This window comes from Drosophila tropicalis, unplaced genomic scaffold (genome assembly GCF_018151085.1).
Source record: "Drosophila tropicalis isolate 14030-0801.00 unplaced genomic scaffold, ASM1815108v1 contig_115, whole genome shotgun sequence".
NCBI classification, from domain to species: Eukaryota; Metazoa; Arthropoda; class Insecta; order Diptera; family Drosophilidae; genus Drosophila; species Drosophila tropicalis.
The window spans coordinates 343,236-412,153 of NW_027172519.1; the positions used below are offsets into that span (position 1 = coordinate 343,236).

Here is a 68,918-nt window from a genome sequence, read left to right on the forward strand (position 1 = left end):
ATTCATACATCCATCCATCCATACATATAACAAGCAAGTCGTAGATCTTATCGTTGTTTTGTCATATTCAGCAAGACAGTCAAAGTCAAAGTCAAAGTCGAAAAATGCACCTCCGATGGCTGAGGAAAAAAGCAGAAACTGCTGGTCAAAGTCTTGAGAAGTTGAGGAGTTGTCCTTCTCCCAGCAGGCACATAAATCGTCAGCCTGTCAAATGGCGAAAAAATGTCTGCCACAATGCCAACTCTGCCCCTGCCCCTGAAGTGGCGTGTTCTGTTAGGTTCGATTTTGTTCTGGCCAAGATCGGAAGTGCGTAACAACAGGAGCAGCAACAGCACTTGAGGTGGAGGAAGAGTGCAGGAGCTTTACATGGTTGCTGTGCTGTTGATGACTACTATCTTGACCATATAATGCTTACACTTATCCTTTGCCTTGCTTCCAAATAGAGATGGAACAGCGACTGACACGAAGACGTATAATTTACTTAACAAAACCTTAACAACATGAAATGAAAATTATCCTCCAGATCGGTGAAAATTTACTTGCTTCTGTTCTTTTAAGAATCATATCAACTCTTAGCTAGCATGTACGGAAAAGTGTCCTGTTCCATTTGATTATGAGGGTGCAAGTAGGAAAGAACGATATGGAGATTGTTTCCTTCTGGGTTACTGGGAACAAAAAAGTTGGCTTGTCCTATTAATTATAACCTTATAATATTTGTTATTATAGTAATTCAATGTTTTTCTTTCGATGCGATTTTCAAAATACTTTCACGATGATCTCAGAGAGCTCCTCTCTGTCTGGGTAGGCTGAATTCTACATCATTCCATGGGTGTCAAGACATGCGCGCTGTTGCTGCCGCGCAGCACAAAAGAGCGCGTGATTTAGTCGAATTCACGAACTTAATGAAGCCCTTTAAATCACGCAAACCTTTGCGCCAGATTGAGCCACAACAACTAGGCCCGACAGAGGGAGCTGCAAGCATGCAAGATCTCATTAACACCACGCGGGCATAATTAAAGCCGTCGGGGTCTCCCTCATTCTCCCCAAATTCAAATCGCGATTGAAGTGCAACAGCAGCGGCAGCAGCAGGCGGCATGCAAAAGCGTGCACTCCAAAGGAGATGCAATCGAGAAGGAGCCAACCAGCAACCGGCAACCGACAACCAAGTCCAAGTTAAAGTGGGACCTTATACTGGCGCTAAGTGTTGGCTTATAATAATGAGCCCAGGAGCAGTCGACGCAGAAACCCGAAATAGTTGTTTCTTGTTCTCTGTGGCATTATCTTAATAGCCTTTATCACAATGGTTCTTCTTGTTGCTGATGTCGTCGTTCTCGTCGTCGTCGTCGATGTTACTCGCTGGATCTCCTGTTTGTAGCGTAGAAGACCAAACTCAAAGTTTCTTTGCCCAAAATTTTGTCATTTGGTTGACATTCTTTAGCCTTATAGACAAACGCATTGATTTTTTGCTCTGCTTTGAACTGAGTTTTTCTACTCAATACGATTGATTTTAGAGGGATTTGGGATTTAATATCAAGAAAAGACATTCTAATTGTTATTTTTGCTAAGATTATACTCTTGGTTAATCAGTTTTCTGATCTTAGAACTTGCCACTTAATTTTTGTATGGGTACTTTCTAAATCCTTAGGCTTAGGCCTATTAATCTGGCCACAACACATCCATACATATACTTCATTTATGGTTTTTGAAAAGATTCTACCCAGTTTGGAAATAGTTTTGGCTAATTTCTAGGATCCGGACCCCGCCCCGTCTATCTTTCGATTTCATATTATGGCGAAATATTTAATTAAATCAGCAAATCGATATGAAAAATAGCAACGATAAGAAGTGGCAAATAAAGAAGAAATCAGGAAAAGCTAAATCCGACGCACCTTCCACCCCCCACCTCCCCCACCTTTCATGCAGCAAGAGAGAGAGTGACTGAGTGAGTGAGTGAGTGGGCGATAAAGTGGAAGCCAACTAGTATCAGTTGGCCATTAATTTCGATTAACCACGTGGCAAGACACACGACCTGGCGGAAGTGCTGCTAAACACGCTGCAAACAGCAAAGCAATTGCAGAAGGAGCAAGAGCAGCAATCGGGATCAGGATTGCTATATGGGTTGCCCTCAACTGGCCCTGGCTGGCCAGGACTAGCTTGGCCACTAATAAACGGGCATTTGTAGCGCAATCAATTGTTTCGAAATTGTTGTACATCATTATGAACATAGCTTTGGCTGCTAAATGGTTATGGCCTGTCATAAGTTGTTCATGGTGCCAGAGGGGAAGGTGGCGTAAGGTTAGTGGGTGGAAGAGGGCATACGAATTCCCAAATGAATATGCAAAGCCAAACAAGGGGCGGATGGCTAGGCAAGGGCGAGAACAAGCGTTGTGGATGAGGATGAGGGTGAGGGTGAGAGTGAGGTTGAGAGGATATAAGGCAGGATATCTCATGGCCATTTCCGTTTGCACAATTATGTTTATTAAGAGAAGAGAACGATAGGGGAGCGAGAGGGGATATATTAAGAATATCCAGAGTAAAGGCAACAGCAAACGGCAATGGCAACAATCGTCAAAGATGATTTAGTTACTTCCGTTCCAGAGGAGCAGTGGGAGACATTGCGAATCTTTAGCCAAGCTAGGCCAAGGGGCGTTTGGTAAGGGGGCGGGGTCAGGAGAACGTGGGCAAAGGCAATAAAAATATATTAGAGCAATTACAGAAGCCAACTGAAGCGCTGAACATACAGACAACTGAGACACACTCACTGACACACTCACACACAAACACACACACACAAAGAAATAGAGAGCCTCAGAGCCACTGTGAGAATGAGAGAGATAACGAGAAAGTAAGATAAAGAGAGGTAGTAGCATCTAATTTAGACTTGAATTCTCCTTAATTGTATACGAATACAAGGAGTACATTTCGAGGCATATCCTTTATCCTTTAAATGTTCTCGCCCCAATATTTATTTCAAATTCTGCAGGCAAAACCTTAAAATCATTTTCCATTAAGGACCAAAAAAAAAAACACTACGATGTTTGTAAGAATGTCTATTCGTATGACAAAAAGGACACAGCGTACTTTGAGTTCGTGTACAGGGTATTGGGCTAGTCAGTTGCCCTATGCGTTCTTTTCATCCATGTCTTTCATTTGTTTTTAAGCATTTCAATTTCTCTAGAGAGCTTTGTCTAAGTTCTACTTATTCTTTTCCATCTCCTTCCATTTTTATATCCAGCTCTTAGTCCTGTTCTGCTCTATTGGTCTCTGGCCTACAAATGCCTATTTATGCTCTTGCTTTAGTGGCTGATTAGGCCAAAGAAATTCGATGTCGAGCTATGTACGTCGGGAGTCGGGAGTGAGCGTGAAAGAGACAAGAAAGCGACAGTAGTTCAGTTTAGTTTTTGGCTGAAAACAAATTTTGATGCCTGCCAAAGATAAATTCAATTTGCCTGAAATTGGCTCTCATGTTAATCAGCAAACAGAAGTACACACAGAACAGAATCCAGTCGACAGAATGGTTGGAATGGATGATGTGAATGGAGGCGAGAGAGCGATGGCAAGAGCGAGGCCGTCAAAGGGAATAGTGCGTAGATAAAGGATACACACCACTGAGGCATCTTAAAGGCTTCTCCTTTAAATTGGCAGCACCCAGTCGGAGTATGGAGCACTTGCATGAAGCGCAAGAGAGCACGCAATAACCTCGCCGAACTCCAGACAATCAATCTTACTTTGCGCTTTAATTCAATTTCGATTGTGACATCTGCCTTTGGTCCTTACGCAGGCAGCAGGCAGTGGCAAAAGGACATGGGTGTGTGCACTTTTGGCAATGCGCTCAAGCGTGCCACTTGCAGGATTAACGACTGCGGCTGCAATCCGTTTGCCATGTCCTTCATACGAATCCTTTACACCACTTTCAGTTCTCTTTTTCCTCATCGGATTCTTCTTTATTTTTGTTTTTGTCATTTTTGTCCTGTGTCATGCGTAAGGGACAGCAGCAGCCAATGCTACTCAATTTTGGTGGCTGACACAGGAGGATCAAAAAAAAGGAAAATAGAATAGAAAACCGAGAAAGAATGACTGTCGCCCAAAGGATATTGTGACAGGCGTGCGTTCGGCATAGTTCGGTGACAGGACAAAAGAAGGACAGCATGAGGTAGAGCACGATATGCCGAAAGGGATGTCAGTTATTAGGAAAAGTCCAGCAAAACGATTTTGCCAATCGAATTTTGCCAATTTCACAAGCTGCCAAGGCACAAAACAGAAAGGATGCGAAAAGGATACGCCGCACAAGGGCAAAAACCCCTCAAAGGGGTTCACTTGACCGAGGCCAAAGTTAATCGGAAGTTAATACGCGCTGAGTTGCCAGATTTGTTTTCTGCCGCGTCACAATCGAACGACAACGCCAACCGACAACTATTCCAGCTGGAATTTTCATTAAAATCAGCTCATGACGGAACTGAGATGGTGAGGGGACAGGTTTCTGATGCCCCAGTGAAATGGGAAGATAGAGGGCGCAGAGTAAGAGTGCGAGGGATAAGTTGAGATTGCTTCTTTGCCTAACCAACTAATGGGAAATTCATACGCTGCCCGCCAGAAAACTCCCACAGCAACTCGTCAACCCCCGTCCGTCCGACTGTTTGTCCTCACGCTCGTCCTTGCCGCCTTTATGCCTCCCTCAATACCTCCTGCTTAGTGTGCGATCGATCACAATTTCCACTGTGTACTTAATAAATAATTGAAAAATAATTATGCTTATTTTGGAAGGCAAATAGCCCAAAAACTGAACCAAAACTTGCCGTTACCCATAAAGCAAACATCTGTTGCGAAAAACCAGGCCCAACCGAATCAATACAAACCTAAATGCAGGGGATAAAAGAAAATACCCTGTAAAAAGAACAAAAAAAAACACAAATATATGACCTAGTTTCTCTTACTAAAAGAGAATGAAATAATTTTCATGGCATTCACAATCCAATATTTATTAAAAGAAAGTCTGAAAAAGGGATTAAATTAGATCATTTTTAATTGGGACAGAACTTTGGCCTGAAATTTGCGAAAATCCAAGTTAATCTCTCAAGGTGTTCCAGGTGAGATGAGATAATTTCATGCCATATCCTTTCATGCATTGGAGAACTCATTGTCATAGCTTATCATACCCTCTAGCCTAGTCGTAATGAGCCCATGAAAAGGACCAGCCTAAAATCCTCCCTCTTTCTCTCTCTCTCTCAACCCATCTCTCTCTCTATGATTCCGCACTTGAGCACACAAAACTTGCTGAAATTTATTTGATAGCCTCGAGGCTAAGGCAGAGCCACTTCATGTAATTGCCGTGTGTGTAAGGGACCTGCATCTTTGGAGGATTTACAAGGAACATGGGACAATCGAGTAGTAGTAGTAGTTACCAACACTTTTCGGTTATGGGCAATGGCAATTGCTCAATCCGTCAATGAGCTCTTGTAGTTGTCGTTGTCGTTGTCGTCGTCATCGACAGCGTCTATCAATCGAGAGCATCTGTGCCTGGTTCTTGGCCCGCGGCTAAAGGCAGCCAATGAGCCGTATTTTGGCCAATGAGCTCATGTTGACAAAAGTCCTTGATGTCATGATGATATGAATTCCATCCAATCCGTTGGGCCATGAGTTTGTGTTGAGTATAGGCTACATAATTATGAGCACAGAAGTTTGAGTAGGCTTGTGAATTTGGTTTCTGTTTCGAATGCAGCTAGAGGATTGAATATTTATGACTAAATGGGGAGGAGGCAGAGCATGAGTTGAACTACAGCTGCTGCTGCTGCTGATCAAACGGCAAGCGTAATCAGTTTTATTTTTACGTTGGACACATACAACTCTCTATTTGGACTCGTTAGGAAAGAGATGGAGACGGAGACATATACAGAGAGAGAGAACCCAATTCGATTGTCGCTGATCAAAGGAGAACGCACTTAAAAATGCTAAATTGAATTTGCCGCTACGACGCGTCGTCCCCATCTCTTGTCCTCCTGTCCACCACAACGCGTTTCCTGGCTGGGCACATGCTTTTGATATGAAATTTGCTGAAAATTTTCACATTGGTTGTTGGTTGTTTTTTTTTTTATTTTTTTGTTCTCGTCCACTCACTCAAAATCTCTCTCTTTGGTTTTTCTTCTTTTTGGTGTGAAAAACACATTATGACTCATTTACGCATCAAAATGTGTTGTGTGGAGGACATGATGGCGTCCCGCAGGAATTTCAATTTGAAATGCATCAAAAGAAGTAGGAGTAGGAGCAGCAGCATGAATGAATGAATGACAAGGAGAAGTAAAGTGGGCTTGGAGTGGAGTGGGGTGGAGTTGACTGGAGTTGGGTGGAGGGCAGGAAGAGTAGTAAGTTCAACACTTTACTATGACACACAGAACCGACAATGGCAATTTAACAGTTCCTGTCCATGGTCGCAAAGAGGGAGAGAAAGAGGAGAGAAGTAACTCCTGCTGTAGTTGCGCAATTTGCGCTTTTTCAATTGCGTAACTTATAGCCCCGGGTCAAATTACACACACACACACATACGCACACTGGGACACACACACACACACACACTTTGCCTGAAGTGCCCATTAACAGGTACTTCAGAGAATTTTCAACCCCTTGATGTATACTACATATATATGTAATAAAAAACGAACATACCGTGCCGTACCCTATAACCCCTTGAAGCAAATATTTCTGGTCCATGAATGGGAAATACCAGCATTTGCTATGGCACATCTATAAGATTTAACGCCGTCGTTTTCATTATTAATGATTAATGATAAGCGCTCTGCAGAGAGAGAGAGAGACGAAGTCAAAGTCGAAGCTAGTGCCAGAGCGAGAGTCACAGTTACAGCCAACCCTTCGAATCCCTTCTGTTGGCTGCTGCACGCGTTAAGCTTTTGGGCACAAAACACTAAAGCTAAGCGCCGCTTTTCGCGCCTTTCCACGTGATTAAAGGCCAACAAGCTTGATGGCGATGGCGACGGCGACATCATCACCAGTTGTCGCACTGTCGTCGTCGCCGTCGTCCTCAGTGCAATTCTCACACGGAAATGTAGTGAGCCAAAGGGTTAAAACTTTTCAGATCCAAAGGCGTTGCCTAAAAATATTTGTAGGCAAAACATTTGCCTTGAAAATGGAAATGGAAATGGTGAGTGGGTGTTTTGGGTGGTTGGTTTGTTGGTTAGTTGGCTGGTTGGTTGGTTGGTTGGTTGAATGGCTGGTATGCGTGCGTTTTGTCCGGTTTGGTTCATTAGAGCGCAATGATTGGCCTCATTAGGGTTAATCAAGTGTTGATATTGGGTTTATGAGCGTTTGCCAGAAATAAAACAATGAACAATGTTAAAAAACAAAGATGCCATTTAATGAAAACAAAAACATAACGGAACTCGAGTCCTCCTTGAAAGTCAATTGCAGAAAGGACTATAAAAATGAGAACCTACATTGAAAATCATATGAAATGAAATGAAAAATCAGCATTTAGCTCATTATCGAGCTTCAAAAATGATAATCAAAGCTCTAATCTGTCAATCCATTACTGATTACCAACTTCACTTAGGCAGAGTACATACACTGATGATGAAAATAATAGGTACACCCATGAAAATTTAAATTGATTAACTTTACAACTCTTTTTCTAGTACCTTAAGCACCAAAATTTAAGTTCAGCTTTCTTTATTGAACATTTGTTTATAAAAATAGTTTAATTTTAAAAGGAAAAATAATTTTATTCAAAAGTTACAACAAAAATAATGAAATTGCAAAATTTCGTGCTTCATTTTTTGGTTTTCAAATCACTGGAAATCGATTTTTGTTTTGATTATGTGACTAATATACAAAATTTCCACCTTTATTTTACTTTTACTTTACTTTACCCATCCGGTTGGGCATATTCTTAAGCAAAGCTTGGCAGGACTCTATCGAAATCTTCTTCGATGCCCTCCCACAATGATTCTATAAATAGCTTAACAAACAATACACTTATACACTCCAAAAAATACACTTTTTTCTCTTTTGTTTTTGGCCAAAGCCAATTTAATGTGTGATAACCGATTTCTGACCTAACTTTTTGTATTTAGTCCAAATTTCGGAGTATTAAAAATAAAAACCATCACATAGTTTGTATAATCACTTATTCATTAAATCAGAAATGAAAGAGATTTTAAAAACTAACAAAATATTATAAAAGTTATAAGAAGACCACCACGAGTCGAGTTACTCTATATAAGACTTGTGTCCGAATTTTGCATCCTCTGTCCAATGATGTGTTGGGTCCTAAGACAGATTTAGTTTTCTATGATATACCAAGTCTAGTTTGACATGCCGAGTCGATCTAGCCATGTTTGTATGTTTATATGAACAACTACATACATAAAACTGGAAGATATTAAAAGCTAGAGAAACCAAATGTGGTAAAAATGTGTGCAGATTTTTCGGCCTTCGTTATTTATTGCCAAATATTATTGAAATTAAAATTAAAAATTGTGTATTTATGCCGAAAGGCGGCGCTAAAGTGGTCCATGGTATACCAAAGTCGGTGCAACTTCCTTCTTACTTCATCATGATTGTTTATATTCATTAGCCTAAAAGCTGAAAATAAAAAAAGATCATACCAAATCCATCTTCCAAATCTAAGCATGGTTAAATATAAATCGATTATTAGATAGATTTTATGGGTTTTGGTCAATCTGTCTTATCAGCTTTTTAGTTAGTTCAAAATGACACCCTAAAAATTCAAATCGGATAGCATGTTTCCTGGTCATTTTGAACCTCTATTAAAATTCATCATTGGGAATTCTTCAAGAGCCTCTTAAAGGACCTGCTTCATTTAAGAATAGGCCATATAAATTGTTAAGAAATTTAAGGGATTGGCAATGTTAAAATGATTTGGAATAGCACCTTATGTGAAAGTATACAAATTCCCAATCTAGATACTTAGATACTTAGTATTACTTACTTAGCTCACCTAATCTAATTTTACAAATTTCGATTGAGAAAACGAGAATCTGCTTAATTGTTAAATTGCTTTTCTATTCTACTCCAATTAGTAGATATAAGTAAGAATTAAAAGAGATTAAATAATATCAAATAATATGAATTAGTGGAAATTTTGGCTTCGCCTTGGTCGTTCCTTTATTCATAAGAGAAATTTTAGTTCAAAGGCTTATAGCCCTATCTTTAGGTAACTAAAGTATTCGGATTTCTAAAAGCTTCAAGTATTTTATTAGCCTTCTTAACCCTTTTTTAAAAACAACTGGCAAGATCAAGGCAAGGACACCTATTGCTGTTGATATCAGCCACCTTCGATTCAGTTCACTTTACTTTATACATATTCCCTTCGGGAGCCTCTGTCATCAGTTGCCATTTGCACATTTGTCAGAGGTTTTTGTGCCACTTACGTAGTTGCTCTGCCATTAATGCCACCCGCACCACCAACTCTGAATCTGAACGCCACCCACTCCCATTTCCCGTTTCCCTTCCATCAGCATCATCTCCACTAGACGGGCACACGCTCCTCTCTTCGGTTGTGATGCCAACTGATAAAAATTGATGCAAAATACGCAAAAAGTCGCGAAAATCCTCGTGGAAAAATTTCAAAATTTTCACAGCTGATTTCGCAAAGTGAACAGTGTGAGGAAAAAGGTGACAGGAAGAGGATTTCGACTGGTTGCTTCTTTTTGCATATGCCTTACTCACACACACACACATCAAACCCTCCATCACCATCAACCATTTCTACTCCACTCAATGTGCATGGCATTATTTTTTTTTTTTTATTGTTCGTTTTGTTTCTGCCTCTCTATCGCTCATTCGCTGTGTTGCCTCCTTGTTTGTTTGCATTTGCGTATCATCGACGCATGTCGCGACGACATCCTTGGTCGGTGGTCCTGGTCCTGGTCCTGGCACTGGCGCTGGCCCTGGTACTGTTGGAACTGCTGTACCACAGCAACTGCCCCCTGGGCTGGTTGCTGACAACAATAATTCAAGCGAATTGCGTAGCTTGGATGGGAAATGCCTTTAATCTGTCGGAGTTGCCAACTGTCACGAAGCAAAATGAAATGGAAATCACACGCACTAATGGCAGAAGGCCGAAGGCTGGACCCCTCAGACTCAGATACGGACCCGTGGCCGGGCCTCGAACCGGGTAGACCTGACACCATCGAGGGACCAAACGGAGAGCAGTCCCATCCTCCTCCAGCCGAGCAGTTCTTGTTATTATTCTTACTACCCTAGAGATGGGAACGAGTCATAATGAAATGGATGGCATATCGGATATAAGAATCACGCTCCCATCGCTAACCGTGGCTAGGCATCAAACTTATTTACGCACTGTCTAATTCGATTTGTTCTACGCCAACACTTTCATAATTTTCCTGCCTATTTTTCCCGAGTCTCAGTCCGAATCCGTCCTCTAATTCTCCGCTCTCATCCCGCTCCGAGTGTGTCTTATCTGGCATCAATTTTTTGTCTGTGTGTGTGTTATTTTTTACGCTATTCGGTCTAACCTCAAACACCCGCAACCCTGTCGCGTTCTTTATATAGTACACTTGCCTCTTGCTTGCCCTCTTGCAACTGGACTTATCGCTGGCAATCAATCTGGCCGAGCCGCGTTCGTATCTCAACTTTTGCGTTTTTCAATCTGAGCATTCTCTACTAGGGGCTAAGTAAGTCCCAGCTATGGGCCAAGTCTCTGTCCCTCACCCATATATACAAACATACGTACGTATACTCTATGTATCTCTATCTCTCTATCTCTTTAGCCTGTCGCTGTCACTTTCGCTGCCACAGAGAAGTTTCATTTTTTTTTTCCTCCTCTTCCTTTTTCTTGTTTTTCCGTTTTTTCGTTTTTATTTAAAGCTCAAACCCAGCGGGAGGCCTGATGTCACAAAAGGATTCACTTGATATTCATCAACATCAGTGTCTGTCAAACAGTCAGTCAGGGCAGGGCAGTCATTCAATACCCACAAAAAAGGAGGAAAAAATATCCACAAACGGTGATGTCAGTGGTCGGGGGAGAGGCGGGAAACTACAACGTCCGTTACATACCGAAGCCAAAGCCAAAAGTATGCATGTCAAGTTTTGTCTGGGTTGTGGGTTCTATTCATTCCTCGAATGTATGTATGTGTGGATGGAGTGTGGGTGGTATGCAATTTGATGCAACAAGAATACAAAAAGAATTACGAGTATATGACGTTGGCGATACTAATCTGATTAGTGTCAAAAATAGAGAGCGCGAGAGAGTAGAGAGTGTTTGCAATAGAGAAGGAGAGTAGGAGATGGCGATGAGCAAATGTATGGCCCATTGACAGACAGAAACAAAAACTGAATATTTATGAACGATGCGAACTAGTTCCATTTGCCAAAGCCAACTACATTCAATGCCCTCATATACAACTACACCTACAAATGTATCTATGTATGTGTGTGAAGCTCCGTTATATATTATTGGCGACCTCACGCTGCGTTCAATTAAAAGGCATTTAAAATGAGACGTTTGAACCCCTCCAACCCCCCCCTTCACCAATGACGACCGATTGCAACCCCAACTACCCCCACCACCCACCTACTCACCTACCTACCTACATCTTCAATAGAAACTCCCCCTCAGCTCATTTCGGCTTTGAGCGTCGTTTTAATTTAAAGGTATTTAAGGCGATCCATCATACGTATCAGCAAGAGACAACCAACAGTGCGAGATGGGGGCAGGGGAGTCCATAGTACACCCGATTGCAACTTGATATGAGTGCGGCAATCTGTTGTGCAATCGCTCAACCATCCATCCCAACACCCAACACTCCCACAACACTCTCACCCATTACCCATTCACCGATGGTAACCCCGTGGCGCATTATATTGGCCTGTCACAAGGGAGCAATTCGATGTCTCACTGATGCTGCACTAAGACCCATTCCACCCATACATTCTGAGACTGAGGCGGACGCATTAGTGGCGGGTCGGTTGCGTTTGACTTCCAACACTTTTGGGCAATTGTTTCACAGGACAGAAATTGGAAACAGGAACAGAAGGCGGAACAAACGCCGGAACAAGTAAAAATGCTAGCAAAAAAAAAAGAACGAATAAAAATATATATGGATATATAAAAAGGGATGTTCAAAGCGACCGACGATTCAGACGAAGATGGGTTGGCAATGCAGTGGGATGAATGTACACTGTAACAAACTATCCATCCCAGTAGTAGCTATCTTTACCCTAGACTTGAGTTCTCTTGTAGTTATATTTAAGGATTCTTGTACTGGCTGGGGATGAGGATTTTGGACACTGATTTGATTTGATTTCTTTTCTCACAGTGTAGCGTTGACAAAAATGCCTTGCCATTTCATTAAGCAGCAATGCAAGCAGTCAGTACTACCCACCCAGAAAGTGGGAGAGAGAGAGAGAACGAGTGAAAGATCCTGTCGCTGCTTTACACCCCTCAGAATGTCGCCTTTTTCTCGCGGTCTTAAAACGATGATTAGGTTGTTATTTTAATTTGCCCATTGATATATCCTCATTGTGTGTGCTGCTGTTGTTGTTGTTGTTACTGCTATTGTTGTTGTTGTCGTCGATGTCCTGACTTTGGCTTTTGTCAGGGTGGCTGGTGGATGTTTGTTGTTGGTTTGCCTGACTGACTGCCTTTGTCTTCGCCAGGCAGGCAGTCGACACGCTGATGATGGTACAGTAGGAGAGGGGGAGGGTGGGTTGGCAGCGTATTTAGCAGTCACGCCGAAAAAACCAAACGAGTCACAGGCTCAACTCATCTTGGGCTCAACTACGCGTAACGTGTCCGCAATTTGTCATCGATTTTGTATTGCAGCATTTTAGGCGTTGCGACATTTCAATGGGGTTGCTTCAACAAAAATAAAAATAACGAGAAAAACACACACACCAAAAAAAAAGGAAACGAAGAAGAGCAGCGGCATTGAAGCGCAAATGTTGAAATTATACTAATTAATTAATTGACTTCTAAAAGCAAACATTTTGCACAAATGTTGTAATAATTTTACCAGCCACCAGTCTCAACCCTTTCGCTTTCGCTGCTGACCTTGGGAAACTTCTGAAGAAGTGAAACATTTAAATGGAAACTTTTGCCTGGCGTTTATTATGTTGGAATTTTCATCATAATCAGCGTAGTTTATTTTGAATTTATTTTAATGAAGCTACAAAAACTCAATGAGTCAGTGTAACCCAGAGACGGTGGTGGGGGATGGGTGATGGGGGGGAGGACTATGCCTAAATTTCATGCCTGAACGAATTAAATGCCAACACGAAAGGGTTGCGCAAAGACACGTGGAAAGGATTGTCTGTGCCGAAAACATTCGTGTTAATGCTCTCGCAGACAAGTGCCCCCAGTGTCGCCCCCAAGGCGGTTGTGTTGGGCCGTGGCCGTGGCCGTGGCAAAAGGAGTAAATTAAATGATTAATACGCTTCGACTGTTGCCAGGAGTTTAATTATCCTTTCGCAGCCTAAAACCTGAGGATAGGCATTCCATTCGTTACGGTTTCATGCTTATCAAACCAAACTGCTGTCAACATTTCCCGATGCCTCATTAGAACCCCCGACCACTCGACCTGCTTTTGCTGTTCGATCTGGATGAGTGGAGTTTGTAGGGACTAGAGGACCAGGCTAACTTCAGACTTCCAATTTCATCCCAATAGCGAAATTTTTGTAAAACCTTTTGTTAACCTTTAATTAACTAGTTTGTTCTGGCCTAAACTTTTGATGAAAGATGAACCCATTGATCTTGCTTTTGCCTCCCCTGGAAGTCTACTGGTCCACCTAAATGATCCTTGATCCAGACTCAAACTTCACGCTTCGATATTAAAGGAAGTAGACTATCTTCTAGTGACTAGTTACTCTTGTATGCCTTTTGCAGGACGACAAAAAGTAAGTCAAACCACAAGTCAACTGCTGAATTCCAGGATTCTCCAGGACCTCAGAAAGCGGCAACAATCAGGACTCATATCTACCCAAATGCAACTTACTGCAACAGAGTGCTAAATAAGGAATTGATTTCAATTGTCATACTTAAATAACATGAAATGGAACTAGTTTATGGAAAACATGAATACGTTTTCAGCCTTAGCAAATACACACAATGAAATATGTGGTAAAACTTAAAAAAAAAACAGACAGGACAACCAAAACAAATAAATACATATACATACAAAACAACAAAAAAAAAACCAAACCAAACGAAACGAAACGAAACGAAAAAAGCGTAAACGTCGACTCGAACACATTGTGTCCTGTGACGAAGCCCAAGCCCATATGTGTTGGTCCTTTCTCTCTCTGAGTGTGCCGTTTCTGTCAATGGCGGATGCTCTGACTGCCGTTTGATGACGAGGCAGACGAGAACGAGAACGAGGACGAGGACGAAAGCGATCCTCATTTGTATTCCAGACGCGTGATGCAATGCAAGCAACGTATAGAATGCTAACGAAGCTCTCGCATGAGCTTCTGCGCCTGTTCCTGTTTTTGTTCCTGCTTTTGGATGATGATGAAAGTGGGCGTTGTTGTTATTTGTGTGTTTGTGTGTGGTATGTGGTGGTGTGTGTGTGTGTGTGTAAGCTCGTACGTGTGTGCAAAGTTTTTCTTTTGTGTTTTTTGGTTTCACGATTTAAAGCCAAAAACCAAGTGAACGAAACTATGGCAGACACTTTAAGAGTCCTTCCATCCTTCGCTGGCTAATTGAAAGCAGTTATGCGCCTCATATTTCTTTAAGGAATCGCCTCGAGGACCTGCGTTTGACAGCCATTTTGTTGAACGGGAGCAGCGTCTGCGCAATTTCAGCATGTCTTTTCGCTTCCTTTCTTCTTCATGTCCCCTTTTTTTATGGTCCTATATTGCGCTTATCTAGGCAAATGGATTTCGCTGAATGTGCCCAGACCAAAACAAAAATCAGCTGTTCCCCTCCCCCACACACTCGTACAATCATGTTGGTTGGTGTGGGGGGCGGCTAGGGGAGATGAATAGGTAGCGCGAGGAGGAGGATAATAGTGAAGCAAAGTAACTCACATTCAAATGCAAAACTCGTACGAAAATTTTCGTACACTCTCTCACTCACTCTCTCTGTCTCTCTCTCTCGTTTGGTGTCCTTGCCCTCTGCTGAATGGTTCGCTGGTTGAATGGTTGTTGTTGCATCCTTATTTTCCTTTCTTTTTTTTTTTTTTTTTTTTTGGGTCCATGCCATGACGTCATCGTTGTCGATGTCGATTTGTAATTCAAAATTTGTTTTCAAATACATTTTCCACTTTGGCGAGCGTTGTCAGAATTTCAACTTCTTTCCCCCGCCTCGGTCCCCTTCCCGGGGACTCTGACTCTCTCTCTCTCTATGTCTCTCTGAACTTTCGCTTGGGGATTTTTATGCAGCAGCCGTAAAAATTCAACAGTGTGCAGTTGTTTTCGACAACAACAACAAGAAAAAAACCCAAAAAAAAACAAGAAAAATTGCGAATCTTTTTGTAAATGTGTGTATGTGTGTGTGTGTGTGTGTGTAAGGAAGGGCAAGGTTACGCCGCGACACGCGACGATGACGACGTTCGCTTCCTTCAGCAACAAACCGGGACTCATAAACTAATTTATGATTATTACATAAGAGCTGATTTTTTATGCCCTCCCCACACACACACACACACACACACCATCGGTAGATAGGAAGATGATGATGATGAAGAGTTGCCACCACTTTCAATTTCCTTAAAGAGCTCCTAAAACGTTGGCTCCTTCGCTTGTTCGCTCATCTCTCATCCTTGCAGTATTGAGGTAGATCAGGAAAAAGTTTTTTATTACAGCAAATTTACGTTACGTTGTGTCTCTCACTTGTTTCCCCTTTTCTCTCGCTCTCTGTCGCACTCTCTCCTCTCATTTGTTGTTACTTGTTTTCGTTCGTCTTTTGTTTATTGTGCAATTTTATGAGCAAAGATGCCATAATTTGTTGTTAATATCGATGTAGGAAGGAGGCTCGTCTCAGTCAAAGTGCCTTTTGTTGCCCGTCGTCATCGTCTCTTCTCTCAGTTGCTCTCTCTCACTCTATGTGGCTGCTCATCAGTGATGCAGACGAGCATGTGACCCAGTGATATTGAAAGTTTTTTATGCATTTTCTGCTGAATGAAGATGGGATAGAGTGGGCGGGGGGTAAAGGAATGCCAATTGGATGAGGTGGGTGGTGGCAATTGGGGCGACAGGGGAAGTAATGGGTGGCAGATGGGATGCAGACATTTGACTTCTGAGTTTGCAGCCTTGCTCTTGACCTTAGGCATTTGCATGAGAGTTCCTGAGTTACAGTTGGAGTAAGAGAGTCGAATCAATCGAATCCTGCCATTGATTAATGTCGAATGTAACATACAGACATACATTTTTCGAATTTTGTCGTTGATTAGCTTAAAATTTATATACATATGTAGATATTTTTAGATTTGAATTATTCGTCCTTTATAGTAAACAGCTTTAAATTGTTATTGATCTATAACTTTGAGTTTCTGTTTATTGCAGGGTTCCATATACCATGCTATCCCTCTCACACTTGCAGGGCCACTCTAGCGCCACCTACTGACAAACGTTTGTATGCAAATCTTTGCTATTTTTAGTCCGATTTTAATCAAATTTGGTATTTATGTATCTCAACAGAAATTAATAACATTAATAACGACTTTAGCTTTAGTTTTCGAGAAATTCAGTTTTAATAAAATATGGGAGGCGGAAGGGGGGCGTGAAAAAATTTGAAATAAACTTGATCTGCCTGCACACTTTACGGGGCCACATCCCAAATTTAGTGGTTCTGGCTCTTATAGTCTCCGAGTTTGAGGTTTTGCTACGGACAGACAACCGGAAATGCCGAAATCCACTCGGCTAATGATGCTGATCAAGAATTTATATACTTTATGGGAAAAAACAGCCAGAAGGAAGACTGTTACATATGATTTTGGCGACTTTAATCTACCATTTCACCATTTTGTGTAATTATTACATTATATCCCCGAGGATTACTTTCGCTCACTCGGATTGAAATGTTCTTTATGGAGCTGTGTGGAAATCGGGATAAGGATATGCCATACATGTTACTGTGCCAAAACTAACTAACGAATGTATGTAGTAATCATCATCGCTACCACTTTTCACTTGGAGCTTGAGTATAAAAAAGAAAGCCAAATGGAAAATCTGCAATGCAATCGCGGAAAACTTGTACAAATTTGCTAACAAACCGCCTTCGCATAACTTTCCTTTCAGCTGTGACTGCTGCCGTTGCACAGGACCTCATCGATCATCATTCTCAGAACTGGCTGTAATTTGTACCCATGCCCAAGTCCTTGAAACATGACCAAGTACTGCCATCAAGTGGAGTACTCTAGACGAAGCCAAGGAAGTGGGAGATATGGCGTGAAAAAGGCGACAGCCGTCATCGTCGCCGTCGTCGTCGTCGCCGCTGCAGCAGCAGCAAAGCGGAAAATGTTAAAATAACGCGCTAACTTGGTTACCAAGTTTGCGCATTTTTCACTCGACTACAAACGGCCCCAAGCCGCTCTCCCTGCTCCTGCTCCTTGTACCAAAAAATCTTTAGCTCCAGCAATTCGACTCGCATCTTTTCCATGCTTTTTTTCATTCTTTCTCTCCCTCTCTCATTCTCTCTCTGCCCCTCTGTTGCGGACTGGCAGTAGTTTTTCTTCCTGTTTGGTTTCTTTTCTTTGTGCAATGTGGGCAAAAGTTTTCTGCCGCTGCCAGAGCGTTTATGCAAATTAGGTGCAAACGCATTCACCGACTGAGAGGGGGTTGGGGAGGTGGGTGAGAGATAGTTAAAGAGTGAAACACAGTGACATACACGGAGAGAGAGTGGCGAGAGACACCTATGGAGACAGGCAGACATTATCCTGCGTGTCTGTGTCTATGTGTGTGTGTGTGTGTGTGTGTGTGAGTCTGACTCCACGCATAACTTTCACTGCAGACAAAGTCTGCAACTGTTTCTATGTGGATGTGTGTGTGAATGTGTGTCTTGTTGTGCTTTTTCTTCAAATCTAAGCAAGAAATATAGAGAGAAGAAGTAAATTCGCGTAATGCGGGGGGACCCCCGCATTGTTAGTCTCGATTTCAACTCTGGATTCCCCATTTCCCTTGGATAACTTTCAATTGTTGTCATTTTTTTATTCAATGTTGTAATTATTTAAAAGCAATTTCAATTTACACAAATCAACTAAACAGGCTGGCAAAGCTCTACCTTCCAGTCACGCCCCTATCACCCTCGTGCTCCACCTTGTCCTCGGGCCACCGCCAAACCTTTAGTGACCCCTAAATACCAACCTCCCTGCTCCTGTCCCTACCCTAACTAACTAGTACTATCTTTCATGTGTGTATCCAATTTGTGTTCCAGTGTCTCTGTGAATATGTGTGGGATTGCATTTTTCTCTCCATGTCCTTTCACTCTCTCCCCTACCTCACTGTCTGTCTGCATGTCCCTCTGTCTGTCTCTCTTTCTCTTTTATATCAATTCATCATAAAACGAGATTTATGACAAAAACAAAGGCCTTATCGCAGACAGTATTTATGTAGACAGGTTGCAGAGTCTCTCTCCCATCATTCCCTGCCAAGGGGGCCCCCGGCCTAACATCCGCCCGAAGTTTGTATACCCTTTTCGACCGATCGCATCTAAGGGAGTTACATACATATAAGATATCTCCTGTCTACGTGTCCTGATCAAGGATATATGTAGATGGATTATTTGGTTAGACCAAAACAAATTCATGTGTGTGTGGATGCACCTTTCTTTGTGAGAGTACACAAAATGTACACACACACACACATACGTTGAGTTGGTGACAAGTTTTAGCATGAGAGACAATTTTGAATACGTATGTGTGTGTGTGTGTGTGTGTATATCCTAACATAAATCGATAAGAATTTTCTAAAATTCAAAAAAAAAAAAACAAAGAGGAAAAGGGAAAAAATTTGCATATTAAAGTTTGTGATTTCTTTTTAAAGTCCTTTAATTAAGAAAATGATAAATACAATAAAAGTTGTGTTTAAGGACGATTCGTGGTTTGTCGGTGCGTGGTGGGAGGAGAGGTATACACCTCAATGCCAACTAGCAATTATTTATTATTTGGCATTGCTTTTGTTTTTGCTGTTGTTGTTTCAAAGACGAACTCATGGGCAAATTGTTGGCAGGATGGATGAGTAGGGAGTCGCAGGGAAGGAGGTGGATATCCTGAAACTCCAATTTGGGGAGCACTACGCATGCGTTTGATTTCCTGTTGCTGTGGCAACCCCTGTATACACGCACGCACACACACACACACACACACCGACACACACACGCAATATTTGAATATTCACGCATACAATAAACTCAAATACTATGGAGCAGAGCGATAGACAAGGGAATGGGTAATACTGCATACACATACACACACACACATATACGTGGGTGGCGGGGCAGGCGAAGGGAAAGTGCTAGTGGTAATGCTAGAGATTGAGAGAGAAAGATACATATGGCCTGACACTCCCCCACACATTCCTTTGGGAGTAAATGCCCCTGCCATTCCAGGGCTTTGCTTTCAGCTTTGTATTTGTTTGTTATTTGTCGCTGCCCTCTCAGTCTATACATGCGTGTGTGTGTGTGTGTGTGTCCTTTCAACCCCCAAGGCTGGCTAGAATACCCCCAATGGTTGCCCCCCCTCCCCCAACCTACCTATTTTTTGATAAGGTATTTCAATGTTGGCTCTTGCCAGGATAAGGCAAGGTGATGTTGCCATTTTGTGAAATGGAAAAATGTTTCTCTAAATCAATATCGACTACAATTGTTTTGAGCTTTCTTTTTGTGTTATGGCTAATCATCAATTAGTCGGTATCGTATCGTAGCTCGTCTTCTGCTTCTTCTTCTTCTTCATCTGCTTCGTATTTGCACTTTTAACTGGCATTTTATTGATTTCGCTTAGTGCACATGCAAATCAATCCATTTACATTTACACACACACACACATGCATGTGGACATCTATGTACATATGTATGTGTAGATAGGCCTTTTTGTGGTGGAGGGGCAGGTAGCCACAACAACAGCAACAACTACAAAAAGAAACGAATCGCACCACGCACAACCGTAAAAGGGTTAAGATTGACAGACATCACCTACCCAGGGAAGAGGAATGTGTGCAGATTTGTATCTGCATATGTATATTCATATGCGGCTTGTTCTCTCCATGTGTTCGTGTGTGTGTGTGTCTTTTCTTGTCACGTGTGGGCGGGGGCTCTGGTCATGGACAGCGTGAACAACTCCAATTCACAAAAAGGGAGCATACAAAAATAGACAAACAAAGTCACTTTGAATTCATTTGTTTTGCACAAACTGCGCAAAATGCTTTTAGTACAACGGTGTGAATTGATTGCTAATTGTGTGTGAATTCATTATTATTTATACATACTGATCCACATAGATCAACCCTCAACACCCACAGCGAAATACACAAATACCACTTTTGGGGAACTATATTTGGAAACTGAACAGAAAAACATTTCACAATTTGAAATAAGTTGTTCTTTTATCAACAAATCGGATAAGATTTCGAATTTTCTTTGATTATTCTACTTCGAGTCTATTTCCGTTTGTCTGTCTGTATCAACACTTTTAACTCGGAGACTACAAAAGCTAGAGCTACTAAATTTAGTATGTGGCCTCGTGTAGTGTGCAGGCAAATAATGTTTATTAAATATTTTTGTCACGCCTCCTTCCCCCCTTGTTATTTCAATAAAACTGATTATCTCGGCAGCTAACAAAGCTAAAGCCACCAAATTTTGTTTATAGACTGGTTTAGTGTGTGGGCATATGATTAGTGTTTAAAATTGTTGGCACGCCCACTTCCGCCCCCCATAGTTAAGGAAAAAACGGTTTGCCTCTTGCCTTTTTGTGAGTTTTACAATTAAACTTCGCACATCAATTCGTCTTATTAAATTCAAGCAAAATATTAGATTTTATTAAAATCGAACTGAAACGGGCAAAGTCATAAGGTTCATAAGCTAGAAGAGCAAGAGCTAGAGGAAAAAGAGTGAGCGAGATGGCATATGTATAAAGAACTTAAGTGCATAGTTCATGGTATACCAAAGTTGGCGGGACGACTTATTTCATTTAAATTTAACTCCTTTCCGTTTGAACCGAATAGATATGATCGGAGGAATACAGAAATAAGTAAATTGCAGCCAAATTATATTGAAATGGAAGTAAAAATAGATCCGTAGATGAAAAATATATGAAATGAAACGTTCAAATGAACTAGATAAACTTTTTTATATGATGATAAAACATCGCATGATCAAACCCCGACGAAGCATTTCCGTCGAGGATAATAGCAAGAAAAATGACGGACTATTATGGATTATGTTGCTAAGATTGGAGCTTGCAAGGATTTACCCCTCTTTTTTAAAGTTATCCCCGCCACTGGTCTTTGTGTCCGCCCTCGTTCTCATTCCGGTTCGGTAACTCACTCCCTGTTCATCTACACCTCACATATTTCAAGTTCTGGGTATACATAACCACATCAGCACACAGACACACACACTCGTCTCCCACTTGCTGGCCATCCCCCCTTGTTACGTGTTACCTTGTGTTTCGTTATCAATAAAGCGAAATTTAGTTTTGATTTCGTGTTTGTTGTTGTTATTGAAATTCATTGAACCAATTTTAATATTTTATTTGCTGCAGCACGCACACAGGACACAGGACGCAGGACGGAGGACAGAAGCCAGGACAGAGGACAACGCACAGTAGACATGGGACAGAAGAAGAGAACACTGAAAACTGAAAACGGAACGCATGAGGCGGCAATACATGCCAACTAACGGCATGTGTGCAGCAACCCTTTCACACACACACACACACATACATACATATGTATGTATATATGTATATGCATGCATGTGGGTGAATGAATGTGTGTGTGTATATCCATACATATACATATGTATGTATATATGTATTTATGTGTGTGACTATTTCCTGTGGACGCCATTGTCATTGTTGTTGTTGTTGTTGTTGTTGCGCCTCTGTTTTTCGGTTTCTGTTCTATTTTGTTGTTGCTCCTTTTTAGCTTTTGTTTTTGTCCATTCTTCCATTTTGTTGTCGGTGTTGTTTTTGCCCATCGTAACAAAATTTGAATATTTTTTTTGTTCAGTTTTTTGTTTTGTCTTTTTTTTTGCATCTACACTTTCTGAAATGGGCCATATTAGCTGCGATGTCAAAGTTTGACGAAAGATCCTGAAGGACTCTTTGTTAAGTCGTCCATCCAGTTGAGTTTGTTTGACTTTGCTTTTGCCTATGAAATCATGGATTGTAGGGTATCGAAAGTGCGGTGGAAGACAAAGAGTTTTCTGTGTGTTTCTCTTTTCTTTTTGGCCGCTGCTGTTGCCCTGCAAATGGATTTTTTCCACAGATTTTCGCTGCCGCCTTCTTTTTTTCTCTCACTTTTTTGTTTTTCGCTCGCCTTCTATGTATACGCTTCGCTTATGATACCGTTATGATGTATTTTATTGCCACAACAAAACCAAAGCAACGCATAACCAACCGCTCGGCCTTCTATCCAACCCACCCACCAACCCCCCCGCTTTACCCTCTCCACCAACAACGCATGGAGGGCAACGGAAACCGGCGACATTGTAAATTTTCTTCCGTGCCTTTTTTTCGTCCCCCTCCCCCCTCACCCATTGTTCGGTTTTGTTGTTGGTGCCGGGGCCATTATAGATATTCTGTTATTCCTACTCAGTTTTCTTTATTTTTGTTCACTTTTTCTCGTTATTGTTGTTGTTGTTGTTGGTTAGCCTTTTGTAATTGTTGTTGTCTTTGTGATTTGATTTAATGTTGATAACAATAACAACAAACAAACAAACTTTAACCCGAAACCAACAAAAAAAAAGCCCCCCACCCTACGAATCGAGGGAAGGTGGAAGGGGTGTGTGTGGAGTGGGTAAAGAAATAATAAGGAAAAGGAAAAGCTTAACCAAAAATAAGAAAAACGAAGAAAAAAAAAAGGGAAGACAGAGAGAAAGAACTTTCGTTTCCAGTTCATTGGTAAAGGGTTGACTTTTATAGTTTTGTCCTGATTCATTTTGATGGCCCTCATAACCAAAAAGCGGAGCTTAATGAGCATAACAAGTGGCTTACCGAAAGAACCCCTCAAGGACCTGTTTCACATCAGAGATGCGTGTTTGCACACACACACACACACCGTTTTTTTTTATTATTTATTATTTGACATTCAACATTTTTCGTAATGAATTTCTTCAAGTTCTCTAACCAGCCCCCCTCGCCTCACTAGACCCCTTGCCTGCCATTCACTCTTCAGTTGGCATCGTAAACACGCAAGTAGTTGGTGCTTAGACTTTGAATTTGATTTAACAAAGCAAACACAAGCTGACGAGAAGGCTAATGAAGGTACACCGCCCCCCCACCCCTCACCCACCTCGCAAACTCTACTACCATTCCCTTCTTCAAGTCACACTCCCTCTCTGTCCCACTCGTTCTTTCTTCTCCTATTTCATTCGCTAGTTAAACCTTCTTCTTGAGCAACTTGCAGTTAAAATTTATAACCCTTTAAGTTCATTCTAACTTTAATTTAAAAACTAAACTAATATTTCAATTATTTTTCTATATATTTATTTCTTTTGAACTTAAATGGAAATGGGAATTGGATTCAAAAATCGTTTGAATAACATTTGAGTTAGCTAATGAATGAACTATCCATAATATTCATCGAATATTATGAGATTTATGAAATTTCAAAAACTTGAATCTTGATTTAATGTGTTAATATTGTTAATAACTTAGTTTCCACTAATCATTAGGCCACAAATGGGTTAAGCATCAACACGTTAAAGCTCGAAATTCCTTTGCTTGGATCTCGAATTGCAGTTTGGTAAAAATGAAAATAAAAAGCAGCAGCAGACAATGCGTAAGGATGCCCAAAAAGGATATGCGAGACAGCCAAGAGACAGACAGACACCCAGCCACCCACCTCTCTCTCTCTATCTCTCTCTCTCGCTGTGTGTGCATACAAACACACACATTTAAAATTATGCAAATTTTATTACGCAAATGTCGTCGAAAGGAAAGGGAAAATAAGACAAGACAACAGAAGAGAATCATAGAGGAGGAGAGGGGAGTCGAATGCAAGCGGAAGGCGAAAGGCAGAAAGCAAGTCCGAGTCCTGGGATAAAAAAAAAAAAAAAAAATTTAAATGGACCTTGCACCCTGCTCAGAACGGAAAGAAGGGTGAGGGCATGATGAGGAGCCGTTTTTAAATGAAGAGCAAAGCTTTCATTACGGGCAACAATGTTAAAATTATTGAGCACAAAACCAAAGGGAAGACGGAACGAACGGAACTTAGCACGAGCAAAAGGACATGTAAACTAAACCCTCGCCTTCTCCACTCCCTCACGTCCCGTTTGCTTGGTGCTTTCAAATTCAAAAGCCAAACAAATGCACTTTGTCCCCGCTTGGAGAGTGGCAACCGGAGGGGAATGCCCCAGACGCAGTCAGCGTGAAAATCGTCAGAGACGAAGTGAAAAATTACCAAACGGAAATGCGCCTACAAGGCCGGCAAACGAAGTAGAAGTGGCAGCAGTAAAACTTGCCACAAAACCTCCCGATCCACGCCTCACAGTCCTGATTCCGAGTCCTGCTAACCCAAATCGCTTAGAGTCTGAGTCTGAGTCTCAGTCTCAGACTGAGACGAGGAGCGCGCGTTAAACAGTCAGTTTCAGTCAGTTTACAGTCAGATGCGAAATGCCGCCCATATGAAAATGCCGGCAAAATTGCTGATCGACCCACTGGCGCCATCTATGGGCCCATTGGCCAATGATAGCAGCCATTTTGTTTATGGCCATCCCATTCGCACGCACACAACGCGTATACGCCGCTCTCTTTCGTTCCAGTCGGAGTCACCTGCCTAATGCGTCTGCGTTTGCACCTGGCCACGCCCTCGCTCAGAGAGCGGATTCGGCGCATTGCCACAGAAATGCGCTCAATCACGGGCAACGCCCACAGGACAGACATCACATGTGCGACCGAGATGGCTAGCTCTAGCCACAGTGAGCGAGCTAGCGAGCCCACTTTCCAGTCTCTGGAATCGCATGAGGGCAAGAGCGCCCGAGAGAGCAAAAGAGACAAAGAGCGCGCGTGCGAGGGCGACAATCGGCAGTGGTCTCTCTTGCTTTGAGACTTTTAACAAATTCTTAAAGCTTTGGCCTATTCAAATTTGAACTGAGCGCCAAAGGAAAACGTTTTAGTCCAAATAACTCTGAAGTGGCAAAAGATTTCCAATTAACAAATCTAAATTACATTAAACCTAAAATTGTTATAACAATTATTTAATGTTTAAATGGCTAAACCGAATGAGTCTAATACATTAACGTGGCCAAAACCAAACCAAAAACAGTTTTATTATTGTTAATAGTTTTGAGATATTCACTCTCTTTCCTTAAACAACAAAAGGAAAAGGTTCCCCATACATCTTTATAGATTCATCTTAGGATCCATCTCATAGTCCTTAAGTCCTTGAGGTTTTAGACCCACTTTGAAAATCATCATCAACTTAGCTGTAAATGAAATAGACAATAAATTTAAATAACAATAATTGCAAGTTACACATATTAAAGAACAGACACATCAATTTTCACTCAATTGACATTATCGTAGAGGTTCGCCGAGGGTGAGGGGGAGGGGGAGGGTTAAGACAGGAGATGTTAGTAGCACAGAAAGTGTAACGAGCTTAACTAATTGGAAGTGTCTTGATTAAATGTTAGACCACTTTGCATGCTATTAAAAAAATTATCTAAGCATAACTAATGAAGTAAGTACTAAGTCGCCTCACCGACTTTTAAACACCTGTTTGGAAGCAAGGATATGTACTTCAGTGCCAACACTGGTCGACAGTCTGATGGTCCACTTGGTCAGAAACGTTTCATCCTTGGATACTGATACTGGATAGACGAATCAAGAATATATACCTTCGGGGTCCGAAAAGGTTTACTTCTGTCTCTCATAGATAGATTTGGGGCGACTCTAATATGCCATTTCATCTTATGGGTGCATGGTATAAGACGACAGTGGAGCAAAGTAGTAATGATCAGCTGTTCTTGTCCGATCTCTCTTTCTCTCTCTCTCTGTCTCTCTCTCTCTGCTTCTTTGATTCTTACACTGTCTGTGTTTCGATTTCTCAGTGTCTCGCTCATCTTATGCAAATTGATTAATCTCTCTCTCTCTCTCTCTGTCTCTCTTTTGACGCTGTGCTGCTTATTATTCATTATTTGTTTGTTTTAATTTAATACTTTTTTGCGCGCAAAGTTTAATATTAAACACACACACACACACACACATACGAAATTAACATAAAAATGCAATGGGCAGCTTTTACTTTCAAGGTGATCTGGTCAACAGACATAAAAGAAAAGGAAGAAAGCCAAATGAAAAGGAAATTGAAAGAAGAAATAAACTGCCAAGTCATGGTCAGCCTATAATAATGAACAGAAGCGAAGACGGTAGCCCGAGAAGGACCGGGAGAAGCTAGCTAGTGGAGGCAGGTGCATTTCCCTGTCCTTTTTTACTAGCATATCAATAAACTATTTAGCCCAGGGTAGATGCTTATCTCAATTGAGGTCCTTTTCCCCATCCCGCTCTCTGGCTGGCCTGGCCCGGTGGGATCCGTTACACACATTTTCAATTTGCCGACGTTACACGCTAATGAAACAGATCTTAGCAGTCGACGCCGTCGATGAACTTGACCGTGGCTATCAGCGGCCAGAGATCTCATTCGCTTCAACTCGCCCAACTAACCCATGGAGCGGCAGTGGCACTGACAGAGGCAAGTTGCAACTTTTGCACTGCGACAAGCAATTTTTGGAGTGCTCTAAGCGTGGACCTGTCCATTAATAATACTCTCCTACTCCATCTCGACGCCTTCCCTTCTCCACTTCACCATGCTGTGTGTGTCATGCTCTAGTGCATATTGCATTTTACTTCTTTTTTGTTTTTTTTGGAGGGAGGCGAATTTCAGTAAGTTCACGCTCCGATCCGGTTATGATACGCTCCTATGCATTCATATAGTTGGGTTTTGGGTTTTGGGTTTAAGTGTTCATCGCAGCGTTCCATGGATTCCATTTGTCTGACAATGGGAATGGCTAATGGCAAATGGATAGAGTTGTAGGTGAGCACAAGAATGCCACATCAGAGAAAGAAACAGAGGCAATGAGAGCGTCAGAGTGAGACAGTGAGAGGCAGATAGTTTCTATAGGAAAGTTACCCAATTAAAAAGTGGAATTTGATGCCCATTCTAGACACATGCAAGACACTTAACCCACAAAACTTCAAAATAATATTCCATGGGTATGGGAAAACAAATTGAAATTTTTACATTAACCATAAAAACCAACAATTTATGATGAATGGATCTTGATCCTCGACGGAGACCAAAGTAAATATCAATCTGGATCGTCCGTAGACATGGAACTTAATCGGATACACAGCTTAGATCGATCACAGCAGAAAAAGATGGATATATGTATATATGTATGTATGGTCTAGTTATTTGTTCTAAAAACAGATTCAACCGGGTCGAATTTTGTGTACCCTTGCAGGTTTTTCTTTTCCCCATATACAGGAATCAAATCAGCAAAAGCTGAATTCAATATGTCGAGCTTAAGTTGAAGCAAATAGTTGAGTCAAGTTTTATAAGTTAATTTGTATGAGAGCTATATAACATAATCACTGACTTTATTTCTGATAATGGCTTGTTAAATGAAAAGTTATTGAGAAAAGTCGCTAATATTGGCCAAGTCGTTTCTATGCAAGCTATATGATATAGCGGTGTGTTCCTGCTGATTTCAGGATATATTTTATCCATCAAGAGGGAGAGCAGACATCTTTTAACAGAACTTATCTTAAAATGAATCCTTACACCTTATTCTAATTTGAAGCATAAGTGGTCTAAAGGCAGAAAGAACTCGTCTTGTTCTGCTACCCAGGATAATTCACTTTAAATGGTCAAAGATGCTTTCTTCAAGTATGATACATAAACTTATCCTTGAGCTCCTATTGGTGAAAGACGAATTGAATCTGTGAATGGCATAGAAACTTATCCAAAAGGAAGTTCTTAACGGTTATAAGTTTCATGATGCCTTTCCGTTGAAAACTGTTTCTTTATATAATGTTACTCCAATTGATTTTGGATTTGTTTCTCTTGCCAGTTGACTAGTCAGTGCACTCAATGACGCCACCTGGCGACATGTATCTCGTTCGTTCATATCTAATGTCTCCTCTCGTATCAAGCGTGTTTGCATACACTTAACTCATGGGTCTGTGTGAATCATCGCCACTCGAATCAGCACTTAATCGCCGTCTAGCGGTCACCTTTTAAAATAAACAGCCCCAAAATATGTGCATTATCCAAACAAAATGTTTTGTCTATAGGCTATTCATCATAAAACTAATCATCACATAGTTGTGAGTGAACAAAAGTCAGAAATCTTGTGGTTGCTCCCCAAAGAGAGCCCCAGGAACCATAGGTAAGCGATATAGTCGTCCGAAACTGATGAACTGAAGTGCAATCATTAATTAGTGTATTAAACTAACTGCTAAATTTAATTATAATCTTGGGGATATTAACTCTATAATTAACAAATGGATGCCTCCATTATACGGTTAAAAAGTTAGTGGAAAGGTATAAATATTATGGCCATGTATTTGACCAAACATATTCTACATGTTGTTTATAATTTATTCAGTGCCAGATTAGGCCAAAGGTCCTGCACCTTAAGTAATAAAAAATACACAGAGAGAGAGAGAGAGAGTCTTTATTTATTTCTATGCCAATAACTCTTTTTTCCCTTCTTTTTCTTAATACCCTAAATGACCTTCCATTCTTTTGGCAGTGATTTGGGCCCAGAATGGTTGGAAATCATTTTGTCTTCAGGCCATGATACCTTCACTTTTGAAATGTTAAGTCTAGATCTATTGCTAATGGCTATTTTTTAAAGGTATAATATGTTAATTTGCCTAAATTATGAATGTTTCCTACTTAGGTGCCTAGTTTGGTTGTTCTCATTTCACACTTTGTTTGCTGATGTATTATCATAAGCTAGTGAAATTTCACTACGATTTCAATTCTCATGGAATTGAAATTTCATTTTAAAGAATTGTTCAAATATTTGCCCACAGTGCCACACACTCATAATATCTCTGAGCTAAAATGCACCCCAACTGCAGAACGTGACTGCCAAAAACCTCGAAAACCAAGCCACACAATCTACAAAAGCTCCTTGAAAAATTATACCAGTTCACATTATAATAATCTACAAGACATGTGTGAATCTGCCGCCATATCAGACAGCCGAGATCTTTTTCAAAACTAAAACAAAAGAAGCTAAGAAAACAACACCCAAAGCGGAGCAAATCAAGCCGAATCCCAACCCAGGAAAGCTTTTTCCCACAGTCGATCAACATGAAATGAGATATGATGAGATATTTGACAGTTACGTGATTTCTTTCTTGGCAGATTTTCTTATTTCTTGCATTTCGTGTGTTTGTTTCTTCAGCTTCTTCCTCTTTTAGCCAACTTTAGCTGGTCTTATTTCCAAATATATATATATAGATAAATGTAGATATGTAGCTCCATTATTGTTGTTGCTTTCTTTGAAGTTTGACACCACCGATAGAGGTCGCCACTGTTTCTTTTTTTTTTTTTTTGGGGGGAGCTTAGTGAATTCACAAACCAAAAACCAAGTGGAGCTGCTCCCCCATCAAACAGGACATGCGTGCTGGATACATTGGCGCATAAAACAAGGAAGCCCCAAATTAAGCACTTGTTTCTTGCTGGAGTTTTAGTAGCCATCGAAAAGTTTCGTTATGAATAGCAGAGAAGAGGGGAGTGGTAGCGGGGAATAGATGATTTTTTAAACAAAGAACTTCAAACATTTCTTTTGCCTTTATGTAGAATATGTTTGTTGATTTCATCAGTTTATTCTCCATTTCGTGATGTAATTCCTTTAAAATATGATTAAATGGATGATTCGTTATTTTATTTGGCCATAAAAAGTATATAAAGCAACCAAAAGGACACTTTACCACCCCACAATGTATATATACATATATTATTGATGAGGGTGCGCGTCCTTCCATCCTTCTGTTCGTCGACATCATCGCTGACCCCTCGTAGGCCATTATCTCCGATTTATACTAATAAATTTGATATATTCTAAGTCGGAAATTCTAATAAGAAGTGAATTTCATGAAATGTAAAGTTTGTTGTTTCAATATAATTAATAACTTTGCCATGTGTAAGATAATTTAAGTCAAAAAACATATATCCGTTATAATGTCTTAAAAATTAATTCAAAAAGTGTTCCGTTCCCTTTGATAATTAGGGTGCAAGCGAGAGGGTTCGACAGTGTGTCGCCTCTTTTCATGTTCCTCACTTAATTGACGCCGAATTTATTAACATTTGGTGCAAATGTGAAAATATTTACAAAAACATAAGACTTAAATGTAATTAAGAAACTTTGCATAGAACTAACTATAAAAGTTTCGAAGATTAGCCCGGTCACCAAAAATATCTTAAAAATCAAGCGTAGATATGCTTAAAACTGGTTACAAATATATTTTTAAAAGATTTTTCCATTGTTCGTTGATATATTTCTTCTCATTTAAATTGTCTTTAGTTTGTTGATCGATGTACTAGGAATATTCAACTTTTGTAGAGCTTCAGATAGTGAAAGGGTAAACTTAAAACGTTCAAGGGTATGCAACCTTCGACGCAGCAGAAATAAGTAAGTATATACTGTATATTCTTGATCAGCATGACGAGTTCATAAAGCCATGTCCGTTCATCCATCCGTCCGTCCGGATCAACTCCTCCTACAGGGAAATTTTGAATATAGGCTTCTATATATTGCACAGTTTGTATGTCTCGCTCGATTCAGCCGGATCGGACCATTATATCATTTAGCTCCCATACGAACGAAAAGTGACTTCTCTCAAAAACTTTGTTGTTTTCTATGCCATTTGTACTACTGTACCAAGTTAATTTCAGTTTAATGAAGCTATACACGAAAGAGGGAGGAAATCATGCAGTCAGCACATAACTCTGATTTTCTTCTCTTGCCTTGTAAATAGATATGAAAATAGATCATATAGATTATTTTTCCTTTCCTCAAATTATAAAGAACTTAAAACAATTTAAAGAGTCCTTTAGATCCTTCAGCAAAACCTATGAAATTAAAATTTTCGTGCTATCCATATAAAGTATTTATATTCTTGATCAGCACGACGAGACGAGCTCAAATAGTCATGTCTGTCTGTCCGTCCGTCTATAGGAGGAATAGGGAAGGGAAACCTCTATATTATACCTGCTAACTAATGCAAATCGTCTCTTATTCCCCTACGCCGATAATTCTCATGCCAGGACTTTTGTAGTTTTTTGACTGTATTTAATTTTTGAAATAGAGGTGCTCGTGCTCGTCTTCAATTTAAAAAAATCCCAAAAATAATTTTGATTTTTTGAATAACGCGGGCACTTTTATCGTTTTGGCAACTCTGATCATGTTGGTAGTCGATATAACCTAAAAAACAGAGTTTCAGTTTCACAGTGCAATTCAACAATTTAATGTGTTTCAATGGCGATTTCATAGATTTAATTTTCATGTAAATTTCTATGTGACATTTGTTTTTTATAATAAATTGTTGTCTACTGACAGAAAAACTTAATCTTTTAGCAAGAGTCTAATAATATGGCAAGGGACAACAATTTGTTTGGGGAGTCAACTATGTATACACTCTAACAACAAATTGTAAGAACTCGTTGTCAGTTAAACTTGGAAATCTCGGCTGGAGATCTGAGCTCAGCACATGCAACAAATTACTGCTCTAAAAGGCCGAGGCAACTGTCCTGCTCAGACTTTTGTTTGTCAAAGCCACAGTAAAGACTACTTCACGGAAGGCATGTTGAAAGGGTCAGCAATAAGCATTATGAGTATCCGCACTTGTCCCATGTTTCTACTCATCATAGGAAATTGAGCGACTACCTTCAAGCAGTTTAGGGAAAAGGAGAATCGGAAAAACAAATTTGTGAGTCTGTCCCTTTTCACTCTACTTAATTTAAAGATGTTCATCCTTTTAAAAGATTTTGTTAACATTATTATCATTAGTATGTCTTGTCCATAAATGAGTTTAAACAGTTTTCCGAGAAGGCTAAAGTGCCCAATCGTAAATGCGTGAGACTTTTCAAAGCTTTCGCTTAAAACACCAGGAAAATTACATTTAACTTTCTGGACCGCCCCAATAAAACGCGGAGCTAAAAGAGTGAGAATACGGCGAAGTGGCAGGGCGTGGCACAATGATCTCTGCAGTCAGATTTTTCAAAATGTCCACCATATATGGACAGTGACTCAATTAGCCAGTTAGCCAGTGGCTATTTTATATTAGAAGAGGCAAGGCAGCCACGATGTAACGAAGAGCCACCCTGTAAGGCGATGAGACAACGCTGATGACGATCTTACTAGAAATTCAAAGTCATATTCACATTACAAGTGAATATGTTTTAAGGCTGCGAAATGGCCAAATCAACCACTCTTCACAATTCGTTCATTGAAGACACTTCCATTATAACTAGTTAGTTCCTATTGCAGTTGCACGTGGGTTGGAAATATTAGATTAAGGAAAATAAAACACAATCGCTTTAAGAAAGGCGACATTGTAATTATAATTTATGAATAAGGAAAATTATGCTATTCAAATTGAGTTTTTTAAAAATAAGTAAAATGTTATGCGAGAAGTTTTTAAATAAGGAAAAGTTCATTTTAAAAAAGCTTATTTTAAACCTTTTAAAGAATAAGGAAAAACTGATTCAGTTGTTGTCCAAGCAGAAGGAAGTAACTGAATGAGAAAACCTGTGAGTCGTCCCCGTATTTATACAGTTTTCGATAGAAATTTCTCGATGCCTACTTGATGAAAATGAAAACAGTGCTGTGTAATAGGAGTATTCAGTACTGTGCAACACTGACACTTCTATCGATAACTAGTAGATAGAAATCAACGGGAAAGGAATGGAATGTTGGATGAGAAACACTGAACATCCAGACACCAAATCAATTACTTCTATAGCCAAAATAATACGAGTAACTTTTCAGGAAACATTAAAAGCCGACCTCTTAATGAATTGATTTTGAAGTAATCTGGGCTGGAGCTAGATTTAAGTGTTGACAAACGGTATTTTTTATAAATTATGGTGCTGCCAGTTTGCTGCTTTGTTTAGCGCGTTGTTTGGCCGCTCTGGCAGCCAAATATTTTACTCTGAATTATAAAATTGAGGAACTATTCTGAACTGGCAACTCTGATCATGTTGGTAGTCGATATATGTAACCTAAAAAACAGAGTTTCAGTTTCACAGTGCAATTTAACAATTTAATGTGTTTTAATAGCGATTTATAGATTTCATTTTCATGTAAATTTCTATGTCAAATTTGTTGTATTTATAATAAATTATTGTCTACTGACAGAAAAACTTAATCTTTTAGCAAGAGTCTAATAATATGGCAAGGGACAACAATTTGTTTGGGGAGTCAACTATGTATACACTCTAACAACAAATTGTAAGAACTCGTTGTCAGTTAAACTTGGAAATCTCGGCTGGAGATCTGAGCTCAGCACATGCAACAAATTACTGCTCTAAAAGGCCGAGGCAACTGTCCTGCTCAGACTTTTGTTTGTCAAAGCCACAGTAAAGACTACTTCACGGAAGGCATGTTGAAAGGGTCAGCAATAAGCATTATGAGTATCCGCACTTGTCCCATGTTTCTACTCATCATAGGAAATTGAGCGACTACCTTCAAGCAGTTTAGGGAAAAGGAGAATCGGAAAAACAAATTTGTGAGTCTGTCCCTTTTCACTCTACTTAATTTAAAGATGTTCATCCTTTTAAAAGATTTTGTTAACATTATTATCATTAGTATGTCTTGTCCATAAATGAGTTTAAACAGTTTTCCGAGAAGGCTAAAGTGCCCAATCGTAAATGCGTGAGACTTTTCAAAGCTTTCGCTTAAAACACCAGGAAAATTACATTTAACTTTCTGGACCGCCCCAATAAAACGCGGAGCTAAAAGAGTGAGAATACGGCGAAGTGGCAGGGCGTGGCACAATGATCTCTGCAGTCAGATTTTTCAAAATGTCCACCATATATGGACAGTGACTCAATTAGCCAGTTAGCCAGTGGCTATTTTATATTAGAAGAGGCAAGGCAGCCACGATGTAACGAAGAGCCACCCTGTAAGGCGATGAGACAACGCTGATGACGATCTTACTAGAAATTCAAAGTCATATTCACATTACAAGTGAATATGTTTTAAGGCTGCGAAATGGCCAAATCAACCACTCTTCACAATTCGTTCATTGAAGACACTTCCATTATAACTAGTTAGTTCCTATTGCAGTTGCACGTGGGTTGGAAATATTAGATTAAGGAAAATAAAACACAATCGCTTTAAGAAAGGCGACATTGTAATTATAATTTATGAATAAGGAAAATTATGCTATTCAAATTGAGTTTTTTTAAAAATAAGTAAAATGTTATGCGAGAAGTTTTTAAATAAGGAAAAGTTCATTTTAAAAAGCTTATTTTAAACCTTTTAAAGAATAAGGAAAAACTGATTCAGTTGTTGTCCAAGCAGAAGGAAGTAACTGAATGAGAAAACCTGTGAGTCGTCCCCGTATTTATACAGTTTTCGATAGAAATTTCTCGATGCCTACTTGATGAAAATGAAAACAGTGCTGTGTAATAGGAGTATTCAGTACTGTGCAACACTGACACTTCTATCGATAACTAGTACGTAGAAATCAACGGGAAAGGAACGGAATGTTGGAAGAGAAACACTGAACATCCAGACACCAAATTAATTACTTCTATAGCCAAAATAATACGAGTAACTTTTCAGGAAACATTCAAAGCCGACCTCTTAATTGATTTTGAAGTAAATATTTACTTAACAGTGTCCAAAGGAGGAAAAATGGGCTAAAGCTAGATATCAGGGTTGGCAAACGTTATTTTTGATGAATTATGGTGTTGCCAGTCTATTGTGTTGTTAGCGCGTTGTTTGACCGAGGAACCTATAAAATTCTAGTAACAGTTTTCGTTGCCATACTCCTCCGAAACGGCTTGACCGATATTGATGAAATTTTTTGTGCTTATGCGGTATATATGAGAATCGGCCAACATCTATATTCCACCATTCAACGATCAACCCTTTTGACGCGATGGCTTTAAAAGTAAACATTTGTCATTCTTTTGTATATCGGATGGTCTTATTTACATATGTTTTGTGGTCTTGAAACTGAAACTTAAAGACTTAAACTTGAATGGCCTTTTCCTTCACTCTTTCACTTCACTTTATTTCAGGATTATCTTAATCGAATAATTTGAAGTGATTTGAACGCCTTAGAACATATAAACAATCCATTGCCTTTCATTAAACAGACTTGAGTATTTTTTGAGATTCGACGAGTACTCACATTGACACTTATTCAATTCATGGCATACTAAAGGATTCATTTGAATCCTTTGGTTATTGTCATTCAGGCATCCAATTGTAAGGATGTCTAATGATTCCTGGGAAGATGGAAAAATAATGCAATTTCTGGAATGCATTTGGGCGAAAGGAATGGTTCAATGATTTGGCAAAACGCATATTTAGCTAAATAATTTTATAGTTTGACAATTAATTAACGTTTTTTTTTTTTTTTTTGTTTTTGTTTTTGATGAATTGTAATTTAATTAACCATATAATGTTAATTTCATGATGTGTATTCTCAGGCCGTAGGCGGTCGTCACTTTGCATTGATTACAATCAAATAATTACAATAAAATAAATAATCTGGCATACAAACACACACACACACACACACACACATAGAAAAACAACGGGAAATCGCAATTTTCAAAAGGCAACCTAAAAAGACAACAACAACAACGATGTGGAAAAAAAGAAGCAGCAAAAAAACAAAAACAGAAATGTGTAAAAAATAAAAACTGCACAAACAATTTTCAGTTGAGCGGCCATGTAGAAATTCGCAATGGTGGCCAGACAACTGCGACTGCCACTGCGGATGTTGTTGTTGTTGTTGTTGTTGGGTGTATCAGACACACAACGAACAAGCCAAACAACAACAACCACAACTGACAACATAATGAACTTACACGCAATGGGAAGCACACCAGATGCACTTACAGCGCCATGAAAAAGCCAAACAAAATAATAATAAAACAAAAACAAAAGCAAAGCAGCAACAAAATAAAACTATACGTACATATGTGTAAGACAACAATCATTCAGAAAACCATCCAGCCAATTGCCTGTTCGCAAAACACTGAGAAAAATCTTCACTAATTAATAATTTAGGCCATGTCAAACACCGGATCACCTTAGCCACCACAACATCAAAGGAATTTATGTATCCTTTTATGTTAGGAGGTTCTTTTTTTAACAATTCCTCTCTCTACGAATAGGATTGGGAACCCATAAAGGTCGAGCTAATTCACTCTTGTCTAAGGTTGTGTGACTCTTACAAGCCCAAGAGATGGATATCAATCAGAGATGTTCTCCAACCAACTTAAACCGATTTTTCAATCAGTTAAATTCTTTATTTGGTCCAATCATATCGAACCTGCACTTGGAATGCATTATACATGTTAAAATTAACCAAGAATCTGCTCAAAACACCCTTTATGAAGGTGTCTGCTATCACACCAATAAGAATGTAAATTTAAACATAACAAATACTTAACTCCAATCGCCCAACTTTATATACATATATATATATATACAGCTAAAAATATCATTTTCTACACAATACACTCAGATTGTAAACAGAAATAAACGTTTCGATCCCATTATTTATATATATTTTTGATCAGCATCATTAGTTTGGTTGATCTAGTCCATCTGTATGTCCTTTGGTTCGTCTGTTTAAACACCTAGATCTCCCGGACTATATAAGCTAGAGCCATAAAATTCTCTATATAGACTCGTAAAGAATGTAAGCAGATCAAGTTTGTTCCGTTCCGCCATAAAAATCTTCGACTTTGACAGTTACCGAAGAAGAAAGTACGCATAAAAAATAATGCAAGTACTAACTATAAAAATTGGCAAATGCATTTCATATTGATAAGTTTGGAATCGAGATCAGGTCAAACTCAATTTTGAGTTTTTGAATAAATGTTTTTTATAAATGAATCGAAGAGAGATTAGCTAAGCTTACAGAGGCCAGTGCAAGGTTTGAGTTAAATATTTAGGTTAAAAAAAGAATATTAAAAGGATAAAATATTAAGGTCACTTTACAAAAGTTGAAGAGGTGAAAGAATTTTCTGCCAGTGTCAAGGAAATCTCAGCTTCAGTTAACAAACAGACATGCATTATAGCCGCATTGTGACAATGGTGGCCGGATGTGTGTATAGACTCGTAGAACAGCCCCCAAAATGGCGATAATGCCTGTATATGCCTTTTGTCTCTTTCTCACTCTGTCTTCCTTTTTATTTTTCCATCATTCTCTGTTGCATGACACTCAATTCTTTTCAAATCAGAGATTTGGTTTGCCGCTTGCCTTAATTATCGTTATTATCTATGTTGCAACGGGTGGGCCAACAATCGACTCGACTCGACTCGACGACTCTCCAGAATTGGCCAATATGGCGGGAAAATCACCTGAATGCACGCGATGTCAAATGACGCCTTCATCCTCCCCCCAATCCTCCTTTCTCTCACCCACCCAGCCGAGTTGCATTCTTTTGTGCACACACACACACACACACACAAACACACAATGTTCATGCATATTTATTACCTCAACGCGCTTTTGTATTTGTTAGTGTACTTTAACTTATAGTTATAGTTATACTATATATATATATATATGTAACTAGTATATATAATGCACTTAATTTCCTGTGGACCCTTTAACCACACTCTCCTTTCCTCTCCCTCTTTCACACTCTCTTTTTGTTGCCCAGCGGCAACATTTGCTCTGCGTGCCAAGCTCGAAAAATGAAATTATTTTAGTTCGTAATTTTAAATTATAAAATTCAACTTGAACGAAGGAAAGTTTGTTATTGGGTTGGGATGACGACCACGACGACGACGACGACGACGACGACGACGATGATGATGATGATGGCCATGTAGATGGAGCCAGAGATGGTTAGATGAATGGAAGATGGAGCTCGAACACGGCAACTTGACTGGCTTTTGGCCCTGCGGGCATAATTCAGCTTTTAGCTTCATTGTCGACAACGTTGTGCAAATGCAATTTGAAAATTTTAGAAAATATTTAGAAAATTAACGCAAAGTTGTGTGAAATGTTGTTCAGACAGACGAATTTCATTTTTGTTGCTGTCCAAAAATATTATGCTAATGAAGTAACACAAAAATATACAAAAAAAAAAACGTTGATAATGTGCTTGGGTGGGCGGTGAAGGAGTATGGGGGGGGGTGCGGTTATGGGGTATGAAAAATGCAAATGGAAATATTTAAAGCAACAAAATTATACATATTATTCTAAAGAGAAGTGACTCTTGATTTGAGTTTTGATTTAAAGCATGGATTAAATATATTTAAAACCTTTTAATTCGAATTACAAATTTGACCAGCAAAGACAAGGCAATTTGTTGTTGTATTTGCCTTACTCGAAACAAAAGGGTCAAGAATGCAAATTTTGTGGCTGTCCAGGAATGTTGTCCGCTTGACACATGGAATGTCTTTTAAGACGGAAGTTCAAATTTGCTAATGAACTGAGAAAAAGGGTCCCAAAAAGCAAATCCAAGACAACATATTGTGTGTGTGTGTGTGTGTGTGTGTGAGGGTGTGTTGTGAGGGTGTGTGTGTGGATAGCCCTCTACTTTGGTATGTTCTATTGGCCAGAAAATTACATTTGATATGTTTGGTTTGGTTGTTGCTCAGCATTCGAGGCACGTTTGGCCCCAAAGGACATTCAGGATATTTGGCTGATGTTGTTGATAAAGGTGTCCTTTTTATTTGTTTGTTTATTCAAGTGCTACCTGTTGCCTGTTTTGGTAACCTCTTCTTTCCTTCTCATATTGTTTAAATTAAATTTAACGTCTAATGGCTTCATAATCATCACATGATATAATTTTCTCTCATTTCGTTGAAATTTGCATCGCATTGCCATAATTTTTGGCACACTCACCCGCACACCCACACACCCGCACACCCAACACCCACACACCCGCACATCCACAAATAAGCTTGATTGTTTTGGATGCTTTTTATTAAATTGCGAAAAAAATAAAAAAATTTATGGCACTTTTTTTTGTGGCCATTTTCCACCTCCGTTTTCCGCTTTCCACTGTCTGCTTTTATTTTTGAAGTAGGCAACATTGTGAAAGTGCAATAGGCAACAACAAAAACAACAACAAACGAAGGAAAGAAAAAAAGGTGGAACTGAGAGTGAGAGAGAGAGATGGGGAAAGAGACGGGGAGGGGGCTAAGGAGCAAAGAAAAAAATGAATGAAAAAGAAAGAAATAACATGGGGAACTTAAGTAAACATTAATTTACATAACTTCTGTGCAAATGACGACGGAAGAGGGCAGTCAACTGGGGGCGGGGCACTGAGCTATCGTTGTGCCTGTCGTCGTCGTTGTTGTCGTCATCGGGCACGAAAACCGGATCCCGACTCCGGACGTGGGCGTCAGCGCTCTTGTAGCCTGGCGTTATTAAAAAATTTAAAGCATGTTTTGCGGCGCACGAGCAGACGGAGCAACAGCAGCAACAGCAAAAAAAAAAAAAAACTGAAGTGAAGGAAACTCTGGCAATATGGTTCTGTTTAGAGCTGTCACTATATGTGTGGGTGTGTGTATGTGTGTGGGTGTGGGTGTGGATATGGGTCTGTGTTTGTGATCGACGGCGCACATAAGCAAACGTCGAGGTTTTTATTCCTCTTTTTTCCTTCATGTAGCAGCAGCAGCAGCAACAGCAGAAAGCGGCGTTTGTGTCAGTGAGAAGTGCCAGCGTCTGTTTTCAATGTTGCCAGCAATGGTTTCCTTTTATGTAGCCACTTGGGCACTAAGCGTGGAGTTGGGCTGGGGGTGAACACCCAGATATATTCGATTTCTACAACACCAAGAAGACTTTTCTAATGCACTACATGAAGTAAGTAAATCCAATTGAATTTTTGTTTTTAATAAGAAGTTGCTTTAGACAGTTCAACCAGCTAGTTAAACTTGCCGTCTAAACTCAGTCAATCTGTGATTTTGACCACATTGAAACTGAGTCCACAACAAATTCGGTTGAAATATGGAATATATGTATGAACAATATATGGCACAGACCTTTAAATAGTTACTTTCTAACTGCTTTTGTCGGTTATAACTGCACAGGATCTAGATATGTGAAATGGGAATACTTTGCCCCTAAAAGTATGCAAACTACCAACTATTTTGAATGCCATGTACAGTTTGCTTTGAGGATTTTCTTCTATCAACAAAATATTTCAAATCTTCTATATATGTATGTTATTAAAGAGTGAATTCCTGGAGCAAATTTCCCTCATTTCCTCCATCTAGGTCTGATTTAACAAAATGTAATCTAGTAATAATTACTAAACCTAATGATCGTCTAATAAGTACTAGTAGCTGAGGACTTCGCCTCCTAAATGTGATTAAAACATTTTATTGAGACTCTTAAATAAAACAAAATTATGTCTAGAGAACATCAAATGGATCAGCACTATCATAATGCATAGCCTACTAATCTTTTCCGCTGAATGTTTGAGTTTGGAAATGGAATTGTCGCAAAGCTGAAAAAGAATTGGGTATACCTTGAGTTTAACTTGGTTTACCCTAAACAGGAATTAATCAAGCGAGTTACAATGACAGCGCATATTATTTTCTTCTTCTGGTGTCCTTACCCAGTGCCCCAGCCCACCAATCCTACCCACTCGCTCCCCACCCTTACACTTGATGGCAATGCTGCACAGCTTAGCGAAATTGTTTGCGAAAATACAACACAATATTCAAGAATAATGATGACATTGTTGACTTCAGTATCCAAGCGAGACTCATAAAAAATATATACACTAGAGTGAGCGAGAAAGAGAGAGTGGGTGAGAGGTGTGGAGGGGATGAGGATGAGGGAACAACCGCAAGGACATCTTCCGCAGGATTAAACGCCCTAAACGCCCCACTTTAGACATTGCAACGCCCCGCGGGAGAAGGAGCTGAAGCAGTCAGCAACCGGAAAGAGACAAGGCGAACAAAAAAGGAAAAGAAAAAAGAACAGAATGAAGCAAACACGATTACCATATTGTATGATATGACGGCTATATCCGGAACTGGGAGAAAGCTCTCAACATTGCCCACATTCCCATTCTCGTTGCCGATGTCGTTGCCTCAGAGTTTCAGAGATATAAATTGAAATGAATTGAAGTTATGGCATTAGACAGTTTTGATTATAATCAGGCCATGCGATGGGAGTGTTTGGATCTCGCCATTTGCATATAGAATACGTGTTGCCAAGATGATTTCTTTTTTTTTTTATATGCCATAACATTTAGCTGGTATAATATATAATTGATAATATACATTTTATATACACAAACACACGATTCAACTTAAAAAAACTAATTAAAGGCTAACGAAAAAAAAAAACGTAATGGGGAGAGGATGGGATATGATGGTGGCTACCAGCTAAGCTCTTCAGGCAATCCGCCCGGATACTCTCCCGTTAGACAAGCTGTGCAATAGCCAGCCTTTATGGGATTGACATGGGCCTTGTTCATTTGGACAGCCTTTATCAGTCCCTCGACACTGAGATAGGCCAAACTATCGGCTCCCACATGCTCGGCCAGCTGCTCAGCATTCAGTTTGTTGGCAATCAGTTCCTCTCGCGTCGGTATATTGATGCCCATGTAGCAGGGATATTGAAGTGGAGGACTGGCTATGCGTATGTGAACCTCAATGGCTCCGGCATCTCGCAATAGCTTGATAATCGGACCAATTGTGTTGCCTCGCACAATCGAGTCATCGATAAGGACAATTCGTTTGCCTTCGACATTTTGGGCCAAGGCACCAAATTTCTTTGCCACTCCCAATTGTCGCAGTCGATTTGAGGGCTGAATGAATGTGCGTCCCACATAGCGATTCTTGCAGAGGACTTCGCCAAACGGTAGACCCGACTCTCTGGCGTAGCCATGGGCGGCAGCTGTCCCCGATTCGGGCACCGAGCTAACCAAATCGGCTTCTAGCGGCGACTCCCTGGCCAATTGCCTGCCACACTGCAATCTGGCGGAATAGACCATCTGGCCCTCGAACATGGAGTCGCTGCGTGCAAAATATACATACTCGAAGATGCAGAAGGCCATGCGCTTGTAGTCGGGCCGCTCCACAATATCCACGGTGCGATAACCATTGCGGGACAGCTCGATTATCTCGCCGGGCTCCACTTCACGGACATAGCGGGCTCCGATCGATAGAAAGCCGCAACTCTCACTGCTGACCACCCAACCCTCAGCCAATTGGTCATCGATATTGGCATAGCCCGCATCCATGGGCACAATCTTGCCCAGACAAAGTGGCCGATTGCCATAGGAATCGCGTACAGCGTAGATCTTATCCTTGTGCATGACCACCAGGGAATACGAGAGGGGAGCCAATGTCATGAAATGCCGAATACGAGCCGGCCAGTTGGGGCCATCGTGTTCGGATACGTCTTCGGGGGCACAGCACAGGGATTGGGCAATCAGTTCGCTGTCACTGTGTGTGGACAAGCCGACGCCTCGCTCAAGTACCTCGCGGCGCAGCGACTCGCAGTTCACCAGCTCACCATTGTGTGCTATGGCCAGGGCTCCGTGAGCTGTGTGCACCACAAATGGTTGACAATTCACCACCTCAGAGGCAGCCGAAGTGGAGTAACGGGTGTGACCAATGCCCAGATTTCCCTTCAGTTTACGGATGGCCTCATCGTTGAAGAGATTATTAATCATGCCCATGCCCTTGTGCACACTGAAGTTCTTTGAAGATTTACCAATACTGGTCACAATGCCAGCCGATTCCTGGCCACGATGCTGCAAGGCCACCAGGCCCAGGCATATCATCTGGGCGATATCAAGCTAAAAACAAAAATATATATTTAACAAATTTACTTATATAGCAAAATGTATCTTAAGATGCTAGATGATGTCTCAGTCGGAGAGTAAGGGATAGCCAATATTCCTCCTACGCTACATATGATTATGTGTTTAGTGTTGTTCGTTTTGGTGGCAAGACGAGATTATTGAACATAATGAATACTTATTATCAATTATGCCTGATAATGTGTTGTTGTTGTTGTTGTTGTCAACCCAAAGAAGCGAAATTATGTTTTCCTGTTATTTTCCATTTCATTACAAACAATAACAACATCATCGAAAAGAAGCAGAATCATGACGATTTAACTGATTAAAACCACAACCATCCGATTGCCCGGATTCAATTCTGATTGACGTCATTGTCGTCAGCTCGAGGCGTTGGCCATAGCCTCGTGATACATATATACTACGTACATATGTATATAGATTTCCAGCCGATTCGAGAGGGGGATCGCTCACTATTGACCTACTTGTAATTAGATTTGATCAATATATTTGGTTAAGTGATCACAAGTGATTAGAGTGATCAATATTACTACTAGCAAATTGTCTAAGGTTTACTACATACTGAAATGCGAACAGTTTTGTCGAATAATCCCCAATTACTTGCAATGATCTATTCAAATTTCTGAGTGTCTAGATGATTAGTCAAAATGACTTAAGATTAGCTTATGGCTAAGTTAGCCTTCATGTTGCCCCATATTCTGGCTCACCTGAGTTGGGTAATCACCACAAGCAATGGCTCCAAATACTCCACACTCACAGGTCATACCGGTTGCGTCTTCCCCTTTCGGTTGCTCTGATTTGTAAATTTTGTCGGGAAATATTTTCGAACAGGACGGCTTCACTTGCTCCTCCACATCTAGATGGAATGTAAAGGGCTATAAGTCTCGACTCTCCCTCACTCTCCTTTGTTATCCTTACCATTTCTCAGTTTATTACTGAAATTTTCCTTATTATTGAGCTCCATCATTTATTATTAACTGAATTAGTTGTGATGGGTTTATGTAATTGCAATATTCGTAGTATATGTAGTTTATATATATATATAGTTGTGTATATATAGATATTTATTTATAAATATAAACAAATTGAGACACTTTACTGCACGAGATCACTACGTAGACGAGTGAGATTCTCACGTCTGCATTGATTGAATGCCAGTGGAATTATGATTGTTCATGTTACAAGCTCGGCTAATTAAACCTCGGAACATCAGCTCAATTTACACAAATCAGTAGGTGTATATATGTGTATGTACATATGTGTGTTTGTATGTGTAGAAACAGCTTATCAGTCCCCCAGATGCATTTGGCAACAACACAAAGTCAAGCGGAAGATTCTACGTAAAGAAAATAAAAACCGCAACGAATAACAGAAACAAACACACACTATAAATTCAAAAATATGTTCAAAACCCAAACAAAACACTAAATAAATAATCAGAAGGCTCACGTTTCTCAAAAATCATTGGAAAAGACAGAGATTAATCATTTTAGGTGATTTGTTCAATGACCGCATTTGGTCTGGTTCCAAGACAAAGTCATGGAGATGAAAGCCTTTCATCTAAGCCGCTGTGGGCCATCAGGTTATCAGCCATTTCTCTGTGTGTGTGTGAGCAGCCCCCAAAAACTCGGATTGGCACATGCTAAACCATAGATCAAACCGATTTGACTTCTGATTGCGGCCCCCTGGTGACAGGAGAGGCGAATTATAGTTTCGTCTTGATCAGTCTGATGAAAAGTTTCCATTCGAATAGAAAGGCATTCACTTGGATGGTTGAATGGCTAGATGGTTGCCTTTTGGTTGTTGGTTGGTTGTTGTCCCTCTTATCATGTGAAAATGCGTTCATTGACGCATTTTAGAAAAAAAAAGGTTTTGTTGTTTTACAATCACAGATTAAATTATGTTTTTCTTTTGCACAAATTAAATGGGGCTGCATTATCATTATTATTACTGCCCCCCAGTGAAGCCGCAACGAGGGTTGTTCCAAAACTGAGTGTTCAATGTAAACAACTAAAATGAAAACAGAAACAGTTCAAACTGTTTTCTTCGTCTTGATCTATTATTAGCAAAATACCAAACAAATTTTATAAACATGTTTTTTTTTTTTTAATAATAATCATTTTTCTGTCACTTGGCTAGCTAAATTTGATTAGCGATTTCATTTCACACTGAGTCTGAGATACTGATTTTGATGCTGATTCCAATTCCGATTTCAATTTACATTCCCATCTTCATCATCATCATCATCATCTGATGCAATAAACACAACCGCAATCATAAGCGTTTGCTGCGGTTGTTGTCTATCTGATAGTCGTCTCCATTACGCTGATAAGTCAGCCGATCTATGTCTGTACTTGACTCATTATATACCTACATATATGTATATATTTATGGAGCAATCAAGACAGGTAGAAAATAGAGCAGTCAGTCAAAATATTGCCACAGTTATGATTGATAATGTGTAAGATCGGCTTCTGTTGGATTCGTGTTTCATCTGTCTAGACTAAATCAATAAATTGTTTATAAAAAGAAAATCAAATTGGAAAACACTAAAAACTATATGTGAAGCACATTAACTAAACGTGTTCAATAGTTTACAAAATAAACAACATCACAAACCGAGGGACCGAGGGAACGAGGGTCTGTGGCATATTGTGGAAAAGTTGTTTGCCAGGAGCTGCAACAGACTTCAGCTGAAGTAATTGAAAACGATTTATATGTACTTGAAAATTGAGACCTCTCTAAGCAGTCCTTTTCTCGAACAAGATTTGGATGGCAATTCAATCAAGATGTTATTTCATTACATCGAAATAGTTTAGTTAGTCAAAACAACTTTGACTGTCAGGATCGTCTGTCCTCTGTTAGTGTCCCTCGGCAGCTTTCTTGATTGGGATGCTTGCTGAAAGGCTTTCTGTGAGATCCCTTCCAGATGGATTCGATGGTGAAACAATTTTACTTCTTACCTTTCCTTTAAATATTCATCTTGAATGGAAAATCCCAAAAGGAGATGGAGGTTGCCTTTTGTAGAGCTATTTAGTTAGATTAATTTCAATTTCACATTACCTTTTATTATCAAAGACAAACAATAAATAAGCAAACCAAAAGGGCAAAAGTAATCATGGGGCCGGGGGGGATACGAAAAATCACTAAGCAAACAAACAAAAACAAAAAGCAGATAATGAGATGTGCTGACCATATAATGTGGAAAAAGAATGAGCATTCTCTGACCAGTGGCAAATAACGGATGAGCGTTCGACAAGGGAAGAAGAGGTGGAGTCGAAAAGATGGAGACGGCCAGAAAAATTACCAGGGCAAAAATTGGCTGAAATAGTCGAAGTTGAGATAAGTTAAGGAGGCGACAGATGGGGAATGGAATGAGTGTGTGTGTGTGTGTGTGTGTGTGGTTGGAGGAGTTGGTGGTGGGAGACAGACCAAATGTGTAACCACTTGAATTTCATTTGCAGAAAAGCTTTATCGAAAATTATGCGAATGTTGGTTGACTTTTGGCAAGCGCCAGCTAGCTCCGCGGGAGATGAAGAAGAAAAACTGCTAACTGCTTAGAGAGAAGCCTCTCTGGCTGATAAAAATCCAGCCAAAGCAAACAGAAGATAATAAAGGAGGAAAATGATGCTGGCCAAAGAGAAGGGCAGAGTGGGGTGGGTCGGGTGGAGGAGATTTTTCGCATATGTGAAGAGAACGGTAGAACGGTAGTGAGACGCAACCCACCCCCGCTGATGGCCCAGTCAGGGCAGCTGCTGGATGCCTTAGAGTGGCGTCCAGTTGCTGCCGCTTCTGTTGTTGCTGCTACTCCTGGTTCAGGATCGTACGACCGACTGTCTCTGTGTCTGTTCGTCTGTCTGTCTGTCCGTCTGTTTGTCTGTCTGGCTCATGCATAATTCAGCAGAATTCTGAATGATTATTCTTTATGGGACTGTTTATTTCTTTTGACCATTTATTTCAAGTTGCTTTTTTCTCTCCCTCTCGCTGCGCCCCATCCCCCCTCCCACCACCACCAATCTCTCTTTCTCTCTCCTACTCACACATTCTAGTTCGTCCTTCTGTCTTTTTTTTTTTTTTTGTATTTTTTTCATTATTTTTATACAGTTTCCAGTTGCTTGCGCTCGAAATGATTTTGACCAACGGTGACGCAAAAATCATCAAATGGCTCTTGGACCAACGCCATCTCCATCTCCTTCTCCATCTCCATCACCATCTCTTCCACCATGTGCATGTCCATGGGCATGTGTGTATCTATTGAACCAAAAACGTTTCAACCAACCACACACACGACCACTCCCCCGTTGGGACCCATTTCACCCCCAAAAGGGGCGGGTACATCCCTTTTACACAAAAAAGAACAAAAAAATCAACAACACTAGCCTCAGGCTCTTTCTGAAACTTTCCTTTCAACGCATCATTTGATTTTATTTGATGCCCTCCACACAAAAGTAGCCAAAAAAACCCAAAAAAAAAAAAAGAAAAGGACCAAAAAATTAAATAAATTTTATTTGTTTTTCTATGTTGGCCGCAATTGAATAAAATGTTCTTTTAATGCCAGTTGCCAGTTGTAAATGCAAACGCTTGGCTTAGGACCGTCAATCGGGTGGCGGGGGCGAGGCAGTTGTCAATAACTTTTATTGGCAAAAGTTGTTTTTCAATTGGCATTGGAATAACTTGATTAGCGTCAAGAGAAAGACACGCGGGGAGAACGGGGTAACACATCATGTCATGAATATACAGTGAAATTCCCTCAACTCAAATACCTTTATGGAGCTGGCCATCATTTATTTATGTTGGCCAAAACACTTGAGTCTCAGTTTCTCAGTTTCTGCTAAGCAACAGAACAGAAACTATTTACAAACTTATAGGAAATTAGTTTTCAATAGAAAATCAGTTATGATTCAAAATTTATAAACAAATTACTTTCAATTGGACTCTCTGACTTTCTCGTCTTTCAAGTAACTCAATAAGAAGAAATTCTCAGTAATTTATTGTTTATTGTATTGAGATTATTAACCTTAAATGTTATTTTATCAGCTGTAGATACTTTTGGATACTTTGTACGTACTTCACAAATTGGTTCCAATTGTGATATTTAGCTACTTCAAGAACCAACAAGTTGACAGACTTTGCCAAAGGTTTCAGAGTTGCAATGGCCATACAATCCCTTCAAAACTAGGGATACTAAACGAGAGCATTCTTTTTCTCATGGTGAAATCTGCAATTATTACCGATACAGATTCATATCAGATCATATCAGAGTATATATAATGGTAACCAAATGTCAGATACTTGGGTATTACACTGTACAAAAGAGTTACATTCATGGACCATATAACCAATACAAACAAAAGACTATAGCCGTTCATAAATAGAAACTCGAGACTTAATATATATTTTGGTTTAGGTCAGTGACTTTTTACGGTGCTCCAGTATGGTCTGATATAGCCAAATGTCACAAAAGCCAATTGCAAATCATCCAGAATAAAGTCTTGAAGGCATCATTCTACGATTGACTTACATAGATTATCGCGATTATCGCAAAATTTCATAACCATGTGTCAAGATTCAACATAAAGGCATATAAACAATCTGGCATAGCCATTTAGCTGCAGTTTTAGTCTTAGTTTAGTGTTTAATTTAGCTTGTAGTAAATTACCTAGGGTTTTTCTACTTCTTTGTTTCTTGATCAGCGTAATAAGCTGTACTTGATACAGTCATGTTCGACTTGGTATTTAAGCTATTTATAAACTGTGTGAGATAAGGCTAAGATCAGTAGAACACGATCACTGATTAACAGGAAGCAAGGACGAAATCGGAAGGGATAAAGTGAGAGTTGCGACACAGGGGAAAAAAAAGTTTGAAACATGTGATATTATTATGGCCAAAACTAAAAGGGTATTTAAACTTCTGCATAGACGAAGTTAGCTTCAAATCCAAGTTAAACTTATGTTCTTCTTCTTCTGTACTGCTTTTGAGAGTGAGCAAGATAGCAGATGCTTTCTTGTGAACACTTTCAAATGGTATACTAAAGTCGGCGCGAGGACTTATTCACTATCTTACCACTATCTAAGCCTTCTACCTCTCGCTCTTTGTTTCGCTTTAATTAAAGAAAACCAAGTTGCTTTCCATTCGTTAACCAAATCCATCCACAGAGCACACAAATGAGAATTTCAATTAAAACTAATTGAAAAGCGCATAAACTTTTCGCTTTTGAGTAAACAAAAAGTGAAGGAAGAAAACCGTTCTTGAGAATATTGAAAGAGGGCCATCTCCTAGAGTTTGGCATTCAACGTCAATGCCAGCTCCTCCATCCTCAACCCCCTCCCCCAATTGCCTTGCTTTGCCACAAACATGTCCATCCATTTCCCGCCTGCTGTTTGGAAAGTTCGTTTGGTTACATTTTTAATTCGTTTACGTTTATTATTTATTCCAAAAGACAAAAGCAAAAAGGACACAGAAAACAAAAAATAAAAAAAACCGCGCTTTTATTCGCTTTTGTTGTTTTTGCTGATGTTATTTGTCTTTTGACATTTCTTTATATACACAATTTGCATTTGCCATATAGCCAAGGACCAGACGGTTTCCTATTGATTTAGCCACGCTTCACTTTCATAGAGTAGTTAGATTCCTTCTACTACCAAATCCAAGCAATAAACACTTAAATAATGTTAAATTCAAAAAAAAAAAACTGAGAAAGATTCAATAAATCCACAAATCTATTATCAATTTTCATTATATAAAAGACAGATCAAATCAAAACTTATATCTATAGAATCAAGCAAAGAAAAAATGTATTACAAAAAGGATATATTCATTTTCAGGAAAGATCTACGCATAGAGGACAACTTTTTCAAGCAATTTTTATAATCTCAAGTTTACAGAGCCGTTTCAGTAGAATTTCCTAGAGTGTTAAAGTTATGCTGAAAACTTTCTTTATACAGTGAACACTCCTCTTAATGAATTAAAGCAGAAGTAACCATTTTTTGAGTCTGAATTCTGACAAGAGAAAACAAGAACTAATCGTATTTGTGATAGAATATAAAAAACCGTAATCGCTTAATAAAAATTAAGTAAGTCGTCTCGCCGACTTAAGTTATCCATATACCAGTAAAGCTAATATTTCAATTTTATTAAACAAATGCGTTTTCACATGCTTTTTAAAAGCATATCTCACTATCTTGCTCGCCCAAGCATATGAGCACACTAGCGCCGCCACCTGCCAACGGCCAACTCCTGCCTTATGGAAAAACGCTTATATGTACATATAACTCGACTATTTTTCGTCCGATTTGGATCAAATTTTGTGTTTTGCTGGATATTAGTATCAAATTTAAGTGTGCCAAATTTGATTGCATAAAGGAGAAAAATTCGGGAGATAATCGAGTCTCGGGGGCGAAAAGGAGCGTGGCAAAATCTTTACACATGCTAAATGTGCGCATTTACTAAGCAAATATAATTACCAAATATGATGTCTCTAGCTAGAATAGTTTTTGAGATAAACGCCTTTTTTAATTTACGGGGGCGGAAAGAGGCGTGGCAAAAATATGAAATAAACTTGAACTATTTACATACTACACGAGTCTATATACCAAATTTGGTGGCTCTAACTTTTATAGTCTCCGAGATCTAGGTGTTCATTCGGACAGACGGACCGTAAAATTTCGCCAAGTTGAAAGACTTGGGTCTTGGTTAGCAAGGATTGGTTGTTGGAAGGATTCAAGAAGGAGAAAATCAAAACCAAAAGTTCGAAAATAGAAAATGTGCAAATTTTTAACCCATGTGGTTAAATTTTAAATAAACAGCTTACCGACTTTGGTTTTGTAGGGTTCGCCAATCTTTTTTGGCTTCTTTAAGTTGCAATTCCCAACTAGTTTTAGCGTAAAAGACGACGAAGCTATACAGACAACCTGCTTGACCTCGAGCCGGCTTTAATGAAGGGTTTTACTTAAATTTCAAACAGGTCATAATTTAAGTTAACATTTTAAAGATTTACGCATATGTTTTTATGGACAAAACACTTTTTTTTTGTTAAACAACTTGTTCAATCTCTGGCTTTTGGCAAAGCAACACCGAGTTTCAGAGTTTATTTTTTCTAAAATGTTTGTCTTTTTTTTTCTCATTTTGTTTTTGTTGTTGTCGCTTCGCTCCGCATCAGATTTGCATAACGAAGCAGCCAACTTAACAGACCACCCAACCACCCCCCACCCCCCACCATCAAGTATCTGTGTGGGGGGGCAACTTTTAAGTTTCATTTCATTTGTGTCCACCAGGCAACGAGATGGAGATGAATTTTTGTTATTTAGTTGCCATTTTGCTTTTGTCTTTTGTCGAATTTGGTCAGTGAAGCATAACGGCAAGCAGACACGCCTCACAACCACAACGCCCCTCTAATTAATTTTCCTAGACCAAAGACCTCACTCTTAATCAGAGGCAGAGGTGAGCCGGATAAATGAAACGAAATGAGACTGCGACTGAAGATCTTTAAGAATTAGTTGAGAAATTTCTTCTGTGGCCGAGCTTAAAGTCAACATCTTTTGCATTTGAAATGAGTGAAAAGAATTGCAGAAAAGAAGCAAACTAAATCCGATTTCATTCAAACTGAAATGAACTGAACTGAACTGATTGATGTGTGTCACAGAACGTGTTTGAAAGGGTCCCCGCCCCGAAGGTCTGCGACACTAAATGGCTTTCAATTTGTGGCACATTAAGTGAACCCACAAAAAGAACATGTGTAAGTTTCCAGACCACGGGAGAGAAAGAGAAAACTTTAACTTCAACATCAACTTCCAACATCCAACATCCAAGTTTCGAGTTAATTAAAATTTCAAAAACGTAAATTGAATTAACAACACAAATTGTAACTGACTCTAAAGCCACCAACAGCAACAGCAACGGCAACACCAACACCAGCAACACCAAAAACAACGGCAGCAACAACTGCTCCAGTTACGCGTGAGAATTTGCTTTTTCTGTGCATAAAATTTCAATTTGAAATCGAAACAAGACGACGGGAACGATGACGGGGACGAAGACGGGAACGGGGACAGGGTAAAAAGGCAAAAAGGGGGAAACCTCAAGCACGAACGCCCGGGCAAGTTGCTCAATTGGCTGGGCCCAATAATCATAAAATTTAATAATAAAGGCATTTTCAGCTCGTCGCTTGACCGTTACCTGGTCCCAGGCATTGTGCATTGGCCATCGTGGACATGGACATGGAGGGAGGAACTGGACTCCAGCTCACCCCTAGTCCATAATGTGGGTGTGTGTTGGTCTTTGGACAACGGCTAGTGGGTTAATGTATGCAAAACGCATTCAAATTTTATGTATCGCCTAGCAGCGATCTTCTTTTCTCTTCGTTTGCCCACAACATAATTCGCTCGCTCGCCGTTCCGCTGTTATCTTCCATGGTCTATTGGGTTTCGTGGGTTCTGAAATGGCTTTGGGAAGGTCTTCTGTTGTGCATGTAAATTGCATAGTTTTGGGACACTTTAGGTCACTCTAATGAGCGCGACAATGGCGAACGGCGGAACACAGACCACTGAAAGGGGAACAACTGAATCGCCGATGTCTACATCTGAGTCTGCTGCTCCATGCATGGGAAATATGTATTTAGAGAATGAGAAAACCAAACAATTTGTTTATCAAAATTTGACCCGTTTCAAGGCAATCGATATCGGTTTGGGTGTCACGAGGCAGCTACTTCTTATAAATCGAGATTCGGAATGCGATTTTGTTTCAGAAATCAGTATTAAGACAATACAAACGATTTCGTTTTTCTTTCCTCTGAAAATTACAGCTTCCTTTTATTGACTAAACTAAAGAGTTATCCAAAAAAAACTTCAAAACAAAATTCTGAATTTAAAAAATGCCAGAAAATAGGTGCAAAACGGGTTAATGGACTCCATAGACGTTATCTGCAGGGTGCGTACGGTGTTTGAGGACAAAGTGATAGTAAAAATAAAAAGCTAATATTTCGAACAAAATTTAATGAATCTTTACGAAAGTTTTACACAATATTTAAAATTTCCATTGGCTGCCATAACCCTTTCGATCCGGGACCTAAAACGATTGCAAGCCCGAATTAAATGATCCTTATTCATATTGACCATAACGGTATGGTATGAAAAAACAATCTTATGAGGATAATCCAGGGGATTAAGGTCAGTTCGGGGTTATATGGTCATGGAAATTCTCAGCCATCCAATCCTGTGTTGCCATTGCCTTGTGGGATGGAGCATCCGGGGTCCAGGGTTTCACAACTGTCTCCAGGACCTCGATATAAGTAGCAGAATTCACTTGAAGTCTTTGAGAGAAGAAGTAGGAAGTATTTTTGTCGGTTTTTCGAATAAAAATTAAAGATTTTTGGCATAAGAAATTTGTTAGTTTGAGGATTTATTGATATATGTTTCGAAATATCGATGTTTCGGGTCCAACCTTCTATTATGGACACTGTTGAAGGCTAAAGGAAGAACCAAAACAGTGGAAGGTCATTCGAGTGTTAAGAGGAGAAGATAAAAAGGAAGAACAACTTTTTGAAATGATTTTTATGTATTCTTGGCCAAGGAGTAAACTATATTCAGATTATAACAAAGGGATACATTTAATTTTCTTAATGTTGGGATAAAACCATAAACTTTTAGTGCTAAAAAATCTCGCATATGTTGAGAAGCGTTTTATGGAGAAACCACTTTGGTTTATTTTTTGTCGCCCCCCCATAGCCTTGCCCCTTACCACATTGTCGGAATCCATTCTCTCTGTTTACAGACAATTGCACTTCATGAACTACAAATCGCATCAATTATATTATGAACTCGGTAAAACTCAGTGTTTGGCTTTCTTTGCTAAGTTTTGCGCCAATAAATCAAATTTCGCTTCAAGCCATAAAAACGCCGCACATTAGCACAACAAAACAGAAGGAAAGAAGAAGAACAACCCACCCACCCCACTGTGGTTCGTAGTTCGTCCTTCATCGTTCATCGTTCATCTATGGCAAAAAGTAGTCGTAAATCTGAGTCGAATCACTTGTCGCGATTTGAGTTGAGTGCTTCAAGTTTTGTGTGTCCCCTGTCGGTCTCTTTGGGAAACCTCAGACCGAAAACGAGAAACATTAAATTTAACAGGCAATGACAAAGGATAACAACGAAAAATTAGGCACATTTTGCGGTTTTACCATGTTCCTAGTCGACGAAGCGATGGACGAAGGACATCGGATTGCGGAGGGCGGACGACCCACCCAGAGTAGATGGGAGGGTGACTTTGGGTCTACGCATCATTCCACTTCATTGACGACTTTTGTAACATTTGTTTCTGACGTTAATTTATACAATAATTGTGACAAGGACCAAAACGCCAAAACGAAGCAAAATACAAATAGAAAAAAAAAACAAAAAAACCAAAAAGCGAGACACATCTGAAAACGAAAAGAAGAAACAAATTTCTAGAGAGGACACGAATGCGTTTGACATTTAGAAAGAAGCAAAAGACAACTGAATTCCCTTAGTTTTTTTTTTTTATTTCTCATTTATTATTATTATTTTTTTGTTGAAGCTTCAAAAAACGAAAGAAAAAAAATTCATATGTAAAATCTTTTGACGCCTTTTTAATGGAATTTTAATGTACAAATATCATCACACTGGACGTATTCAGAAAATTTATTCTAAATTATATTCATACAAATGTTTAAAAAGTTTTTGCAACCGCATTTACATCACACACACACATACACACAGAACGACACACACGCACATGAATATTGAAAAATGTTTCGTGCCCCATTCCCACCCATCCCATTTGGTCCTTCAAAACGCATCTATGTATGTGTCGGCGGCTCATATGGAAAAAGTTTTACCTTTGCTCTGTGTATGAGAGCGTTAAAAGCCCTGGCCCTCGCATATATTAATGTATTTTATGCCCAGGCCCAGGTAAACCACAGAGAAAGAAGGAAAGAAAAACATTAAAATTTTCATGGAAAAATGTCATCAACACAAAAGTTTGAAATGCAAATAATTTTGTGTGCAAGTTTGCTCTGACTGGCCACCATCCTTTTTTTCCCTTCCTTCTAGTCATTCAACTATATATGTCCTTTCCAAAGGCTAAGGATCAGGCTGAGGCTCAGGCCCAGGCTCATGCCTCTAGCATGATTTTTGTCTTTTTCGTCACGAAATTTTTACATTAGAATGCATTTAAAAACGCATTTATCATATGTGAGACGAAAAATATGAAAGGCATATGTGGGATTTGTGGCCAAGCGAAGTCTGATCGATTATGATTGATGGCCCGCAAGAAGGAATCGTTTCCTTCCATTTCTGTCTCATTTAATTAAAATTCAAATATTATATTGCCAGGATTTAGCTTTGCTACGTGATTTCATTTCAAACAAAATCAATGCCATGAATGGTGCTTCATGGCAGGATGTCCTCCAGCTTTAGATCCAGCAGCAGCATCAATTCCATCTTAACACCAAACCACTCCATTTCATTTCAAGCCATTCCCGTTTGGCCCTGCACTCAAGTGGCACGAGAAAGAGAGCGACCAAAAACCAAAGGACAATTGCTTATAAAAATGGCGTCTTAAGTCTGCGTCTGGGTTGGAAGTCATTAACTCAAGCTCAAGTGCTTTTATCTCGCCACTTCAGAGCAAAAATCCTGGACAGAATTCTCTCCCCCCTACCGCTCTTCCTCCCTCTACTCAACGCCATTTTCTTTTTCAGCTTTTCTGTTAATTTGCCATACAGCAATTACACGCAACTGATAAAACAGAAAGCAGCAACCCAGCAAAGCGCTAGAGAGGGAGAAACGAGAGACGAGATGGGAGAGAAATTAAAAAGCAACAGCGAGAAAAAGTTTTATAGCTTGTCGACTGAATGGAGCCGACATAAAACTGAAATTGCTTGGGCCAAATCGGAGAGATTTATCTCAAGCATACATTTCATTTGGCGGCAAGGGGTGATCATGGTATGGGGTGAGGTCTTCCACTTACTACTGCCAGTATATGTACTTACAACTGAAGTGAGATTAATTTACCCCAAAGGACATTAAGTGCAGCAAAATAGGAATTACCAGCACAAAGATAACTTTAGCTAATCAAGTACACATCACTCCACTTAAGATTAAAAGACAAACATAAATTGCTGACAGTTATTTTATTTAATTTCAGTTACTAATCAAATTCACAAAAATTTTAAAACGAAAGCAAAGCTTAAAACCATTTATTAATCAATTGTTAAACTCATTTCTCATGACAGATATCCAACTCCAACCTTCTTACACATGGCCAATAGAAACTTCATTCTAATATATTTATTAGTCAATCAATTTCTAATTCAATTTCCAATATAATCGAAAAAAAAAATCCAAATATAAAGAGCCTTCTCCCCTTCGTGCTCAAGTGTCCTTTTTCATTAAAGGGTTTCTCACTGATCAGAGGTCTAAAATATCGGCTGACTATATCAATTGGTTTATGTGGAAACATCTTAACCACCGTTGACTAAATCATAAAGAGGCAAAATATACAAACTTCAAATCAAATAGACTAATGACATTTCAGACATGCATTCAATTCATAAAGGTTTTGAAATTTGTTGAACTAAGGGAGAGTGCCTAGTTTGGGGGGTGGTCAGGTTTAGTCTCTGTCCTTTTAAAGATAGACAACTAAACCAATTGAGAAAAATAATATATAATTGGAGAACTGAGCAGTTCATTCAGCAAACTTATTTTGAAAAGGGTCCCCCCTTAGGGTTATCTGAAACAATTTGCAAAAGTTTACCCAAAAGACACATAAATTTTAAAATTATGCCCGTTGAAAGATTGATCAGAGATTACGTGATAAACCGAAAAGAGGTGTCGGAATATAGATTCAGATCAAAATAAAAGAAACTAGAAGGTCGAGTATAAACAAGCCTGCAGCTCTGTAGCTCTTACGGTCTAGGAGGAGAACGCGTTGATCCAGATGGACTGACGGTCATACAGACATGGCTATTTGAACTCGTCTGGTCGTGCTGATCAAAAATATATATACTTTATATGGTCGGATATGCTTCCTTCTATCCATTGCACACTTCTGATTAAAACGAATATACTCTTTTTGGAAGGGTAAAGGAATCGATAAAAACATAAGTTCTATTGAAACGAAAAGTCCTTGGCCTTGTGTTTCTTCTGTCATTTCCATTTTCAATACCCAAGATCCGTTTCGGAGTCCTTTCAGTAACAAATAACAGCTCAAAGTCAACACATCTAAAATGTTTGGTAAAATAGAGTAAAAAAAACCAAATTAAATGAAAATTAAACCAAAAACACCCAAAACCCAAAAACCAATCATGTAAGTAAGAACAATAGAAAGGATTTAATTTAGTTTTCTCAAGTTTTCTCTTGTAGGACAATGCTCGAACTCAAACTAAATTGTAAACGTCTACTCTAATCGTAAAACTCAAATTGGATCCTCCAGAAACGGTATTCCAAACGATAACAGCGCTCCATGATCACATCCACACTCTACATAACCATCCATATCTCTACCTGTTCGTTAATGCAAATGTCTGTGACGTCCTCATCAGACATGGGCGGTAAATTTTTACGGCTGACTACCGTGTTTTATCAGGATTAATGACGATAGCGTAACTATCGCCTTGTAATTGGTGAATATGTGATTTTAATGTTTTCAAAAGAGCATCTAGCTCGCTCACAACGTGCATTCAGACGATTGGCAAGTGCGCTTCCGGAATCTTCGCCGCCCATAAAGTAGATTTGTGGTTCGTTTGGAATAGGCAGCAGTGTGCCTATTTAATGATAAACTTGGCTTCTGATTTTGAATGTAAAATTGAATTGTTGACCATTTGCATTAGTATTTCGGACTATTTCTGTTGCTCCGAACGATGTCATTTGAAAGCATGAATTGAATCTTCGAATTGACTTCAGGAACACGTTAGAATCTGGATCCGTGCCGATTAGTAAGCCGTTCAATGGTTCAGGTGTTTCAATTTCAGGTAGTTGCACTTTTCCTCATGCACAACACATCCCAGCTGGCTCATTTTTGAATTTCAGAGCATGACAATGCGGACATTCCTTGTCCATAGCACCAATTACCACTTTTGAATAAGCATAATATTTAATATCGGGCTCATACTAGAATGATAGACGCAGGAATGAATCAGATCCTGTCCTTGTGAGTCATTTGTTCTTCGTCTATTGACTGTGAAACGGCGTGATGTCGTTGTTCTGATCTTCTGACTTCATTGCGTTCAGCTCGTGTATCTTCTGGCTCTTCTTGATGCAATTGCGCTATTCTGACACGTGCATCAGTGTTTTGTTGCTGGATTTGTTCTTCTGTTCTTTCGGATCTGCTATTTCGCAAGTACCGAGCTTTACTTGTTCTGCGGGTCAAATCAGAGGAAAAAGGGTTGATCGTAGAATGGTGGAATATAGATGTTGGCCGATTCTCATAGATACCACATAAGCATAAAAAATTTCATCAATATCGGTCAAGCCGTTTCGGAGGAGTATGGCAACGAAAACTGTTACTAGAATTTTATAGGTTCCTCGGTCAAACAACGCGCTAAACAACACAATAGACTGGCAACACCATAATTCATCAAAAATAACGTTTGCCAACCCTGATATCTAGCTTTAGCCCATTTTTCCTCTTTTGAACACTGTTAAGTAAATATTTACTTCAAAATCAATTAAGAGGTCGGCTTTGAATGTTTCCTGAAAAGTTACTCGTATTATTTTGGCTATAGAAGTAATTAATTTGGTGTCTGGATGTTCAGTGTTTCTCATCCAACATTCCATTCCTTTCCCGTTGATTTCTATCTACTAGTTATCGATAGAAATGTCAGTGTTGCACAGTACTGAACACTCCTATTACACAGCACTGTTTTCATTTTCATCAAGTAGGCATCGAGAAATTTCTATCGAAAACTGTATAAATACGGGGACGACTCACAGGTTTTCTCATTCAGTTACTTCCTTCTGCTTGGACAACAACTGAATCAGTTTTTCCTTATTCTTAAAAAGGTTGAAAATCAGCTTTTTTAAAATGAACTTTTCCTTATTTAAAAACTTCTCGCATAACATTTTACTTATTTTTAAAAAACTCAATTTGAATAGCATAATTTTCCTTATTCATAAATTATAATTACAATGTCGCCTTTCTTAAAGCGATTGTGTTTTATTTTCCTTAATCTTAAATATCCCGCCCACCTGCAACTGCAATAGGAACTAACTAGCTATAATGGAAGTGTCTTCAATGAACGAAATGTGAAGAGTGGTTGATTTGGCCATTTCGCAGCCTTAAAACATATTCACTTGTAATGTGAAAATGTAAGATCGTCATCAGCGTTGTCTCATCGCCTTACAGGGTGGCTCTTCGTTACATCGTGGCTGCCTTGCCTCTTCTAATATAAAATAGCCACTGGCTAACTGGCTAATTGAGTCACTGTCCATATATGGTGGACATTTTGAAAAATCTGACTGCAGAGATCATTGTGCCACGCCCTGCCACTTCGCCGTATTCTCACTCTTTTAGCTCCGCGTTTTATTGGGGCGGTCCAGAAAGTTAAATGTCATTTTCCTGGTGTTTTAAGCGAAAGCTTTGAAAAGTCTTACCCATTTACGATTGGGCACTTTAGCCTTCTCGGACAACTGTTTAAACTCATTGATGGACAAGACATACTAATGATAATAATGTTAACAAAATCTTTTAAAAGGATGAACATCTTTAAATTAAGTAGAGTGAAAAGGGACAGACTCACAAATTTGTTTTTCCGATTCTCCTTTTCCCTAAACTGCTTGAAGGTAGTCGCTCAATTTCCTATGATGAGTAGAAACATGGGACAAGTGCGGATACTCATAATGCTTATTGCTGACCCCTTCAACATGCCTTCCGTGAAGTAGTCTTTACTGTGGCTTTGACAAACAAAAGTCTGAGCAGGACAGTTGCCTCGGCCTTTTAGAGCAGTAATTTGTTGCATGTGCTGAGCTCAGATCTCCAGCCGAGATTTCCAAGTTTAACTGACAACGAGTTCTTACAATTTGTTGTTAGAGTGTATACATAGTTGACTCCCCAAACAAATTGTTGTCCCTTGACATATTATTAGACTCTTGCTAAAAGATTAAGATTTTCTGTCAGTTTACAGTAATTTATTATAAAAAAACAACAAATGTCACATAGAAATTTACATGAAAATGAAATCTATAAATCGCTATTGAAACACATTAAATTGTTAAATTGCACTGTGAAACTGAAACTCTGTTTTTGAGGTTACATATATCGACTACCAACATGATCAGAGTTGCCAGTTCAGAATACATATTCCTCAATTTTATGATTCAGAGTAAAATATTTGGCTGCCAGAGCGGTCAAACAACGCGCTAAACAAAGCAGCAGACTGGCAGCACCATAATTTATAAAAAATACCGTTTGTCAACACTTAAATCTAGCTCCAGCCCAGATTACTTCAAAATCAATTCATTAGGAGGTCGGCTTTTAATATTTCCTGAAAAGTTACTCGTATTATCTTGGCTATAGAGGTAATTAATTTGGTGTCTGGATGTTCAGTGTTTCTCTTCCAACATTCCATTCCTTTCCCGTTGATTTCTAAGTACTAGTTATCGATAGAAATGTCAGTGTTGCACAGTACTGAATACTCCTATTACACAGCACTGTTTTCATTTTCATCAAGTAGGCATCGAGAAATTTCTATCGAAAACTGTATAAATACGGGGACGACTCACAGGTTTTCTCATTCAGTTACTTCCTTCTGCTTGGACAACAACTGAATCAGTTTTTCCTTATTCTTTAAAAGGTTTAAAATAAGCTTTTTTAAAATGAACTTTTCCTTATTTAAAAACTTCTCGCATAACATTTTACTTATTTTTAAGAAACTCAATTTGAATAGCATAATTTTCCTTATTCATAAATTATAATTACAATGTCGCCTTTCTTAAAGCGATTGTGTTTTATTTTCCTTACTGTTCATTTTGACAAATGTCTGTGATGTTCTCTTCAGACATTGGCGTTCTTATTTGTCCTTCGGCCACCTAACTCTATCAGCTGTCAAACTCCTTGCTGGTGTCTCGTGGAACAAATGTGGATCTCTGCCCATTCCATGGTGTTATTAACTATTTCTCAATTTCCTAAAAGGGAAATTCCAACAGTTACTACCTTTGAATAACATAATTTTCCTTATTCATCGCCTTTTTTAAAGCGATTGTGTTTTATTTTCCTTAATCTAAAATATCCCGCCCACCTGCAACTGCAATAGGAACTAACTAGTTATAATGGAAAAGTCTTCAATGAACGAAATGTGAAGAGTGGTTGATTTGGCCATTTCGCAGCCATAAAACATATTCACTTGTAATGTGAATATGACTTTGAATTTCTAGTGAGATCGTCGTCAGCGTTGTCTCATCGCCTTACAGGGTGGCTCTTCGTTACATCGTGGCTACCTTGCCTCTTCTAATATAAAATAGTTCGTTCGAGATGGCCCGGCCATTCGGCGTTGAATCACACAATGTTCCTACTACATTATTATATTTGTGATGTTACATATGAACAAATTCAAAACATGAAATGCGAAACTGAAATTGCACATTTCACTCCACCTGTTCATTTTGACAAATGTCTGTGATGTTCTCTTCAGACATTGGCGTTCTAGGAGCATCAAAATACGTTGCAGGCTATACTCGACCTTCGGCCACCTAACTCTAGCAGCTGTTAAACGTAGGAACTGATTAAGAGTTATGGCCTCATATTGTCTCGTGGAACAAATGTGGATCTCTGCCCATTCCATGGTCTCTTTAGCGGCTGCGACGAATTGTACTCGGTCACTCGGTAAGCAAGCAACTCTTCTAAGGTCCTGAAAGTTGCCAAAGAGATCTTCCTGCTGGAAGATTGTCTTTCGCACATTTTGAAGACGAAACTACCAACACAAACGGCCTGTTCTCTGGTAATATGACCACGGGGCGCGGTCTGGCTGCAGCATCTTATCCAGCATGCCTCCACCATAGCTCCATCAGACGAGGTGCTTGCAAGCGCTCCTCACTGGATTCGAGGACCTATCTGAACCGTAATTTGAAAAAGGTTACTAATTGACCCAGAGGAGAGCTCAATACCAGAATGGAACTACCTTGTTCAACATAATGTCGGAGCCCTAAGAGATCCTGTTTAAATCTTAGTTCTATTTCAAAAATTAAAGTGAAAAGTACAAAATTATAAAAGTGGAATAAGAACTATGGGTGTGGGGGAATAAGAGAAGAGTTGCGTTAGTTAGTAACATTTGTGTAATATTTGCCGCTTGGCAGATTCTTTATGAGTATATATTATATTTAAACGATTAATTGTTATGTATGTAAAAAATGGTAATGTACATAGAAAAATGGATTTTCTCATTGGATTTGTATTATTTGAGTTAATTTTGTGCTGAGTTGTCATGATTTTTACGATATGCCATAAAATTTGTGTGCTGTTAAAAGAAAATTCTATTAACTAATTAATTGCCCTCAGGGAGAGAGCGAGGGGGAAAAGTCATGGGGGTGGCGAGGCCATAAAATCACATCATTCTATGCCTTGGCTATCAATTAAATTGGTGTAAAGGCGTCACTGAAACAAGCGTATCAATTATTTTAATGAAGGCAGAGTGACCATGGTTGATGGTATAGAATGTTGGGGAGGGGGTAGGAGAGAGGTCGTTTGGTCACTGACCATTGGTCACATTAGGATGCAAGGGCAAGCGATTGATCGGGGGTGTGCAATGAGCCATGGAGGTGTAGAGAGATATGACTGTGTGTGTGTGTGTGTATGGGTGTGTGGGGGTGGGTGATTGTTCAGGAAATGCAATTTTAAACAATTTGTAGCAATTTGTTACCCAATTTGCGGTTCATTTCATGTGGCACACGACAAATGTTAACAATAAATTATCCTCCAGCTAATTGGTACGGGATATTACAGAACAGAAGGCGTTGCAATAAATTTAATTGCTTATTGTAAACTATATCTAGATGATGTATAAGTTTAGCATATAAATTAAAAAATATTTAAAGCGTTAGGACAATAATGCACTTTTCTCTCTCTCTCTCTCTGTCTCTCTTTCTATATCTATCTCTATCTCGGAGTATTGACGGATTCAAAAATTGAAATTTGCATAATCGCTATGAACCCAACAAAACTCTCACAAGCGACTATCTGGACGCGTGTGTGTGTGTGTGTGTGTGTGTGTGTGGATGAGGGGTATTCATGCAATTGACACACATCATTTCACGCACTGACGCCTTTCAATAAACCAAATTTATCACAAGCGCACAATCTACGGCCACAGAAAATGCAAAGAGCAGAAGCTGAAAGGAAGGGAGTCAACAATTTAAAATCCTTCAGCCAGTCAGTACACAAAACAGATACAAGTGTAATCAGTCAAGCGTTTTGTCAGCAACCCAAAACCAACGACGACAACGACAACGACAACGACATCGAATGACATCATCATCATCATCAGCAGCAGCAGGAGCAGCAACATCAGTGAATCTGCATATCAAAAAAAAAATTCAAAAATAAAAAAAAAAATGGAATAGCAACCCAATTTTCCATACAACCCTCTACACTCTGCCACAAAAGGGTTGCTGATTAGACGAGCCCCCTGAACCATGAATGAACGGAATGAATGGATGGAATTTTCGGGGGTTTTTGCGGTTTTTCATCGTTTTATCGTTTATCAAGCCATCAACAGCCACAAAAAGGTGTTTGGCATTAGGACACCCACAACCGGAACCCAAAACCCAGTCTCAATCCCAATTGCAATCCCTCTACACTGATTCCAATTGGCTGAAAGGATCCCAAGGACACCAGGACATCAGAATATAAATCTGAGCGCGTTTCGTTGGTGTTTTTTAATTAATTTCCATCACGACAGCAACAGTCGAATTCAGTTCAGAGACGCGTCGGTCGGGTTGAATTGGGTTGGTTCGGTTGGGTTGATGTGTGTAGGCTGAATGGAGGGTATGAGAAGGGTTTCAGGCTTTTACCTCACTGACACTCACTTTATCTATTTGATATGATAAACATGTTGAGGTGTTGATTTCTGATCCGCATTAATTTGTCACACAAATCACAAGTCGTGCGTTTTGTTTTGCTGATTTGTGGTTTTTTAATAGGCTCAATTTTTACACTGCGAAAAATGAATGCCTTGAATGGAAACCCCAAACAGAAACCATTATAGATAATGATATCCAAAGTCCTTAATTAAAGTTAAAATTTGTTTAGCACATTCTTATTCTTAATTTAGGTGAAGGGATTCGGCCTCGCAAGCAACTATAGTATTTCGTTCAGTGTATTGGGAATAAAATGATTAAAAAAATCAAATAAATATGCTAATTTTTAATCAAAGCATTTGAAATTATATTTTTTACTGAGAGTACCGAAAAAGACGATTAATGACAAGATACCAAGCCAAAAGGCAACCCAAATTTAAAGGCAAGTCACACAAAAAGTTGCCATGACAAGATGATTTCAACTCGCTTAAGTCCTCTTAGGTATATTAGATGAAAAGCTGCTCCAAATCAAAGACTTTCAGTATCTATCAGATATCAGAGAGTATGAAAGTCGTAACTGATCACGATCGAATTGCCCTTGAAGTGGAACAAATTGGACTAGGTTTGCTACCCATCCTTCCCATTAAAACTATTACCTATGGATGTTCTTGTTTAACTTTTCTCTAAACTTCTCTCTTAGTGGGAAAAGTGATCAAATTCGATCTTGAATAAGGCTGACAAAGATCTTAGTTTAGGCCAACAAATGTTAAATAACAAAGTTATCGATAAATGTCTTTGTTTTTGGCAGAAAGTTCTAGGAAGAGAGCTCCCTATCATCGGAACGTAAGGATAAGTAATATGCATCACACACTCCTGACAAAAAAAATTACAAATCCACGAAGTGTACCCAAAATGAAAACAAGGATTGAAAGTTTCCATTCAGCACTTTGCACATCCTTTCATTGGGATATTTACCATTTCATGTTTATTGATTTTTTGTTCGGGGATTTTGTCGCCGTTTCTTTTGATGGGTTATCTAATGTAAGAAAGGCGGAGTTTGTGTTCCCTTTTTATTGTTGTTTTTTTAGTGGCATCTAGTGGGTTTTCCTTATTCCAGTTTGTGGCTAAAATGTAGGCGTTGTTTTTGGTTTTGTACTCAGCATCCTCATACCCCGATCCCCACCCACCTGCTGTGACATTTAACTCGAACTATTAGCACAGCAGTCAAGAATCGGCAGTCAAGTCGGCAATCGATTCAGCTAGCATTCAGTTATAGTCATGGCAATGACTTTAAGGATGATGGTGAGGATGAGGATGAGACCGAGAAGCAAGGTAGCTTCAGCTTTGGCAGCTGCAGGCAGCCCCAACAGGCCGTTTAGCGCCATAAAACAATTCCCCGCTGGCTCAGCGGCATTCACGCGTGCGCAAACGGGTTTCCTACGCTGGGCTACGACCAAGCACCCAACCAAGCACATAACCAAGAAAAACAATCAGTCGATTGTCACAGATATTTGTCATGTTTGCCTTTAGGCCTTAGACCATACAACTTTCCCTGATCAGCAGCAGTTGTAGTTGTAGTAGTAGTAGTACTGCCGGGTACGGGGCAACTCGAGTGAACGTTGTAAAAATGTCAATTGGCTTTTGCTCCCCGGCCGAATGCCTTCCTTGGTTTGGTTTTTGTGCCACACTGGCCCCATGTTCGATCGATTGGATTTCATGTAATTACATTGTTTTCTGATTCATAATTAATTTCAACTCTACCTTCCTACCTGGCTCTGCCTCTGCCCCTGCCTCTGCTGCTCCTTCTTCTATTAGCTGTTGGCTGCATTTTTTCTCGTTGAGCACTTCAACTGATTTTTACATGAGGCAAGCATCTGTTTCTGTTCGTACATTGATAGTTTCTGAGTGATGATTTAATGAGGCAAACGTGGCATGTTGTGAATGAAATCAATTTTATGAATGCGATGCAGAATGTCCAGTAGCAAACCAAAAGGCAACATGCAATCGCAATCTGGACTAGTATCCATGAACCCAAGAACTGAGCAGAGTCCAGTGTCTGTTGTAATGGGAATCACAAAGCAATGTTGATTGAGCCAGCTCCTAAGTTAATCAAGAAGACACTCCAGTTATGGCCAGCAGCTATGAACCAACTGTTTCAGATTGATCAAATTCCTTGAAATAGAATTCGGAAATGGATTATATCATCAATTAACTGGCCAGTAATGATTTAGGTCATTTTGATTCTTAAAAAGTTTGATTAATTTTAATAATTTATTAATGAGTTTTACTTGTTTATACTTAAACCTAAAGAAATACATAGGACCGTGTGTCCTCATTCAAGTTGAAGGAATTAGATGCAAAAAAATTGATTAGTCACATGTACAATGTGTGGAAATATTACTGATGAGAACAACATTAAGGTGAATATAATTAACAAGGTCTAAAACAAAAGAAAATTCAAATCACATTCATTGAAGGATACACGCTTAAAGCGCCTCAATCCGCCATCCTTTTTTAAGCCTTCGAGGTCAGTCCACAGTTGCAGAGCAGAAGTTTGTTCAGAGTGAGTTCTTCTTAAGTATAACCAATTCGTCCTGATATGCGTCATCAAAGTAAGATTCGTTTGTATAATTGGTTACTTGGTTCATGGTTCTGGCAATCTGCTGCTTCCTGCTAGATGGCATATTCCAAGCCAAATGGGATCAGGAAAGTCGTCCATAAGAGAATTTGGTGATAATATGACACTTTATTTACATTTGACTTGCATATTGTGTCCTTGAATCGCACTAGTTCCAAGTTAATAGGATCGAAAATGCGCTCTGCTTTATTTTTTTAAAGGAGTTTTTCTTAACATAAGAACAAGAATTTCAATCAGCTTTAGATTCATATGATTCGAAAACAGTCGGACTTAAAAATCGGGTAATTTTCAAAACAAAGAGACATTTTGTTTGTTTTCCAGTCCTTATTGATTTCTGTGACAAATCTAAATTAATCGCTACCTCTCGGACGTAGTTTTCCAAATGAATTTCAAAATCTCGAGCAAATATTCCAAAAAATGATTAAAGTTTTAATCATTTTTCTAATAATTTTGCTGAGGACTTCCAGTATATTAAAACGAAAATTAAAGCAATTTTTTGGCAAATTTTTTGTATGTTTTGTTTGTGAATCGAAATTTTTTTTCTTTGTTTTTGCACTTTGAACTGCGCATGGAAAGTTTTTTTCAGCTCCTCCTATTTTCGACGCGCGAATGGCAAAGCGTACGCAACACCCACACACACACATGTCCCGCTCAGAGAGGGAGAAAAGTTGTGTCTGCAGCTGCTGCGTAGGAGCTTCCCTCCCTCAAACATACACCCACACACACACACACACACATCTATTCATGCGATAGCAGCAGCAGCAACCGTTGCTCTCTTCGGCCGTTTTCGTAGCATACTTTTAGGTGGTGGCTGCATCTTTCGTCGTACATAGAAAACAAGCAGCAGTGGCATCGTCGTCGGATTCTTTATGTATATTTATTTACTAAGCTGTCAGTGCAGCTGTACCACGCCCCCTACACACACACAGACAGACACACACGTACGGCAGGGACACTACACTTCCTACCCATTCACCAACTGCCAACTGCTGGATCCTTTTTGCCTAGTAGATTTTCAATTTGTCTGCAACTTGAAATTGCTTTTTTTCCTCTTGCACTTTTTTTTGCACTTCTCTCTCTTTCTCTTCTGTAGTTTCTTTTTGTGCATTTTGTCAAATGAATTTTCAACGTCGCTCACAGGAATTATTTGGAATTTGTTTGCAACTATCCCCCATACCCCACGATTCCCCATCCCTTGTATATCTTGCGTTGATTTATACGCATTATGCTTGCTTCGCTTCTTCTCCTGTTTGTGGCACTAAAAATTTCTTATCTCGTCGTCAACTAATTTTTTTGATTGCATGCTGCGACAACCAACGACCGTCTAAGGCACGGGGAAAATGCTCTGAATTTAAATTGGATTTTTGTGCGCACATTTCAAATGCATTTTCCATCGGGTTAGTTATGAATGCATATGAGTGACATTCCACAGAAAGGGGTGACAGGAGTTGGAACATGGGGGGCAAGGGACAAAACAGGTAAATGTCTCCGACTACACTAAATGTTTACGTTTCCTGAGCGTCAAGTAAACATTTAGCAGAAAGAAATAATTGCCAACATTCCTCACTATGAAATGGGTCCTCGGTTTGGGTTAGGTCAACTCACGTGACGTGGTTAGCCACAAAATCCATGACAAAAAACATACAGCAAGAAAAAAACAAATACATACATCCATCTAGACATATATAAAATGTAACGAAATACTCGTAACATGGCCATAGCATAGAACATGGCTAATTCTTGCATGACAATTTCACATTCATAACCCTTTTTCGGTCCGGTTGTTGCCCGTGTCTCGACTCCACTCGATGCGCTGGCTGTCGGACCTCTGGCTCGTCTTCCGTCTCATAATTATTCTGTAAATTGGTTCAGGCCCTCCAGAAGATACATTACCATTGAGATATTGTTGACCTTTAGCTATGAAACTTCTAGCCAAACTCGTAATTCATCTGTTAATACACTTCAAAACGATTTACAAATGACATTTTCCAAAAATTATTAAAAATTTCCATCTGATTAAAGTAATTACATACAAATATCCTAAGGAAAGTTCCTCAGACTCTTACAAATTATCTAAGCTGTAAAAAGAGTATTTGAAAGTC

At 39.4% G+C, this 68,918-nt stretch overlaps 1 protein-coding gene across 1 annotated transcript; it reads right to left on the minus strand.

Annotated features, from left to right (window-relative positions):
• Window positions 1-41,544: 41,544 nt before the first annotated feature.
• Window positions 41,545-44,309, minus strand: Prat2 (Phosphoribosylamidotransferase 2). The gene is made up of 3 exons (XM_068287091.1): window positions 44,077-44,309; window positions 43,866-44,014; window positions 41,545-43,134 (listed from the first exon to the last, which is right to left on the minus strand). Exons 1-3 carry the CDS (start codon window positions 44,123-44,125, stop codon window positions 41,707-41,709), a joined length of 1,626 nt encoding a protein of 541 aa, XP_068143192.1. The 5' UTR covers window positions 44,126-44,309; the 3' UTR covers window positions 41,545-41,706.
• Between the last annotated feature and the right edge of the window lie 24,609 nt (window positions 44,310-68,918).

What these genes read in the sequence shown, in the direction of transcription:
- Prat2 (XM_068287091.1), bottom strand. Translation starts at nt 44,125, where the DNA reads ATGATGGAGCTCAATAATAAGGAAAATTTCAGTAATAAACTGAGAAAT. An exon ending in CAGTAATAAACTGAGAAATG is followed by an intron (nt 44,015 to 44,076) that starts GTAAGGATAACA and finishes CATTCCATCTAG; the next exon opens with ATGTGGAGGAGCAAGTGAAG. An exon ending in GTGGTGATTACCCAACTCAG is followed by an intron (nt 43,135 to 43,865) that starts GTGAGCCAGAAT and finishes TTTTGTTTTTAG; the next exon opens with CTTGATATCGCCCAGATGAT.